Here is a 60,948-nt window from a genome sequence, read left to right as displayed (position 1 = left end):
CACACACCTCTAATCAAAATGATTATACCGGTATAAAACTGTGTGTAGACCAGGCCACAGGGTGGGTATTATGGATATATAGGCTCCTTTGTTTTCAATTTAAACTGGTTTTTACTGAAAAAATCTTGGGTTTTACAAAAAATATTATTCGTTTTTTTCCGATTTTCACCCTACTTTTGTATCATTCAAATATATAGAAAATAACTTGCTTTATTAGGAAAATACATATGTCGCATGCATTGCATCTTATTATGATACTACATTAGTCTGTGTGTATATGCAAAGCAGCCTGTGGTAGTAACGCTAGAAGATACACACAATAAACAAACAGGCACCCACGCAAGCCCTGAAGAGCCTGCGCATCTGAATGTACTGATGAATTTCACGCACACCACAGACACATTTCAAGCTATTAGCAGGGAACGGTTTAAAGATCTGACCCACTAAAATGGGAAGAAAATGAAAATTGGTATCAGAATGTGTTTCAGCACATAAGGAAAGTTTAAAAACAAAAACAGGAGGAAAGGATGAAGTGGAATGTATGCGCTACAAACGATCTGGCTCAATTCTTAAATGTCAATATTTATTGGCTAATAGTTCTGTGTTTACAACAGCAAACTGTTTATTCCAATGAAAAGTTTTATTTGGGGATTAGAGTGATATTGTTTTCTTAAACTAAGAGGAGAAATTGTGTTTTGAGTTCTGTTTTAGTTCTGCAGCAAACCACATTAAATTCCATTCATCAAAGCATTAATCTACTGCATACTTTTCCCCCCATTCTTCTGTCCACCAAAATAAACCCTGATATTTACTCAGAAAATTATTAATAGTTTTTTCCACCGATTTTCACCTCTTTTTGTTGTAGTAATAAACACCAGTAAATTCCCGGGGAAAATTAAATAAATAAAAAACAAAAATGAAGGGCCCTATTGATATAGTAGGTGTCTTTAAACTTTACTTTCTCCTGGACTGAAGAGACTTAAAATAACGTATAGCCTGAACATGATGCCGTGTGTGAGACAGAGAGACAGCGTTGTCTCCCCCGAGCTTTTTTTGAAAGAGCTCCCATCATCACCTCCAGCTAAAGAAGCACTAGGATCAATCGGCCACCACTATTTTAACCAACGTGACTGAGATTTTCAGAGCTGCATAAGGGATTTGGACACCCAGTTCTCAAGGAAATGGAGGGGAATAGGGCATCCAGATCTCCGACATGGCTTTGAAAACACCACCCCACCTTCAGTGCTACTCTTCAGGTTAGATGACATGGTGACGAATATGCTGGTGGCTGCCCCGCTTCACACAGTCCAAGTCTCTCAGCTTGGAAAGTGGCTATGTATGCATGAGGCTGACTGCATCTATGGGGCCCCTTTGTAGATTTAGTCCTAAATTCTTTTCAGTTCTTTGATTAAGAGAAGCTGTGATGAACAACACAGGTAAGGACACTCTTTGAAATATAATTTTTAATCCTTGGATTCTGTTCCTAGCTCTGCCACTGACCTGCCATGTGATTTTGGGCAAGTCACTTCCCCTCTCTCTGCCTCTGTTTCCCACCTTTTGTCTGCTTTGTCTGTTGATTTGCTGAGGGCAGGGACTTTCTCTCACTATGTGTTTGTACAGCTCCTAGCACACTGGGGCATTGAGCTCCATTGCGGCCTCAAGGTGCAATTGTAATACAAATAATAATAATAATATGAGCAGCTAGGGAGCAAAGCAGGAGATCCAGTTTGATTGACTTCTTGACTTCTCTGATGTTTCAGGCTCCCTGGAGGATGGACCCAAACTCAGTGAGGACTAAAGTCCCGGCCTTCTTATCGGACTTGGGAAAAGCTACGCTCAGGGGAATAAGGAAATGTCCCCGCTGCGGCACTTACAATGGCACCCGAGGGCTGAGCTGCAAGAACAAAACCTGCGGGACGATTTTTCGCTACGGCGCTCGGAAGCAGCCTGGAGTCGACGCCGTGAAGATCATCACGGGCTCGGATCTGCAGATCTACTCGGTACGGCAGAGAGACCGGGGGCCAGACTACCGGTGCTTTGTGGAGCTGGGAGTTTCAGAGACGACCATCCAGACAGTGGATGGAACCATCATCACGCAGCTCAGCTCCGGACGCTGCTATGTCCCGTCGTGTTTGAAGGCAGCCACTCAAGGCGTGGTGGAAAACCAGTGCCAGCACATCAAGCTGGCTGTGAACTGTCAGACCGAGGCCACCCCTTTGACCTTGAAAAGCTCCATCTTAAACTCCATGCAGGCCTCCCCCGAAACTAAGCAAACCATCTGGCAGCTGGCAACGGAGCCCACCGGCCCCCTGGTTCAAAGGATTACCAAGAATATCCTGGTAGTGAAGTGCAAGGCCAGTCAGAAGCACAGCTTGGGGTATCTCCACGCCTCCTTTGCTCAGAAGATGAGCAATAAGAATGTGCCAGAGCACAGGTTTCTCTGCTCGTGCCAGACTCTGAAACCCAGCAAGGCCAGCTCTGCCAAGGAAGAGGCTGCCCAGAGATGCATTCACTTCTTCGCCTGCATCTCTGCCTTTGCCAGCGACGAGACCCTGGCGCAGGAGTTCTCGGACTTCCTCAGTTACGATTCCAGCGGTAAGCGGGGCTAGGGCAGGGGTGGGCCTGCGGGGAGGTTTAGAATGACGAAGCGAGTGAAAGAAGATGGCGGGGCGGGTGGGGGAAATGAGAGAGCGCAGGGTTTGGTGAGCAGTATTCCAACTGATGGGGAGTGTCTGCATGGGGATGGATTGCCTGAACGCTGCTGTCCGTTCCCCCATCTGACGACTGCTAAACCATGCCGGCCGCAGAGCATTTCTATCTCCGGCTCAGAAAACAAATGTGGCCTGCAGCAGATCAGAACCACAGGGGGCTATCGCCCCCTTCCCAGGCTTGATTACCCACCTCATCCCCATGTACATAACTTACTTTAGAAGAGGAAGCAGAAACCTTACGTGGATGGTCTGGGTGGGAGTACTGAGTCAGAGGCAGTAGCACAGTGGATCATTGCTGGCTGGCTTCCTTCCTGTTGGGCTGTCTTATGTGGAAGAAAATCAAGAACCCAGGAGTGGGAGGCAGATGAGTGTTTCTTTTGGGGTAGCTAAACTGGGAGGGAGCATCTCTCCATTCAGGGGTTAGGGGTACACAAGTCTAATGGGCTTTAAAGGGGGTTTTTGGGTAGGGAGGTGTATTTGGGCCTGTAAGTGGTGTACGTTAAGAGATGATTGTCTAATCAACCTGCTTAAATACGGCACTGTGCTGTTTTGGCTTTGAAAGAATCTATTCTCACGGCCTCTGAAAGCTCCTTACTCACCTGGGTTAGAGTGGATAAGTTCTTTATTTTGCAGGGAAGGATGCCTGGTTTGGGAGAAGTTAAAAAGTTTAACTAGGATAGGAATATAGACCTCCATCGGGCCTGGATGAATGACAGTTTTAACCTGAGTTTGGATGTTAGCACGAGTGACAAGCCCAAACTATGTGGCCAGAAGAAGAGAGGATGAGAAAGAAGGATTGTTTGTGTTTAATCGGTACTGACCCTGGAAATACCAGGGTTATCTTCTTTACGGGTTGGGTTGAGGTAACACGCTTAATTGGACAGAAAACCTTGATGAGGTTCATCAGGTCTTCAGTGGAGGGGAAAGGACAAAATTCCACCCTAAGCTGCCTCTTCTGGGTTTAGCTAAGGTCCAGTAACCAGCAATAATGTCATTTATTATAGTGTATAAAAGGCAAGGTTTTAGGGGTTTCTTTGTCAGAGCTGTTCCTTCCCCTTCTGGAGTCATGCCGTGACATGAATGTATCTCCCAAGGTATACTGTTGTGAGTATTTGGCCAGTGCTTCTAACTATATTGTCACTAGGACATAGTGTAAAAGTGGGTATATGTTTGTATTTGTATTTTGGAGGTAATCTACATCAAGTGGCCTTTGGACTAATAAGAGAACACTTGTGTGGAAGCTGAGTAAACTAATTATTTCCAACATCTAGCTAATCCAAATTGGCTACGTGAACATTAAGGGCTTGATTTTGCTCGGTATTTAGGGACCTAAAGATAGATCATGGGAGTTAGGCACCGAGGTGCTCTTGAAAATTCCAGTTGGCATCTAGCATAAATACCCTTACTAAATTTAGGTTCCTAAATACCTTTCAAAATGTTGGCCCTACGGGACTAATTCTGATTTATGCCAGTGTAATTAAGATCAGGAACAAAACTACGCATTGGTGCTACACCAGTGTAAATTATTATCTGTATTGGGGAGCAGGGGAGAACCCCCGTCACGGATCAAGGTCGCATTGTGCTAGGTGGTGTGAAATTGGTGTATGATCGGAACCAGGCTCTAACTGGCCAAACTATATTAACATGCATTAACACTGCTGCTGACTTGCTGTGTGACCCTAGGTAAGTCTCTTAACCCATCAGTGCCTCACTTTCCCCATCTATAAAATAGAACTGATCATACCTAGTAACTTTGGGGGCTTAAGTGATTAGTGAAGTGCTTTGAGATCTTTGGGTGAGAAGTGCTAAAGAAGTGCAAGGTATTATGGTTATTGTTCAGCCATTACCATGTCCATTTTCACCACCATTTTGCCAACATGTACATACTGGGCCTGGTTAATCTCTCATGTAACTCTGTTTAACCTGGTGGGGCTACCCCATGAGAGGAATTGTCCTACTGAGTTCATTACCTCTTAAATTACAAAGCAATCCCGTCAGCCGTATTTTGGAAATCAGCTAAACCTGATGCAAGCAGGTACAGTTCCTATTGAAGTCAGAGTTGTATCTGTTTGCACTGGGAATGAATGAATCTTGCTTTGAATACAGTAGCTGTTGTGCTGGCCATACAGAGATGTGTTGTGGTTTGATATTAGTTAGGATCACTAATATGGAAGCAAAAGCTGCCGCACACAGAAGGAATGGAGACCCAAGCTTACACTGACATCTTACCTAGGGTTACCTAGGGAGGTGGTGGAATCTCCTTCCTTAGAGGTTTTTAAGGTCAGGCTTGACAAAGCCCTGGCTGGGATGATTTAGTTGGGGATTGGTCCTGCTTTGAGCAAGGGGTTGGACTAGGTGACCTCCTGAGGTCCCTTCCAACCCTGATATTCTATGGTTCTATGATTCTTATCCATGTCTGTATTCCTTTTGATTTGCCCCTCCACCGTCACCCACCGCCATCTCTAATATCCTAGCATTTCCTTAGTAGCAAGTGTTATTGTTAAAATGGCAAAATGCTTTTAGTTATGACTCCTTCCCCTCCATCCCTCACCCTATTTTCACTTTTAACTTGTCAAACTATTCTCTTTTGGGGATGACCAAAGTTGTTTGTTTGTTTGTTTTAATTCTAACAGTCATGTACACATGGGAAGGAAGCTCTTTTCTCACTCTAAAAGCTGCTACATATTTTTTTCACACCTGTAACTCAAGGTAGCTGGACTCTGGATATGTGGCTTATTGACAGTCCGAGATCCTTACTTGTGTGGTGAGTAAGGATTTGCAGAAACAGGCCCCTTATTAACGTGGAGAGGGAGAAATGGTTAGAAATTATCAAAGCTGTGAATGTTTGAAAATGCAGACTAAGTTTATGTAGTAAGAGGAGGCCCTGAGAGATAAACCTTGGTATCAGAGGCCTGGTATGAGGCCTAAGGCCTGAACTAAAGTAATGGTCAAGACTTTGCTAACATAAAGCAAAGTTAAGCTATGAGCCAGAGGCAGGCCCTGCTCACAGAAGCTGGCAAGGAAAGGGCTGATGCTGCAAAAAGATACATACCTAAAAGGTACTGAACACTAGATATTAGAACACTCCTATACTGGAACATTCCACAAATAACATGGAACAGGCCGACCCATCCCAATGACAGGGGCAAAAGGGTAAAATGATGGATAGATCGAACCAACATGTACAAGGTGAGAGGCGGCACCTTACTACGTAGAAGGGTTGTACCTTGCTGTGTAGAGGGGTTGCACCTCAATACGTCAGGAGTGATGTGTAACTTGTTTGTACCTGTGTATAAAAATGTATCCCTGGGGTGGTGTCTTTGTCCGGCCACGGGGGCAGTGGAAAGTCCCGCCACTGAGCCGGGTCCTTGCCAAGAGGCACTTTCTCGTAGTATGCCCTGAGTTAGGCTCAGAAACCTACAGGGAACTGCAATTGTGTCCGAGATCGCAATAAACCTAGTCGAAGGGACTTTGCACCTTACTGGACTCTGTGGTTATTGGGGGTTCTCGTCGGGTTTGCTGTGTCAGCTATCTGCACAGAGCTGGGGCAGCATACAGAGGGAATAGACGCACGCAGCCGAGTGATATCAACATAGGAGCAACCAGAGCACCACACCGGTAGCATCTGACAACACGTCGGGGTCACCAGTGTTGTCAGATGCTACCGGTGTGGTGCTCTGGTTGCTCCTATGTTGATATCACTCGGCTGCGTGCGTCTATTCCCTCTGTATGCTGCCCCAGCTCTGCGCAGATAGATGACACAGCAAACCCGACGAGAACCCCCAATAACCACAGAGTCCAGTAAGGTGCAAAGTCCCTTCGACTAGGTTTATTGCGATCTCGGACACAATTGCAGTTCCCTGTAGGTTTCTGAGCCTAACTCAGGGCATACTACGAGAAAGTGCCTCTTGGCAAGGACCCGGCTCAGTGGCGGGACTTTCCACTGCCCCCGTGGCCGGACAAAGACACCACCCCAGGGATACATTTTTATACACAGGTACAAACAAGTTACACATCACTCCTGACGTATTGAGGTGCAACCCCTCTACACAGCAAGGTACAACCCTTCTACGTAGTAAGGTGCCGCCTCTCACCTTGTACATGTTGGTTCGATCTATCCATCATTTTACCCTTTTGCCCCTGTCATTGGGATGGGTCGGCCTGTTCCATGTTATTTGTGGAATGTTCCAGTATAGGAGTGTTCTAATATCTAGTGTTCAGTACCTTTTAGGTATGTATCTTTTTGCAGCATCAGCCCTTTCCTTGCCAGCTTCTGTGAGCAGGGCCTGCCTCTGGCTCACAGCTTAACTTTGCTTTATGTTAGCAAAGTCTTGACCATTACTTTAGTTCAGGCCTTAGGCCTCATACCAGGCCTCTGATACCAAGGTTTATCTCTCAGGGCCTCCTCTTACTACATTCCCCCACTTTTTGTCTTTTTAAGGGGAGGATGTTTACCCATCGTCCCGGAAAAGCATAATGCATGGACTAAAGGTAACCCAGTGGGCTAAACACTGCTATGTGGTTATCTTATTTTACCATCCATACACCCATGCCCCATCTGTCTTTTTAGTCTGCACATTCCCGCATACGACTGATAGGCAGATTTTATTATCCAATTATTTTTAGTCCCTTATAGTGGGCCTGGGAATGTTAGGCCCGGGACCATGACTGAGGAATGTAGTATTATGATTGAGCCTTAGAGGCGCTCCCAAATAATTAATATATATGAATCATATGGATACGGCATATATATTTGTAGTGTGTATGGGCATATATGTATAGTATGTATGTGTACATATGACACCACCTTATATCCAAGCATAACCATGTTTTTCCAGTCTGGTGTTGTACTCTGGTCCTTTTACTTTGGTAACACAGATAGAAACACACTTCTATTAGGGTAATTCCAGTTATCACCTGTCTCATCATTAGTAGTAGGCTGAGTGTTTTGAAATACTGGATAGGGATTGTGATGGTGTGTCCCACAGTGCTATGTATATGAGAAGAAAAACAGACATTTGGAGTAGTGACACTACCACTGAGGCCTTTATATATAAATATATTGTAATTAGTTACTACACAGTACTGTCCATTCATGTTATAGGTTACCCTTATGGCTGGTTGTCACCCTCTGGTAAGCTTTACTGCGCAGGAAATAGAAGTGGCTAGCTTCTCTGTTCCATTGGTTACACGGCTCTGCGATACACCAGGAGTTGACATAGATCCAGTTGTTTCTTATGGATGCTGTCTTCCAGATAACCTACTGAATGGACAGTAACCAATTTATCAAATAGTGCTGTGTCAGGATGTAGTAGTATTGGTACCCAGACACTGAACAAGATTGTTTTGAATAACGTGTGCCTTAGTTAGGATGCAGTGTCACTAACCCAAATTATGACTGGTACTAACAGGCAATGTGTTTACCCAATTTGTAGTTACTATGTAACTTTTTGTTTGTTTACCACTTTTTTTCCTTGCCTTCAGGTTGTTTGCTGCCATTTGTTTGTTGATTTTTACCTGTGTACTGGTTAAACAGTTTAACAAGGTTATGCACATTGTAAATGTTGTACAACAATATTACAATACAGCAATAAGACAACAGTACAACAATAATACAGTAGTACAGCAATAATACAGTTTTTTTTTTTTTTACATAGTAACCAAGTTGAAATTAAATGATGGCTTATTCTGGTCCAGCTAGTGTTTTTTTTTTTTTTTTTTTAGCTGATTGTTAACTTAATTGTCCATATATGGTAGATAGAGGTGTATTTAACCAGTCTCTTATTTATAAAGCACTTTATTTTTCTGTTCTTGATGCTTGGGGGTTTCTTCACTGTATACTGATATCATCTGGTGTCTTCAGGGTGTGATATTTTCTGGTATCTTTGGTCTGTGGGATGCAACTTAAACAGCTAGTTAGTTAACATAATGAAGGATTTTTGTTTTTGTTTTTTGTTTTTGTTTTCAGTAACCGAAACTTAATACACAGTTTAACTTAGTTTGTTTACAATGTAATAAGAACAATGTAATAGGGACCAAGCCTTTTATAACACAAGCTATACTTTTGCAATTGTTGTATAGACATTCATTTTCATTTGAAGTGCATTACTAATATTTTTATACGAAATGTAATGCTTAACGGCTAAAATAAATGCTCACAATCTTCCATGAGAAGGTGTATTGCTTTTCCTTGCTGAACAATTTGTTTCAGCAAAGGAGTTAACAGAATTTTTACCAAGCTTTTTAGAGTTAATTTGCTTGTGATACCAATTTCACTCTTGTTAACTGTTTAGAAGCACAACTTTAACAACCACTGCTTCCCATTAACATAACATAACATAAAAGAAAAGCATAAAAAATTAAACCAACTATAAAATTAAACCAAAATAAATTTTAAATACAGGTACATGCAAATACTTTGAAGGTATTTGAGGGTATAGTTTCATGATGCTTTGTTATGTTTGGGAGCCAAAGGTGGAAACCTGTTCAAATTGTTTGGTTAGCTTTATGCATAAATTGTTGTTTTAAAACATTTTGGTTATGATATTCTTATAACTATATTTAAAAGTGCAAACAAGTTTATAAAAAGCCCAAACAAGAATTTAACATTTTGTTAATATTACTTTTACCTTAATGTTGAGGTTTCCCCTTATGTTTTTTCTTTGAATAACAAATAAAAATAAAAATAAAAATCTTAAAAAGCAAAACAGAACTGTGATTGATAAGAGAATATTTTTCTGTTTGCAATTGAATTATTTGTTGAGGCAGAAATATATGTACATATATTTGTAACTGAAACCTTTTTGAACTTTGCACAAAAAATTGGTGCTAATAATACTATGATTATACCCCAACCATGATCTTAAAATAGTGTGGTACCACATATACATAAATTTTTAAAAGGGTATAAAATTGACTTTTGTTGCAACAAAATAAAAATAATAAAAAACAGTCACGTGACCCACACAACATACAACACAAGACAACACACATGACAAACTTACAATTAAAAACAAATGGCGCCAGAATTCTATTCATAACTATACAAAATAAGGCAAACAAAAAAAAATAAAAAAAAATAAAAAGGGTTAAACATTTGAATAAACAAATTATTACCTTATTTAAAACTTATTACATAAATTGTTAAAAATATATTAATATTTGCCAAATGTATTGTATTAATTTGGTAACAAGGAATTTTGCATTACTTTATATTTAACATTATTTTAAAACTCTGCTATATGGAAATAAAAAAAGCCCATGTTTCAAATATTAGTGAGTGGTTAGGATTAGAAGCAGAGTGTACATTTCTGTTGCTTGGCAACCATATCTTCAAGAAAGTTAGGAATAATTCCAACTGTTGCATTCCTGAAGGGTTAAAATACTTAATTTACTGGATTTATTTAAAGTAAAGTTTTTACCTTGTTTTCTTTTTGTTTCTTGTTTTATTCTGTTTTCAATTGCTGTATCTTTTGGAGGTTTCTGTAAAAACTATAACTTTTAACTTTTTAAAACAAAGAGAGAGAGCAGAATTGAGGAGAGGCGGGGGAAAGAGGGGGGTGAAGAGCAACCTAGGAAGGTAGCGAGACCTGAGCCAAGAGAGATTAACTCTATCAAGATATTTGAAAGTACAGGCAGCAGCAGGAAATTTCGCAAACTAAGAAAGCATATAAAGGACAAAACTTAACCGGTATGTAAAAATATTTGAGAAAGAAGGTTCTATTTTCAGATATGAGCACGGAGTGTGGTTCCGTGGGTCAAAGCAGTTGGGAACCTGCACAGTTAGGAACCGCACCCCTAGTTTTTATCCTGGTTTTGAGAGGAGAATGGGGGTAGTTACCTGCTCTTGTAAAACCTGAATTTGTTCCCCCAATGTCTGTTGCTTTTGTGTGCATGCCAAATGGATGGCGGGAGTGCCCTTTTTTGCTGCAGTTAACTGGTTTTGGGCAACTCCATGTGTTAATGCATCAATTCTAGGTGTTAACCCACTTAATTTTGGTTTTTTACTTTGAAATTCTTTTTTATTCACTCCCCTGCGATCAAGTCGCAGCTCCTGTCTCCTAATGTGCTCTGTGAACTGTTCCATATTTTCCTTCATCTGATTTACCAATTCTGTGAAAGTATTGTTTGCTACTCTTTCCTTCTGTGCACTTACTTGTCCCGTTCTGACAGGCACCAGTCTAGGTCTCAGTTTAAGTTTAACTGGAACCTGGCTTTTATCATAAGGTGGCGGTTGCGGTTGCGGTGCGGTAGCCCCTGCCCATGGGTCATGACAGGATGTTTTAACAGAGTCATTCCACGTGTCCCCATTGCAGCATTCATCCCAACTGTCCCATGTTCCATCTCTTAACTTGGCAAGAGCCACCTGTTTCCATTTCTGTCCCCATTCCTCAGGCACTGTAAAAGCACTTGAAGAACACTGAACCCCAGGGGACAGTGCTTTTTGTTTCTGCAGGTTTTCTACAGCTGTTTCCAATTTTTTATTTTCCTGCTTCACTTGCTCGAGCAAGTGAAGCATATCATGAGTTTGGACCGCCTGTTGCCCTGCTAACAGAGCTTGGGCTTTCCAGTGCTCAACTGCCCAGGTCACCTCTTCTGCCTCTCCTGTTTTTTCTGTAACTTGTCTGGCCAGCATTCCAGCATGCTGTCTGAGCCATCTCACTGCCAGAGACATAAGTTGCAGAATTCTTGCTTTTTTACTCTTATTACTGTTTCTCAGAGCCTCGGTTTCTACCATTGCTCTACATAAGCCAGTCCATGTTTCCCCACTCTCTTTTTTTAAATGCATATGGACCCCCCTTACTGGCAATCCAGTGGGTCCAACAGTTATCAAACTCCGTGGGGATCATAAGGGAGGGGATTAGGGGGTTCCCTAGCTCGAGGTTTACTGCCATGTTAGATAGCGATTCTTACCACGGCAGTTTCGCTTACTCACCAGATCAGCGGTCGGGGTCACCAGTGTTGTCAGATGCTACCGGTGTGGTGCTCTGGTTGCTCCTATGTTGATATCACTCGGCTGCGTGCGTCTATTCCCTCTGTATGCTGCCCCAGCTCTGCGCAGATAGATGACACAGCAAACCCGACGAGAACCCCCAATAACCACAGAGTCCAGTAAGGTGCAAAGTCACTTCGACTAGGTTTATTGCGATCTCGGACACAATTGCAGTTCCCTGTAGGTTTCTGAGCCTAACTCAGGGCATACTACGAGAAAGTGCCTCTTGGCAAGGACCCGGCTCAGTGGCGGGACTTTCCACTGCCCCCGTGGCCGGACAAAGACACCACCCCAGGAATACATTTTTATACACAGGTACAAACAAGTTACACATCACTCCTGACGTATTGAGGTGCAACCCCTCTACACAGCAAGGTACAACCCTTCTACGTAGTAAGGTGCCGCCTCTCACCTTGTACATGTTGGTTCGATTTATCCATCATTTTACCCTTTTGCCCCTGTCATTGGGATGGGTCGGCCTGTTCCATGTTATTTGTGGAATGTTCCAGTATAGGAGTGTTCTAATATCTAGTGTTCAGTACCTTTTAGGTATGTATCTTTTTGCAGCATCAGCCCTTTCCTTGCCAGCTTCTGTGAGCAGGGCCTGCCTCTGGCTCACAGCTTAACTTTGCTTTATGTTAGCAAAGTCTTGACCATTACTTTAGTTCAGGCCTTAGGCCTCATACCAGGCCTCTGATACCAAGGTTTATCTCTCAGGGCCTCCTCTTACTACAGTTTAGATCTTGCACTTTCAGATAAGGAACCTCACACGTGGGTAGCCCCACTGAGTTTAGTTGGATTGCACATCTGTCAATTTAAGCATGCACATACATGTTTGCAGGATGGGGGCCGGGATGTTGCATTAACCTAGCGCTTAATTATAATCGATTAGTTATAAAGACTCAAGGGTTGTTTTTTCCAGGTCTCAAAGGGATCAGAGTGCCCCAGTTAGTTTGCCATCCTGAATCCACCGTGCAGGCTGGCGAGCCCACTGCTTCCAAGCCAAAAAAGAGGAAAAAAGATGAAGCATCTGGTAAGGGACCATTTCAGTTCTTTAATAGGGGTTTCAGTGGATGTCTGTAGATTGGACCAGGTCATTGCTGATTTGGAGGAACATTTGAATCTTCTAACCGGCCTGTGATTTTTTAATGGGATTCAATGAAACTAGATGTTTCCTCTATCTTGTCTCTGAGTGCACTTGGAGTGCTGGTTGTTAGAGGTGGAAAGCACCTTGTCGATTCCATCCCTGTGCAAGGATGGACCCCTGGGGATCTCAGTTGTTAAACTTGACGATCAGAAGCTACTATTCTAGCTCTGCACGCTACAAAGAGTGTGTCGCTAAAGCTTGGAAGCTAAAGCTTTTTTAAATTGAACCTAAGGTACACAAGGAAATAGTCCACTCCTGGCTCAAGATCCAGCCAACTGCAATCTGAAGAAAAGTGGACTGAAAAAGCCGGCTGTTGCGTCTTCACTAAAAAGGCAAGGTAAGTTTCATTTCTGCGGTCTCTTTTGCTCAGCCATAAGAGCAGCAGAAATACAAAAATACCTAGTGAGTGGGGAAAAAAATGCTGCAAACCACGGGCCAGATCCTTAACTGTGGTGAATTAGCATAGCTCTATAGAAGTCAATGGAGCCGTGCATATTTACACCAGCTGGTGATTTGGCTCAAAGTTGTTATAACCCATGTGAAAGAAACATTATGGGCCCGATTCTCCTCTCGCCTACGCTGGTGTAACTCCATTGGAATAACTCCAGCTTTGCAATGGAGTGTGAGATGAAAATCAGACCCTATATTCCTAAGCTCTCTTATTGCAACTGATGGTTCCGTGCTGCTCTTCTGTAATTCCTCCTGCATATTGGCAAAACTATACACCTGAATAACAGTGTCTGTCTGAAAGATGGTGCTGACTCTCTCTTGTGTAGCTGCTTGGGTTTGTGCCTTCTCATACCGAGTTTTAAAAAAAAACGTGTCTGTAGCAGGGATAGTGTTGTGTTTATATAAAATAAAAAATTGTTGAAGATGAAACTGAACAGTTTGGCCAAATGGGAATAGAAAACTGACTGGAGTTTTTATTTTGGCCTTTGTCACTGTCTGTGTCGTCTCCCAGCTGCATGTCTGTGTGAGATGATTCTTTGCCAGAATCAGTGAACAGATGCATTTTACAACCACGTGGTGGCAAATATTTGTGCAAAAAGACAAACCAGGTTCTGTCTCCTGATCTTCTAAAGTCTGGGGGCCTGATTCTCCTCTCTTTTACTCTTGAGTTACTGCATCAAAGCCAGAAGAGTTACACCAGTGTATTCTATGTAAGGGCGAGCCAACACTATCGTTCTGGCTGGGGACACACCAAGCGCAAACGGCACTAACTCAAATAACTCCTGGCTTTCTTTTGGCTATTTATACATGTATATTTTAGAACTGTTTATTTACCTCTCATTTTAGGATCGCTTATTTCTCTCTATATTTAGGATTATTTCTGTTTACTATGATAGATACTTAGGGACTTAAGGCTCAATCCAATTCCCATGGAAACCTGTGAGACCCTTTCCATTGACATTAATGGTGTTTGGATCAGGGTCTTATAAAATAAACATTTTCTTTTCCTATTTATTCATTTTCCTTATTCACCTGAAATTCATGATTGCCAGTGGTTTGTTAGATTTTTCTTAGCACTCTAGCTCTTTCCTAGAAAAAGTAATGAGAGAAAAGACCAAACAAATCAGTTTTCCCTTTCTCTGCTTAAAACCAGTTACTGCAATCTCTGACTCCCTCTTGTATCTCATCAACTCTCAGCTGAAAATATCTTTGTTCCTTGTTTGTGCATCTTACTTTTTCTTATTTGGCTGTACATGCCAACTGTCGGGCCCCAATGACTTGTAATAGTAGAGCTGAGTGAATAATGGCTTTTTAGGTTGGGGGCTGCCCCAAAAAATCTGAAAAAGAAATCTGGTTCGATTGGAGCCAAAGTGAATTTTTTCATCAAATTGACCCAAAATGTCTTGAGTTCTTTGTTTCATTTTGGGCATTTTCCACCTTTTTTTTAAAGTTTGTTTGTTTTTTAAAGCCGACAACATTTTGATTTTAAATTCGGTCTTGAAATGACCCTGTTGAAACAGAATGTTTCCGAATTTTCTTCCCCAGCCGAAGCTATTCATCATATTCAACCCAAATTCAGAAATAGTTTTGGATCCTCCAAAAAAATAATTTCAGCAGAAAAACAATTAGTCAAAAAACATTCACTCAACTGTAATTATAACCCCCTGAAAATGGGATGCATACTGGATACAATGTCTTCTTCATCATAGCAGAAATGTTGCTGTTCATTGCTCTCACATACTCTGCACCCTATATTTCTGCTTTGCATTTAGTGAAGGGCATCAAGTTCTGGAAACTGTCTGATAAATGTAATGCTGAATATACTTTGGTATATATGTATGCACACAGAAAGCTTCTGGTGTGAATCCAGCATGTATGTGGCCTTTCATTGCTTATTGTTTCCTTTGGGAACCGCATTGGGGAAGTGAAGAATGCTCATCCTCTCTGTTTAAAGAGAGCAATTGTATTTAATGAAGGGTTTCCTTTTCTTTTAGCCTGTAATCAGCTGCTGGATGAGTCACAGGTGACCTTGTCCTTCCAAGAATGGCTGGCCAGTGTCACCGAACGCATCCATCAAACCATGCATTACCAATTTGATGGTAAGTGTTGTCTGGGAGCCACCTCGTGAGAGCCTAGAACCTTGTCTTCTTGCTGCTTCATTCTTAAAGCAGCAACAATAGTTAAGCAGCGTAAGTTGTGATCAGCTTTAAATATCTGCTGGGTCAAAGGGAGAAAAGCATGTGGCTGGGGTGGGGCAAGCATTTCATTGATGTGGGTGTTTTCTTCAGTCTTGATTTTCTCTGTAGTGGTTCTCAAACTTTCCAGACAACTGTACCCCTTTCGGGAGTCTGATTTGTTTTGCGTACCACAAGTTCCACCTCACTTTAAAACGACTTGCCTACAAAATCAGACGCAAAAATACAAAAGTGTCACCGCCACACTAGTACTGAAACATTGCTGACTTTCTCCTTTTTCCCATATAACTACAAATCAGCTGGAGTATAAATATTGTACTTACATGTCAGTGTGATACTTGAGCCTGTGTTTCACTTGGGAGCCTTGTCTGAAGCCGGAGCCTTGTGTGGCAGGGCTGAAGCCCGAGCCCCCCCCCCCGCTGCCCGGGGCTGAAGCATGTAATGTAGCTTCACAGGGGTCCCTGTGGCACGAGGCCCTGAGCAATTGCCCTGCTTGCCACCCCCTAACACTGGCCCTGCACTTGCGATTCCCCTAAACCCATCCTGTGACACCCCCACTCCTGGGAGTCACAATCCCCCACTGATCTAGATGAGTTGAGTACCCCCTAGAAAACCTCTGTATACCCCTAGTTGAGAACCACTGCTGTAAACATCAAACATGGTCTGAATTGTTGCATGAGGCTTTGTTAGGGTGACCAGATGTCCTGATTTTATAGGGAGAGTCCTGATTTTTGGGTCTTTTTCTTATATAGGCTCCTATTACCCCCACCCCCGTCCTGATTTTTCACACTTGCTGTCTGGTCACCCTAGGCTTTGTGCTGGCCTTCTGCACTGGGATGAGTTTTGTCCTTAAGGCTAGATTGTGTCTTTAGGCGAAGGGGTGGTGCATTAGCTGCAGGATGCATTGTGCCGTGGAGACATCTCAGATACACAGCTCCTCCCCTGTTCTCCTCTTGTTCGGGGAGGTGTGTCTGGAATAAAGAACGCTGCTGCAGTCCTTACAAGGGTGCATTTAGCTGTTCCTCTGACACCTGGCGGCGCGATTGGGGCGGGTGAAGCTGGGCCGAAGCTCCATCCAATCCTAGCTCTTCTCTGTCCTCTCCCCACCCGTGGGCTCACAGGGATATGCTCTGCACCTAACTTGGACCCAAAATCTGGGCAGGCCTTATTGGCTGTGCAGGGCAGCAGGGTGCTCCGCTGAGGAAGCACTAGGGACAATCTAACCATTCATGATTTGGGATCTTAAACATTATGATCTTTGGCAACCAAAGATTTTCCAGTACTGAGGAAATTCAAGTGTGGGGAACGCCAACCTTATCGCTGATTTTCTTCCTGAAAAGCCTGGGTGGGGTTGGGTGAAAGATATGCCTCGGCACAGTTTTTATGAGCCAGTCCAGTGGCTGAATAACTTCTTCCGGCCAGCAGGAGTTCTAGGTTTTTAAAAACAAAAATCCTTTACTGGCACATCATTTGTAGTCTGTACATCTCCATTGTTGCCAATGCACCCTGGGTAGTCAGGGTCTGCTGCAGCAAATGTTAATGAGAACTAGATCACTTCAGTATAGTACATGTCATTCGGATAGGCCTCAAAGTCCTTTACAAACCTTTGCTTGTTCACACTTGGTACATGGGTTCATAAATGGTGTTAGAAGCATGCTACAGATATGGGAGGAAGGTGCTATGGACGGATATAAAAGCCCGTCGGTAGAAGGTTATTGTAGTTGGTTATAAGCAACTTTTTGGACTCTACGGCTATTGATTAACTGTTTATTACACCTGTTAATCATTTATGAACTCTTTGTAAAGGGAATCTTATTGTAAAGTGGGACCCATTTACTGATCCTCGGTGTAGACTGAAATCAGTGGATTTATACTAGCTGAAGATCTGCCCTCGCAACCATGAATCATTTCACCTTCTACTGAAAGTGGACGTGGCAGCTTAGTTAACAGCACACAGCAATGCTACACTGCCATTTAGGGCAAGAAGCAAAAAGCTCCGTAGCCCATTGAAATTGCAGGAGCAATTTAGTTAGGCAAAATGTAATTGTCCAAGTAGGAATTTGGCCAGTGCCCCCTAATTCCATGCTGGGACACTGGTTTGATACTGACGCAGAGGGTATGTTCCTTCCTGCAGCACCCAGTGTTAGCTGGGGAGGTCTGCCTTCCAGTTACTGACCGGGCCCTGACCCTGCTTAGCTTGTGAGATCTGACAAGACCTTAAAGGGAAAACAAAACTGATTATCTCTTGTGCTAGTGAAACCAAATCCCTGTAGAAGCACTTAAGAATATTTATTCATATCATGTCCCATACCACCTGTTTCCAGTCAAACTGCTCCTTTTTTTTTTTTCTCCTCTTGGTTTAATGTGCAGGCAAACCAGAGCCACTGGTGTTCCATATACCACAGTCTTTCTTCGATGCCCTGCAGCAGAGGATTTCCATAGGAAGCACAAAGAAACGGCTGCCTAATTCCACTACAGGTACAAGATCTTATGATCTCATAAGCGCAAAGCTTTGGAAATCTAAACACTGGGAAATCTCTGGTGGTTTCCATGCAGAAATCTGTCTAGTTTAGTATTTTTAGGCCCTGTATTGGGAGTGTGAGTATAAAAGCTATGGGTGATGTTGGGGGTACACTGTTGGCCGGGCTGCAATGCACGGTGCTTCCTTCAGGTTACAAAGAAAATGAAAGAGCCAGTGGCTATCTCTGGGGATTGGTGGTGGGATATGGAGCCATCGGATATAGAAAAGCGACGGCCCTACATCTGTAATATGGTCTTCCTGTTTACAGCTTTTGTCCGGAAAGATGCCCTTCCCTTGGGTACCTTCTCCAAATACACCTGGCACATTACCAACATCCTGCAGGTCAAGCAAATATTTGACACTCCTGAGGTAAGGCCTGTTTGTTCTCCTGGTTCCTCACTAAAGACCAAGCAGGGAGCCCAGCTGGTTAGGTCAGCAGGCTGGAGAGGAGACAGGGCAAAGCTGGACACTGCTCCCGCAAACACACGCATTGAGTTCAACGGGGCTACTCACCTGGGTAAAGTCAGATCTATGCAACCAAGTTTTATCAGCATAGCTTTGTCATGTAGCAGCCTGAAACCCCCCTATGTAGACTCAGCTTATACCAGCAAGTGTCTTGTCTCAGGGAGGGAGGTGGCTTAAGTATACCTGGAAAAGAACTGCATCTCCACTAGGGGGCGCTGCTGGTTTAGTTATATTGGCAAAGCCTTTATAGTGCAGACAAGCCCATAGAGTTTGCAGAATTGGGGCCCTCGATTGCTTCACAACAGAGTGATTCTGAGCTGGAAAGTCTGCAATCAGCGGAAAGCATTATTTGGCAGAATTCCTTCGGTGGGAACGTTTGAGCAGGGATCAGGCGAGCATAGTCCAGTCTCAGCTAGAGGGACTAACTGATCACCACAGCTGGGGTCAGGCAGGAATACCTCCTACAGCTTAGAAGCAAGGGCTTTGGTGATGGATTGGGGGGGGGGGGGGTTCTCTCTTCTTTCTTCTGGAGCTCTGGGCAGGGACTGTAAGCTCAGATGGGCTTACCCCCCACTGTCCGCTTTCTGGGTCTGTAGAGGTGGTGGGCAAGCGCGTGTGAAGCTGAGGTTGTACGCCCCCGCTCTGCCTTGTTCCTGAGAGTCTGCAGGCTAAGGCACAGTTCCAAATACAGCTTGGTGGTGGTTGACGGCCACTAAAGCTCTATGCTGATCATCTGTGCCTGGTTTCTGTTGCAAGATGCCCTTGGAAATCACACGCAGCTTCATCCAGAACCGGGATGGGACCTATGAACTGTTTAAGTGCCCGAAGGTTGAAGTGGAGAGCATCGCGGAGACGTACGGGCGCCTGGAGAAGCAGCCGATTCTCCGGCCCTTGGAACTCAAAACCTTCCTCAAAGTTGGTAAGCTTATAACAGAGGGAAGAAGAGTGAAATCAACCCAAGCAGCTCTTACCTCCTGACCGGATCCTACCACTCTTGTTTGAGAAAAGTGAGAATTGTCATCCAGTGGTCTGAGTATAGGGGGGTGAGGGGGAAACAGACGGGACACCTGAGTTCATTTGTGTGTGAGGAGTCCTTAGTTCTGGTCATACTGAGTCAGACCAGTTGTCCATCTAGCCCAGTGGCCGGTGTCAGATGCTTCAGAGGGAGTGAACAGAACGGGGCAATTTCCCAGCTCTACTACTGACTCTGTGGGTGAAATTCACATCCTTGCAGAGGGTCAGAACAAGATCTATGCGCCACTTATTTCAACTAGTGTCCAGGCCTCGTGCTGATAAACTTCACCCTGCCTCAATCTGAGCGAGTGGCCTCACCTCTCTCTGTCCCCAGCGCTAGATGGGGCTAGTGATGCTTTGTCCTCCTTTGTAAATGTGTTGGATGAAATCAAGTGCCAAGTACTGTCAGCTCCACCACGCGTGTCATCTTCTTGTTAAAGACTTCTGAGAAAACCCTTTCGTTGCAAAATGGGGATGGTTTTACATCATGGTAGTACCTAGAGGCCCCACTGTGTTTGGTGCTGTATAATCATGTCCTGAGATAGGCCCCATCCAAAAATCTTACAGACAAGACAACAACTGGAAGCAAGCAAGTGTTATTCTAATGAAGGGGCGGGGCATTGAGTCTCAGGTGACATGATTTAATTCTGTGGCAGAAGTGGCCAGGAATTCTGGTTTGAGCCCGTGTTTCTGGGGTTCATTTTTTAAGCAATCTTCATTACTATGGCACAATTAATGCCACTTGGGCAGCCTGGGTGTGCCCACAGATTGGGTACTGGGACATCTAAAATGACTGGCTATGCCTACAGATACTCAGCCTTAATTTTCAGCGTAACTTTAACCAGCCCTGTCTGTGAGGTCATTTTATTACCTCCGGCTAATACACTGTTAGCGTGATACGGCTGAAATGCTACCTCCTCTTGCTTCTTTTCCCCCAGGCAACACATCACCTGATCAAAAGGAACCGACCCCTTTCACTATTGAGTGGATCCCGGATATTTTACCCCAGTCCAAGATTGGTGAGCTGAGGATTAAGTTTGAATATGGCCATCACAGGAATGGACATACCACTGAATACCAGGAGCAACGCCCTTCACTAGAACAGACCCTGGAGCTGACGCCTCTAACCACCATCACTTTTCCTTGACCTAACACCCAGCCCCTCTCCCCGCTAAGTTTGCACTGCCCTGCTCCGTGGTCTCTCTGCCCGGGGCAGTATTAGCATTGAGCTTGTATGGGGTTCCGTAGTGAACTGCTCTGTAAAGCTGATGTTTTCTGATTTCTAGATAGCCACCGGACCTACACTAGAGGAAAGACACCTCACCTGCTCTATAAATAGCATACTTTGATGCTGCTTCACATGTAGTCTTCACTCAAACTGTCCTGTATTCAGAACACACCTCTGCATTCCCAGTCACCAGGACGCATTCAAACCTTTGGGTTGTAGTTCCTTTCTGTCGCTTCCCCCTGGAAAACAGACTTATCTACAGCTCACAGCTGGGAGAAGACAATATATTACGAAGGGAGCTAGATCCTTGTATTACTACATGAACCATCATGGCATAGTCTGATTTTATGCCATATGTTAAAATATTTTTTTTAAATAAAGCACACTGGAAAACGGTGCTGCTTTTTTATTTCAACCTCTTTTGGCGGGAGGAAGGCAGTTTTAAAAGGAGATAAATCCCCGTAATAGGGTCCCTTTGTCTGTTCTGTCTCTGGACTTACAAAAATGCTGTTAGCCAGTCGGGTGAACTTGGCTACAGACGGGTGAACTTGGCTACAGAAGGGTTCGTAAGACTTGCTTCAGAGAGCAGCAGCCGCACCAAGCAATGCATTGCACGGCCGCTGCTTTTTCTTCTCCTGCCAATTTTAGGCCCTAATCCCAAGGCTGTTGATGGCTGAGTCTTTCCACAGCCTTCAGTGGGCTTTGGATCAGGCCCTTCCTCCAAGCCCTGGTCACGTGTTTCCTGTTCAACAACAGCTCGGATGTGTGCAAAAACACTCAAGCCTGCCGACCAAGAGTGGCAGGATCAAAATCAAACAGGAAGTACTCAATGGCTGTAGGAGGTTTAGGTTCACTTCCCCCTTCTGCTTGATTTGAAACCTCATCTCTTCCCACTCAAATGAATAGCCTCAGTGCTGGGCTAGGAGGCAATCTGATGGGAGAACTGCCTTAATCCTTTCTGTTGAATCTGTTCCACTTTCACTACATATTAACTGGGTCAACATACCCTACTGAAGCCCCCTATGGTGTGGGGATTAGGGTGCTAGCTAGCATATGGGAGACCCTTGTTCAAATCCCCACTGTGCCTGCTCAGAAGGTCTCTAGCTAATGAAGTAAAGCCCTTGTCCCTGGACAAGGGCCATTTTACAGGGCCTTTTGTTCCTTTTAATTAAAGATTAATTGCAGCTGGCTGCAAAACCCCCCACTCGCTCTTTGTCCACCATGATGAGGATACACACCCAGGCTATGGCAGACCCCAGAGCACTCCCCTGCTCTTTTGAGGGGTGTGAACTGGGGGCTCCCACCTCCTGGGGAGAGTCACAGGGGTGTGATCCCTGTCCAAATCCCCTCCCCTATCCCAAGAAGACAATGGCCTCCTGAGAAAGAGAGGGGGGTTTAGACAAGGATGGCCCATCTCAAAGGACAGTCACCAAGGAGGCAGGAAATCCCTATGCAAACCCCTGCTGAACAGGCAGCTGGGGGATTTGAACCAGGATCTCCTACAACCCAGGTGAGTATCCTAACCACTGCACTAGAGAGTGGGGTTTGTGTTGGCCCAAATCATATTTAATTAATGTGAAACAGCTTCCACAGGCAAGAGGGAGGTCACCTACACCCCCCCCCCCCAAATCAGTCTAACAAAAAGATGAGGGGTTCAAATATGCCCTGGTGTTTGTATACCACCTCTCCCACACCCTAGCCACTGGACTGCAGGGAAAGCTGCAGGTAGTTGCTGGCCCAACTAACATTTAATTAAAGTGGAACAGCTTCCACAGGCAAGAGGACACGAGCCGAAAGTTCAAGGCACACCCACCACAGCTGCATTCAACACCTACCCTGCTTAACAGGGGGGGGGGGGGGGGGGGGGGGGGGGGGGAGAGAGAGAGAGAGAAGTTGAATCTGCAGCTTCTAGAACTGAAGCACCTATTGGTTTTGCTGCCACTCAAACAATAGTTAATTAATGTGGAACAGTTTCCACAGGCAAAAGCAAGGGAGCTCCCCATCCCTATACACCAGACACCTGGGCGGCTGGAGCCCCTGTTCACAGTCCTCCATGAGAAGTAGAGGGCAGATTTGAACCCATCGGGGCTGCTACCTAGGTGAGCAGCCTATCTCCTGCATTATACAGGGAGAGACAGGTTTTTGTCAGCCCAATAAGATTGAATTAGTATAACAGCTTCAGCAGGGTGGGAACCCCAGACCGGTACTGTAAGGTAAGTGTCCATGAGCTGGTGGAGTGATCGGGCTTGGTTCATAAAGCCTGCCAGAGCATTCTGTGCTTCCACTCGGTTTTCCATCCTGTGCTTTCTCCACATCTTCAAATGCTTCCGTGCATGTTTGCGCTGTCTCCAAAATGTCTCTTTTCATCTTCTGGGACAACATCATTGTCCATGGAATCACTAAGTGCCATCCATTTCAACCGATTTATCGACACATTTATACGTTTGTGGACTTTAATGCCATGGTTAGATGGCTCCCTCTTAGAGCATGGCTGATGACTGGAGCACTACAGAGGCTACCTTCCACAAGGATGTCTTCAAACCCACTGTCTTGCATCACATTGCCTCTATCACACATGAAATTCACTGCACAATGCTTGCCTTCCGTCTCGAGGTGGTCATTGTCCAATTCATTTTGATTCCTCCATTTCATCAACAGTGCTTTGCAGGAGATTGCTTCATCATAGATGACAGGTTCAGTCTTGGCCCAGAGACTGGACCATAGCCTGAAAATATTTCATCATGATGTACGCTGTATTAACATGAGTTGCTGGTGCAGGAATCGTTGAGCAGTAGCCAATGTTTATAAAATAGCAGACAGCCGACGTCTCAAATCATAATGACAAATAATGGCCAATATGTTGATGTAATACGTGGTACAAAGAGGCTCCTACTGTCATGTGACTACAGACTTTTGTTTAACTGAAGGCAAAAAAGTACAGGGAAATGCATAAAATCTGTGACTTGGGGCTAAACAGGTCCCAAACACTACTATTTTAGGTACATAGTTGCATTATCAATTATATTTAGAAGCTTTCTGCCAATTTTGGTCAAAATTAGCCAATGTTGCTTCCAGTTATGGCCCTTTTTGTGATTTTATGATTTTTCCAGGTTGGATGCCGGATAACCTTTAAACATTATGTGATGGGGAAAACTGCACCACTTCCAGCATCTCCATCCACCCTAGTGATGACCACCAGCTCTGTGCCTAATGTGTGACCGCAATGACATTTTTCTAGCTGATGGGTTACCCTAACTCATTAATAAGACTCCTTTTTAAATCTGGCTGTAGGCTAAAAGGTAAATGCTGGGTGCTTGAGAAGGGGGAGTTGCCTTTTTGTATTTGCCCAAACTCTGTCCTCCTTGTCATGTAAACAAGGCCAATTCCTGCATTTGTCACAAATCAGACCCCTTCAAAGCAACTCCTCAAGCTCTAAGCCTTGTTCTGGACCCAGTTAAGTCCAACAAAGCTGTTCTTGGCTTCTAAAGAAGCCGGCTCTGTGTGATCTACGCAAGGAAGAAGGGAAGCAGCTTCAGTTGCGTACTTAGCCCTGGTTGGAGCTAGGCTTCCCACAGGACATTTTGCATTAGGGCACCGTGGGAAAGGCTGGGCTCCTGGCCTCTGACTTAAGAGGTGGAGGAAAACTAGCCTTCAGGATCAAGTAAGTAGGACCCTGTAGTGGGGCCGCTGCCCCACTCCCTGAGAATTTAGGCTGCAGCAGGCCAGGGCACCTGTGCAGATGGGCAGCCAATCAGAGAAGGACTTAGTGGGAGCCAATCAGGGCCCAGATTGGAGACAGCCAATCAGGGCCAGGCTCAGCCCTATATAAAGGCTGCCCGGGAAGGGAGTAGTCAGTCTGTCCCAGACCTTCATGGGGGAAGGTCTGTCTCCAGAGGTGGGGAGACCAGCACTGTGCTGTCCCAGGTGCTAGGCAGGCCTGGGGGAGCAGAAGGGAACTTTATCCCGGTGTCTGCCAGATTGCAGGCCCTGAGGGGAAGGGCCTAGCCGGTGCGAGGGGCCGAAGGGGAAGCGGCCCAGGGACGTAGACAGACAGAGGGAGGGCAGGATGGCTACCACTAGAGGGTCCCTGGGTTGGGACCCAGAGTAGTGGGCGGGCCTGGGTCCCTCCCCTTGCCTTATACCGGGCTGACGGGAGTGGCCACCTTGGGCTGCACCAACCCCCTGCCAAGAGGGCTGTGACTTTGGGGGTGCAGTTGCCCACATTGGCTGGGGCGCAGAGAGACAGCTGATTGACCCTCCCCCACCCCCCGGAAGGGAGCGAGGATGGACTAAGGGGCACTGCCGGAGGGCAGTGGCTCGAAGAGGATGCCGCAAGTTGAGAGCGACGCAGGCTCAGACGCCAACCAAGGGCGAGACAACGGCCGGGACACCACCAGGACAGAGCTCAGTCCAGTAGAGCGCCAATTCCTGGAGTCACCAGCGGGAGGCGCTGTGGTTAGTCCCAACACCGTTATAGACCCCCATCTTGCAAAGGGTGTCCTTGAGGAGCAGGGTTGGGGTAACTTTTCAGCTTTAGACCAGACAGGGAGTGAATTACCTTTACCCCACAAGAGGGCACTAACAGACAGGGCTGAAGGGCAACTTAGAGATGTTTTTGCACATCTGTTATAATTAAGGAACAAATAACTTCAATTTAAAACAAACTGCCTGGTGAGAACAATGTGCAGTAACAAACTGAAGATGCTGGAGAGGAAGTTTAAATGTGAGATTTCAGCTAAAGACATCGCATCTTCAAAGCCCTGTACAAAGTATTAAATATTGCTAAGTATTAGCTATCTAAATGAATCCTTCCCTTTCCAATTCAATGTGAAACAGCTGTGATAACTAATTATATGCAAGTTATTTCAACCAGGTCCATAGGAAAGTTTCATCTGACATCTTTCTGTTTTGTTTTCATTCTAACCACATACACAGAGCTTTACACTCCTAGAACATACGTCCAAATTTACACTACATCCGTTCAACATACATAATGGTCATCATCTGGCAAACAAACTGAATGGACAACACTAAGCAGGGGCTAGTGTATCATAACACCTGAGGTATGTGAATTTGTGTATCTTAATAACACAAATCATAGAATCATAGACTTTAAGGTCAGAAGGGACCATTATGATCATCTAGTCTCACCTCCTGCACAACGCAGGAGGTCACCCACCCACTCCTTTATCAAACCCCTAACCTATGTCTGAGCTATTGAAGTCCTCAAATCGTGGTTTAAAGACTTCAAGGTGCAGAGAATCCTCCAGCAAGTGACCTGTGCCCAGTGGTGAGCTGGAGCCGGTTCCCACCGGTTCGCAGGAACCAGTTGTTAAATTTAGAAGCCCTTTTAGAACCGGTTGTCCCGGTTCTAAAAGGGCTTTTAAATTTAAAAAAAAAAAAATCTCTGGCAGCTCCCTGCCCTGCCCCCGGCCCCAGCTCACCTAGCTCCGCTTCCTCCCCTGACGCTCCCCCCGGCTTCTCCTCCCCTGCTTCCCGCAAATCAGCCAATTTGCAGGAAGCAGGGCTTCCTGCACGTGAGCGGGGACGGGGCGCGAGGAAGTCTCCAGGCACCGCGCGGCCCGGCTCAGCCCCGGCCATGCAGCGCTGCCTGGCTCTGGCCTGGCTCCGGCCCAGCCCTGGCCCCAACTCCAGCCGCGCAGCACTGCCTGACCCTGGGCCCCGGCCGTGGCTCCGGGCTGGGCCCTGGTCCCGACTTGGGCCCGGTCCCTGTGCGGGTAAGAGGCCGGGGGGGTTGGATAAGGCAAGGACAGGGAGCGGGGGGTGGGGGTGGGGGGTTGGATGGGGCAGAGGTTCTTGGGGGGTGGTCAGGGGATGGGGAAGGGAGGGTTGGGTAGGCGCCATGTGGGAGTTCCGGGGGTCTGTCGGGGTGGTGGTGGATGGGGTCAGGGCAGTCAGGGGACAGGGAGCGGGCTGAGTTGGGCAGGGGGTGGGGTCCTGGGAAGGAGTGATCAGGGGACAAGGAGCGGGGGGCGTTATGGGTTGCGGTTTCTGAGGGGGGCAGGACATGGGTGGGGGGTGTACTCACCGGGTGGTTCCCTACCGGGTCTTCGGTGGCGAGTCCTTCAGCTGCCAGAGCTGTGCTGCCGAAGACCCGGTAGGGAACTGGTTCCTAAGATTTTGGCAGCTCATCACTGCCCATGCCCTGCGCTGCAGAGGAAGGCGAAAAACCCAAATACACATAAATCTAATGTACATTAAAGGGTTTAAGTCTCTCCAAGTTAATACTGGGCCTGACCATACATTCACTGAAGTCCACTGCAAGACTGTTGCAAAACCAGTGATCTGTCAAGGTCAGCTTGCTGTACTGAGCAGTCCATCAGGACAGGCTGACTTTTATGCACATGCATACAGTGAACTAGCCTGTTTACTGAGCACTTGAAGGGAAAGGGTGCTCCCCAAAAAGGTAAGCAACATGCAGTGAAAACTGTGACTCTTGTCTCCAAGAGACATTCACCTATGCATCCAGGGCTATACCTCACTTAAATCCCATTTAATCAGGAGTAAGGGTCCAGAACAGGCACAACCTAAGTGGGACTGAAGTGATCGGGTTGGTCTTCAGTACAGGAGTGAATTCTGCCCACAGTAAAAAAAGTCTGTGACTCCAATAGATAGGAATATTCCGGTTGGTATGACTCTTCCCCCCACAGTAAACTAACTGATTTGTAACACAGTGGTGCAGAATATAGCTGAAGCATTTACATTGCTGAAGGTTTTGAACAGGAGACTGCAAATCCCATGTTGCATCAAGTTAAAGGCGCGTTGGTACAGTCTGCTGTTTAACAAAACCTCAGTATGTTCAGTGCATGGTGAAAGGCCCCTGAAAAATCAACACATGAACCCAGGAATGCTAAATGCTGTCATTGGGCAGCTGGTTTTTATTGTGTTACTGAAAGAAAATCAGGGGAACCTTACAGAAGGGTCTAATCCTTTACCCCCACATCTAGAAACGGTCTCCAGAGAACAAATAGCTTATCAAGATTCCCCCCCTTACCCTTTGCTGAGCAAATATTTAAAATCACCCTTGTAAAATTCTTCTCCTCCATTCTCAAGTCATTTAAAATGGGCAAATAAAACGTAATTAGTTTTAGCCCCAATGTACAGGTAGGCAAGTAGATTTTAGTTTACCTTGCCTAGGACATTTTCAGAAGGATTTTGAGAGGCTCATATGGATCATTTCAAAAGCTTGCCAATACATGCAGTTGATTTACTGGGAACCGGATCTTCCAGGACTGACTTGCCATTTCTTTAGGCCGCGATAGTTACTTGTCACTGAATGGGAAGTGTTTGTGTGTCTCCATCCTGGAATAAAAGACAAATACATCCTAAGTAAATAATTATCACAACCATTCAGAATCTTCCATGTAAAAGCTTTTTCAAGAAGCAAACAGTGCAGGTAGCCAGCCACCTCTTCTATATATATATATATATATATATATATATATATATGATCGGAATAGCCAAAGTAGGGAACTTTACTGGAATTCAAACCTTTAATTTAAAATGCATTAACCCATGAGTTTAATTAAAAGAACCACAAATAAACTAAGGCCATCCCTCTCTGGATTTGCCGGTGCATTCTGTTCCGTCAGGCGCCCATCCTGCAACTGGATCTGCTGGTGATACCTTGCACCAGCAGAGGTGTTTAAACCCAGAATCTCTCCAACTAAAAGGATGAGCCAATCCTGCTTTTTAGCCCCTGTTGCATTCAAAGACTTAAGGGCCTTGATCCTGCTCCCAATTAAGTCAATAGAAAAACTCCCATTAACTTCCCCAGTGCAATATCAACCTCTGACGACGAAAAGGGGCTCAACTTCATGGGCCGCCAACAGAGTTTGGTTGTGAAATCCCTGCCCTTCCTGCAGCATGGCCGAGCGGACTGGGACACGGGAGATGTGGGTTTTGTTTGGATGACTCTGAAGCAAGTCACTTTGGACTAGATTCACAAAGCTGGGCTGAGAATTCCACTTGTTGGCAGGGCCCCAGGGGAGGTGGGGGGTGGTTTAAGACGTTGGGACGCCTAAGCACCTTCATGAATCTGGACCTCTCAGATCTACTGCTGAAAAGTGTTATATAAGGAGCTAGATTTGATTAGATGGTAGAGGGGACCCAGTAGGGGAAGGTTGAGAACCCACACCTTAGCTGGTCAGCATTTTTCACCAAAAATGCTGCCTCCCCAATTAAAAAATGGCTTTTTGATCAAAATGAAAATGTAATTTGATTGAAAATTTTCAGCTGTTGAAAACCAGAAGTTTTCTTTTTGGGGTCCATTCCCTCTTTTCAGTGGAAACAGGGAAGGGGAAATGTTTCCAATGTTCCTATAGTCAAAAGACAGACGTTCTGTAGCAAGGTTTTCAGGGTGGGGGTCATTTTGTTCATATTTTCAGAAAGAAAGACACAGCTTTATATTTTAACCAGCTCTATAGCGGCTTGAAACATCTCGGTGTACCAGCCACTAGAGAGCATCAAATCCACGTTCTCCTAGCTTGGGTTATGCATCTAGTGACCCCTGCCCTCCACCCAGATGAAATCTCTTCGGGTCCCACGCTGGCCTCTCAGATTTCAGGATCGGGGCCTTATTTGCGAGCCCTGCCACGAGGGAAGATTTGATTGTGTGTATTGCACAGGGGCCAAGCCTACGGTCAGTGCTTAAATAAACAATAGCAATACTCCGCACGTATTACACTGGAGCTTCAATGTGCTGCTCAAACCTTTGTGATGTATCCCTTGCCTCTGAATGGGTTCGCACCCGAGAGGAAACAGCTCCCTTTATAATAGGGGAGACCCACGCTGGCTTGGGAACAACCCCACCTGAAGCTAACGGGGACAATCCCTGCTGGGTTTGGTCCCTTACCTACTTCACTATGGGTTAATTAACGTTGGGAAGGTGCTTTGAGATCCTTAAAGAGTAGATGCTACTGAATATCTACCGCCTATCTACCTTGAGCCCTGTGGAGGAAAAGCAAAGGATCATTATCCCTATTTTGCATTTAGGGAAACTGAGGCAAAGGATGGGAAGTGACTGGCCCCAGGTCACTCAGCAGGCCAGAGGAAAAGCTAGAAATAGAACCCAGGTCTCCTGCATCCCCATCCAGTGCCACATGACTGAAAGCACCCACTGCTTCCTAGCCTGCAAGCTTCCCTGTGTAATATTGTTAGCTGGGCTCTGAAGGCTTCAGCACAGTTGCACGGGGCTAAGTTTTTTTAGTTAGACGAGCCTGTTTCAATCACTCACCCCAGCAGGTTCCATTTAATAAATCGCGTGTTGCAGTCTAGTCCTTCCAGTGTCTGGATTTCGGTGTGTGTCAGGTGAAAGTCATATACCTACGCAGAAGAAACAGCTTTTGACTCCAAGCCCAGGCTCCCAAGTCTGCCGGGAGACGCAAGTCCACAGCAAAGCATGGAAGACGCGGGCGGATATTCTGTAAGGCTGGGAAATGCAGACCCTTGGAGTCTGAGTGGGACCAGGAGGCTGGATACGGGGAATGGCAGGGTGTGGGACTTCCCCAGCACGCACATGGGAGGTTACTGCGTCTCAAGCTGCTGTGCTGAAATTCACCCCCAGCCTTTGCGTCTCTCTCTCTCTCTCTGAGGCTAAGGGCAGATCTTCTGTTGGGTGCCCGGCCCTGAGCATTTGTTCAGCACAGCTCTACCAGATGGGCATGGCCACCCACTCAACTCCTCAGTGAAAGGACAAAAATCCCACCCCCAGATTTCTGGGCCACAAGCTATTCTCACAGCCAACGCAGGCTGTTTAACAGCCAGACCTTGCTCTGTGTTGTGTGTTCTACGAGGAGCAAACCCACTTAGGTCTCCAAGCAGAGGGCCTACAAGCGTATCCCCGAACAGAGGGGCTAACCCTCAGGCTAGCAATACTTAAGGGTCCCTTGAACTAGCCGTTCAAATCCTGCTGGGTACAGCTCGGCTTTGGTACAAGTCCCCAGCCGTCGCTTGTGTGAAGTGTCTCACCCTGCTCTGGTGACAGTAACCCCTCAGCCATTTGCCAGGAGCGGAAGAGGGCTCCCGACTCGCTAGCCATCCCCGTTACCTCTGTGTTCTCCACGATGCGGGCCGGGGTGATGCTTTTCGGGATGGTGGCGATGCCCCTCTGAATGTGGAAGCGGATGAGAACCTGCGGAGAGGGCAGGAGCTGGTGAGCCAGGATACGTGGCTGGTGCGATGGCCAGGAGGAGCACAGTCAGCATGAAGAGACAGAGAGACCCGTTTTTCCACACTGCACCCACAACCCCCCCGTGTAGCTTAGATAGGATGTTGCACATCTATATAGAGAACCACCACTAGGGCCAGTGCTGTCCCCCCCCCCCCTCACCTGAGCGCTGGTTTTTCCATGCTTCTGAGCGATTTCCTTCACCGTGGGATTCTCCAGGAGGGGCACAGGGCTGTTCTCCCCCGAAGGGCTAAGGGAAGAGGATATGGAGAGTCCTGAACAAGGGCTGCTGCTCTCGGAGAACAGGCAGCACTTTGCAAACAGAAGGTTGGTGGGGAGTCGCCTTCACAGCACCACTGGGAGGCAGCAAAGCCTCCTGCTGCTGGCTGGAGAAACAGGGAAGGGAAGGCACTGAGGGATTCTGTCACTCCTCCTGAGCCAGCGACAGGGTCAGGGTCGACAAACGCCCCTTGGTGCTGCTGTGCAAACAACAGCTGCTAACAACAGCCAGGACCCCTCCCTGGCCCAGCTCACTCAGCCTCTCCCCTGCTTTGTCACAATGCGGCAGGGCTGTTCCCCAGAACTCATCACGCAGTGGGACCCCTGTTACGTTGGCCAGTCTCTTGATAAAGATAAAAGAATCCAGTAAATGCTCTTGGGCCAAGCAACTCCACCCAAGTCAGTGAAATCAAACTGGAGTGAGAGCAGAATCCGGCCCAGTTAGCCTAGCGAAGATCTCAGACAGACCTTGGCTGGGTGGGCCAGGGTGACCAGCCACGAAGGAAGAGGACCCAGCTTGTATCTCAGAGCCAGCCCAGGCTACAGAAACACCTCTCAGGCCTCCAGCTCACACTCACTCCATTTGCCAGACAGTCAACACAAAGCCCTGCGATGCCAGTTCAGGGCAGAACTGCCCCTTTGTGCTACAGCTGTGTGCTGTGGACATCTACTGTCCCCAGAAGGTGTTTTCTGAGTCATGGAATCATAGAATATCAGGGTTGGAAGGGACCTCAGGAGGTCATCTAGTCCAACCCCCTGCTCAAAGCAGGACCAATCCCCCAACTAAATCATCCCAGCCAGGGCTTTGTCAAGCCTGACCTTAAAAACCTCTAAGGATGGAGATTTCACCACCTCCCTAGGGAACCCATTCCAGTGCTTCACCACCCTCCTAGTGAAATAGTGTTTCCTAATATCCAACCTAGACTTCCCCCACTGCAATTTGAGACCATTGCTCCTTGTTCTGTCATCTGCCACCACTGAGAACAGCCGAGCTCCATCCTCTTTGGAACCCCCTTCAGGTAGTTGAAAGCAGCTTTAACCTCCCCCCCCCCCCATTTTCCTCTTCTGCACACTAAACAATCCTAGTCCCCTCAGACGCTCCTTGTACGTCGTGCTCCAGCCCCCTAATCATTTTTGTTGCCCTCTGCTGGATTCTTTCCAATTTTTCCACATCCTTCTTGTAGTGTGGGGCCCAAAACTGGACACAGTACCCCAGATGAGGCTTCACCAATGACGAATAGAGGGGAATGATCATGTCCCTCGATCTGCTGGCAATGCCCCTACTTATACAGCCCAAAATGCCGATAGCCTTCTTGGCAACAAGGGCACACTGCTGACTCATATCCAGCTTCTCATCCACTGTAACCCCTAGGTCCTTTTCTGCAGAACTGCTGCTTAGCCAGTCACCAGCATGGCCTGTGGAGCAGCAAGACCCCCACCCCTTCTACCTCCTCCTCTTCTCGGATTAGCTCACTGGACATTCTCTCTTTACAGGTCACTTTTGGAGCACGGTTCCGCTCTGAGAAACCAACATCATTGGAGTCCGTGACTCCCGATCACACGTGCTCCGTGTTCCTCTAACCGCCGTGCAAATCTCACCACGGGATCCCAGAGCCACCCTGGCTTCCTTCCAGTGCCCACGCTCACAAGGCAGTTGCTCCTGCTGGAATGCAGGCGGTGGTTCCCCCAGGGATACCTGAGCCAGACTGGAATTCGGCTCCCTAGCGGGGGGAAACGCTGGTCTCTGAACGTTAACAAGCAGACAGGACTGACTACACACAGGACCCAGGCGGTGCTGTTTTCACCTGTAGAGGTCTGGACTCACCCCTGCGGCGCCCCCTACTGGTTGCTTCGGGAAATCAGCTCTTCCAGCATCCTGGAGCGCCCCCTGCAGGCCAGTGATCCACCTGTCCTCTGGCCCCCGTGTCCCTCCCGGACCCCGGTGCCCTTGTATCTGGGGCGCTGCCCCCTGGCAGTACACCCCTCAATACTAGGGTCTCCCCTCCCTGGGGAACCCCCACCCACTATCCCTACCTCGCCTCAGAATAAGGCCACTGCCAGTCATCAACTAGCCCCCGCTCCCTGGGGCAGACTGCAGTATAGGCCACCCATCACTGGCAAGGGGGGTTTGGACCTGCTGCCTTGGACTAGCCCTGGGCTGCCCTCTGCAACCCCTAGTACCCCTTGGGGTAATACTAGGCCACAGCCTGGGGCTTTCCAGGCTGGAGCTCCTCAGCCTTTCCCCAGCCCTGCTCCACTACAGGTACCCTGTGTCTAGCTCCCTGCAGTCAGGCCCTTCTCTCCCTGAACGCAGAGAGAGACTCTTGGGCTCCTGGCTCCCAGCCTCTTTATAGGGCCTGCTGAGGCTGTTTGGGGCGTGGCCCCAGCTGCAGCCACTTCCCCTAATCAGCTCAGCCTTCATGCTGCCTGCTCCCTAGGCTCTCTCAGGCCCTTCCAGGCAGGAGCAGGTGTCCACCCTGCTACATCACCCTCCAGCATAGCCCACTGCTTTAGATCTACCCTCCAAAGACGCACGTTAGGGATGACTTACCAGGGCAGGGCAGGGCAGCCGAAGGGACTGTATGCGATGAGGACAATCCCCTTAGACTTGCAGTACTCCACCAGCTCGGGCTGGGTCAGGTAGGGGTGCAGCTCCACCTGGTGGAGAAACAGTTATTGTATCTCATGCCCACGTCCCATTGCCTCAAGGTGCTCATGAGTGGGTTCTGAAGTGCCGGGAAGTCCTTCCCTAGGAGGGATGGGTGCAGCTTTCATCAGAAAGCCCAAAGCTGGGGCCTGGTTTGCTGAATATTAGGAGCCCCCATAGCCCCAGGGTCAGATGAGCCTCCCTCCTGCCCTGGGCAAGTCTTCTCTTCTCTGCCCAATCCCACATGCCTCTCCCAGCATGCTGGACCGAACATCAGATGTGGCTTCCTTCCTCCACACCCTGGCCTAAGAGAGGGGAAGCAAGGCTCAGGCTACAGCTTTCTGCCAGATCATAGAAGATTAGGGTTGGAAGGGACCTTAGGAGGCATCTAGTCCAACCCCCTGCTCAAAGCAGGACCAATCCCCAACTAAATCATCCCAGCCAGGGCTTTGTCAAGCCAGGCCTTAAAAACCTCTAAGGAAGGAGATTCCACCACCTCCCTAGGGAACCTATTCCAGTGCTTCACCACCCTCCTAGTGGACCAGGACCTAGTGGATCAGGACCGATCAATCCCCCTTCACAGCATTCCCCAGGGCCTCCTTCTGCAGCGTTAACTATTGGCAGTGACAGCGACCGGCCACAGGAAGGCAGAACCCAATTGATTAGGCCGGTGGTTCTCAGCCTTCTCCACACCACGCCACGCCCCCCACGTTAAGAGGCAGCTTGGCCTAGTTAGGGGCGATTCGGAGCCATGAGATTTGGGCTTTAACTTCCCCCTCTCCGTGATTGTTTCCCCTTCGCCCGTCTGGTCTATTTGGACCGCTGGCTTTTCAGTGCAGGGACTGTCTCGCACTGAGCACAGTGGGGTCCCAAGCTTGGCTGGGCTCTGTGCTTCTGGGATACAAAGAAGCCCTTTTGGGGCCAAGCCCTCAAAGAGTGAGCACAACCTCTCTGGCTCTGCCCAAGCTGCGAACCCAGGCATTCGCATGCTGCATTAAGCACCCAAAGTCTGCTTAGCACAGTACAGAGGACGCCACAGCGGCAGCTTCCCAATTACTATTTGCAACTATAAGCAGCCCGATGCAAAGCTAGCATAAGCACTCCCCGGAGCGGAGACACATTGCTACAGGCAGAGCAGGTAAGAGAGACAAGCTTTCGAGCCGCACAGAGCTGAAGGAGACTCACCCGCCTTCTCTCTCTCATATCCAGGGACCAACCTAGACCACCACGGCAAACGACACCGTTACAGGTGTAACTCAGACGCTGCCCAATCACAAGCCTTTACCTGGTTGGCGGCAGGTTTGATCCTGCACACAGACAGCAGCTTCTCCAGCTGGGAGACGTTGAAGTTGGAAACGCCCATCGATTTCACCAGGCCTTCGTCCACCAGCTTCTCCATCGCCTGCCAAGAAAACAAAGAGGGGCTGGATGTTTTAGTTGGGGTTGGCCCTGCTTTGAGCAGGGGATTGGACTAGATGACCTCCTGAGGTCCCTTCCAACCCTGATCTTCTATGATTCTATGCAACAGGTCATGGGCTGGGCCCGCACAGCTGGGGAAACCCAGAGGGCTGCTGGAATAACGGGCGAGTGACAATGCACTGGCTGGCTTTGCCGGGGTGCAGGAACACTTGCAGCTGCCACCAGCTCCACCCGGAGCTGTGGGTGCTCAGCACCTGTGTCAAAGCCCACCACCTCCTTAGGAACGTCGGCCTGTATACCTTTGAGGAGGTGGGCCCATGTGCATGGACCAGGCCCAGCGATTGGGGCTCTCATGTGCCACAGAAGTTCCTACCCTTGTGCTTACGTTGGCAGAAGAGGGTCCCGATCGTCCTTACCACCATTCTGTCCAAGGTCGGCTCTAACTTTTTTGCCGCCCCAAGCAAAAACAAACAAACAAACAAAAAAAACGCCCTGCCGTTACAACCCCCCCCCCGAGCACCGCCCCGCTGAACCAAAAACAACAACCCCCCCCCCCGAGCACCGCCCCGCTGAACCAAAAACAACCCCCCCCCCGCCCCAAGCGCCGCCCCGCTGAACCAAAAACAATAAAAAATCCCCGAGCGCCGCCCCGCCACCGCAAGATTGGCTGCCCCTTACAAGGTGTCGCCCCAAGCACATGCTTGGTCGGCTGGTGCCTGGAGCCGGCCCTGATTCTGTCCTCCATGCCCACCCAGGGCAGGCATGAAGCTCCTGGGACGACTGATCAATCGGATTCAAGTGACTGATCTCCATCTCTCCACATACTTAGGCTGGGCCTTTAGGCAGTGCCAAGAACGGAGCGCTTTAAAACGCAGCCTCCGCCTCGGGCACCACACAGGACAGCTTTGCCACTGAAGCTGCAGTGATGTGCCCGAATTCAGCCTTCTGCACACGCCCCGAACGACAGAGGTGAAAGGGAGCTGCCTGGAATCTTAGCTCTAGTTCCCCTTCAGAATGGGTTTAAAAATATTTCTGTCGGCATGCGAGCGCCGCCTGTCTCCTCCCGTGACGAATTAGCTCCTTCTCGGAGCCTTTGTATGTTTTAAATGAGGCCATTCCATTATCTCCAGCCAGACGAAAACCCTGCCCAGGCTCATGGCTCTTAACCTCGCTGGTAATTACCAATTGCTACGGCGGCGGGCGCGTTCAGCCTGTCTCTCTGTCTCTCGCAGCCAGACAGCAGAGGTTGCTGATGGGAAATATATGCGAGGAACGCGAGCCAGCCATGGAGATCGTTACGACTGGAGGGAGATGGGCAGCCTACGCTGCTCTTTCCTCGCCGCTCACTGTGCGTTATGGGAGAGCCTGTCGAAGCCAATGAGAGTCTTTCCACTGGCTGCAAAGGGCTTTGAATCAGGTCCTGTGTGCTTATGGTATCCATCTATGGTGCACATCACCGAGGCATGCAGGAAGTGGGAATCAGGGCTTCCCCTGGTAAGGGACCCCTTCAAGGAACCCTAGAGAGACCCCCTCCATCCTAAATACCTCCATGTAGCTCAGGTGCCATATCCCATTGCTACTGCGCCTTTAGCTCACGCAGTAGCAGCTTGGGCTGAGGTGCAGAAGGTCCCAGGTTCTGTTCCTGCTCGTGACCCCCAATGAACATCATTGCACTTGGCCTGATGTGCTGCCTCTTACCCTCCAGGTGTCCACGTAGTCCACATCCGACTGCAGAAGCAAGCCGTCCTTCTGAGGCATGAGCTCCCCGTTGATATTCTGCAGGGGAACAGACCAAGAGCCACTTTCTAGGGGGAAGCATCCCATGTGCATCTCTAGAACTGCTGAGAGTCCTGACCTGAATGAGTGGCAAGGCATCAGACACCCCAGCTGGCCCATCCATCCCTGGGGAACGCCCACCACCTCTGTCAGAGTTACTGCAATAGGAGGAAGTGCTAAAGAAAGGCAGGGGTGCTGGATGATGCAGCGTCAGCGAGGTCTGCATGGGGCTTTTCTAGAGAGTGAATATCCCGGCCTGTTTGCTTGACCCCGCTCCCGCTATTCCAGTCACGGCGAGGCAGTCCAGGCTCCTGAGCTCAAAGGAGAACGAGGCTGGGTCACGACTTGGATAGGAGACTCCCCTGCTCTGGTGTTGCTGAGTCAGTGCAGATCCAATTCAGCAGTAAGCGTAATTACCCCAATGGAGTTTAACGCTGGTGTTCTCACAAGTCCCCCTCCTCTTACCAAAATCGCCAAGAGATCCTCATTGATCATGCCTGGTCAGGATGACTCTTCCATGTCCCATCCAGAAGACCCACCTACACCCTGCCCAACACCTGATTACCCTCGATTTCCCCTAAGTTCAACTGGATCCTCTCATTTTCTTCATTTCCCAGCCTAGATTATTTTGCTGTTAAATAGTTGCTGTGTGCCACCCCAGAGGTGGCAGCATTCCAGCTGCCAGGGAAGCTATCCCTTAACTGTCTCCCATGGGCACCTTGGGCCTACATGAGCCAAGTTCTCTGTTGGCTTATGCCATCCATCCATGGAAGTCAGACAATGAGGCTGTAATCAGGCGTGGACTCACCCCTGCGGCGCCTCCTGCTGGTTGTCTCAGGAATTAGCTCACCCAGCATCCGGAGCACCCTCTGCAGGCCGGTGATCCACCTGTCGTTGGCCCCAGTGTCCCTCCCAGACCCCGGTGCCCTTGGCTTGGGTGCTGCCCCCCTGGCAGTACCCCATTCTCTTTCTGGGTCTCCCCACCCCCTATCCCAATGTCACCTCAGTCGTGGCTACTGCCAGTCACCATCTAGCCCCCACGCCCTGGGGCAGACTGCAGTCTATCAGCCAATCATCACAGGCAACAAGGGGTTTGGACTGGCTGCCTTTACCCACCCTCAGGTTGCTCCTCTGCAACCCCAATACCTATATGGGCCTAGGACCAGGCCCTGCAGCCTGGGGAGTTCCTGGCCTAGGGCTTCCCAGCCCCCAAGGCCTTTCCCCAGCCCTGCCTCACTCTAGGTCCCCGGTGAGTTCCCTGCAGCCAGGCCTGTCTCTCTCTCCTGTCAGAGGGAGACTCCTCAGCTCTGGCTATCCTGGCCTTCTTATAAGGCTGAGTGGCTCAGTTTGGGGCATGGCCCCAGCTGCAGCCACTTCCCCAATCAGCCGGGGTTTTGCTCCTTTACAGCCCCAGCCCTCTGCAGGGCTTTTCCAACCCCTTCAGGGCTGGAGCAGGTGTTCACCCCGCTACAGGGGCCCAGTTATTCCATGTTTCTAAAGCCCTTGTAGCTACTTGGATGGAAGGTGCAACAGAACCTTTATCTTATCACCATAATGTCTGAGCACCTCACGCCCCTGTGAGGCAGGACAGTAATGTTAGTTCCATGTGACACAGAGAGAACTGAGGCCCAGGGTCTATCAAGTGACTTGCCCAAGGTCGTGTTGTAAGTCTGTGGTTAAACTGGGAGTTGAACCTAGTAATCCTGAGTCCCAGCTTCGCGTTTTAGCCACTCGAGCATGCTTCCTAGAAACGCAAAAGGAAACCAGACAACACACTCAGGGGCTGTCAACCTGCCACGGAGGGACAACCCAGCCTTCCTTGTTTTGCCCCTTGACAATTACAAACGGAAATCCAGTTCTGTCCTGCACTGACTCGTCGCCATATAAACTGCTGTGTGGCTAGGGGGAAGAAAGGGAAATAAAGGCTATCAGCTCAGAGAGAATCCACCTTACCGGAAAGCCCATTGGAGAGTGCATGAGATAGAGATCCAGGTAATCCAGCTTCAGCATCGTCAGGCTTTTCAGGAAAGCTGGCTTCACATCCTGTGGGGCGTGGAAGCTGTTCCACAGCTGCCCAGAGAAGATAGTTGCATTATTAGTTGTATTCCAGGAGCACCTAATCAAAATGAGGGCCCCTTATGCTGGGCGCTATACGCACATGTAGAGAGAGGCAGTCCCTGCTCTGCAGAGCTCAGGCTAAATAGAAGAGACAGACCCAGGGTGGGAGGAGAAACGTGGAGGGGACGTGAATTACTCCAGGTCACACAGCGGGTCATTGGCAAAGCTAGGGATAGAGCCCAGGTTTCTAGACTCCCAATCCACCATCTGTTCTACGGGACCAGGCTGCCTCTGTGATATGGGAGCATGGTCAGACAAAGAGTAGGAGAACGGGAGTATAATGAGCTGTATCGATGGGGAACCGAGGCACAGAGAGAGGGAGGGTGTGACAGAGCCAGGAACCGAAGCCAGATCTCCTGAATCCCAGTTCAGTGGCTTCACCCCAGCACAATCCTTCCTCTCCAAGAGCAAAACCGACATCCCTTTCCCCAGCATTTTACTCTATACAAATTATGTGTTCCCACCGGGCCTTAGAGCAACAAGTCAAATGTTGCTCTTCATTCCATGTCCCTGCTCCTATTGGTCTGCTCTTCTCAGCAAGAAACCAGGAGGAGGAGCCAGCATCATGTGACCAATCAGCTCTCAGGTACACCCAGTTTGGGAATCTCTTCTATTTAGCATTCCATTGCTGCTTATTGTTGTAGGAACCTACCATGGGCCTTTGTTACTTGCATCATAAACAGAGTCTGAGATAATATCATAACTATAGCTTAGTCTTGAGAAAAGACGACTGAGGGGGGACCTGATACCAGTCTTGAAATATGTGAAGGACGGTTATAAAAAATGTGATCAATTGTTCTCCATGTTCATTGGAGGTAGGACAAAAAGTAATGGGTTAAACCATCAGCAAAGGTGATTTAGGTTAGATATTAGGAAAACCTTTCTAACTCTAAGGGTAGTTAAGCCCTGGAACAGGTTTCCAAGGGAAGTTGTGGAATCCCCTTGCTGGAGGTTTTTAAGACCAGGTTGGACAAAACCTGTCAGGGATAGTCAAGGTTTACCTGGTCCTGCTTCAGTGCAAGGGACTGGACTTGATGACTTCTTAGGGTCCCTTCCAGCCTGACATTTCTGTGATTCTATAGTAGCTATGGGTGTGCTCCACAAAAGTGAGATGTTTGTATATATGTAGATAGCACTAATTCTATTAACTATCGAATGGCATATAAGAACACGGAACACTACTGGGCAAAAAACGGAATTTGAATCCTGTGGAAAATTCCAACAAATTGAAATTTCTAGTAGGGTGAAAATTCTGAAAAGTTTCTATTTGGAAACATTGAAACTTTTCATTTTGCTAAGGTCAACATAATACAGTCTGGAACAACACAAAAATATGCAAGTGGAAGTTAAATGAAATGAGACAGTCGAAACAATGTGTTTTGACATTTTTCCATCGCAATTTCACCAAAATTGAGATGTTTCTGCAAAATGGTTTAGATTTCGACAAAATTGCATTTTCCAATGGAAACCGGTCCCATTGTCCATTTTTGATCATCTCTAGTAAGTTAGAAAGTTTAATAAAGTTGTTGTTCTGCACTGGGAGTGGCAGCTCTTTGACAATTGTGTTTCAATCCACAAGGCATACAGTACAGCCAACATCAAGCCTTCATGAGTCAGGTCCCCCAGAATCCATGAGATTGGCTTAAAAAACCATAGGGTCTTATTTGCCTTCTGGCCTTTCGAGGGTCTCATTTTGCAGCTTCTGTGAATAACCGACAGGGTTAGGAAATCATTTTTTATTTAGCGGAGGCTGAAATTTTCACCGTATCATGAGTCCAGGCGCAGAGGCCATGAGAAAAAAACAACAACACCCAGCATCCCAAGTCTTGGGGTAACTTAGAAAGAATTGGCAATCCTGGGCTTCTGTTTGGAAGGAAAATGGGGCTCACCTTGCTCACCACATAAAGCTCGTCTCTCTTCAGCCTCCCTTCCCCCAGCTTCTTCTGAAGGGCTGCTCCGATCTCGGCCTCGTTCTGGTAAAAATAAGCACAGTCGACGTGCCGATATCCAGCATCTAAAGCTACCTCCACGGCTTCCTGAACGGCCCCCGGGGGAGACTGCAAAGAAAGCAATAGATGCATCACCGCTTGCTATCTAATCTTCCCCAGAGCCACACTCCTGGGGCTAACGAGCTACACTGATTTACACCAGCTCAATAGCTTGGGATCTGTCAAGCCAAACCCAGGGCCAGGCCTTGTCCACACTTGGGTAGGAGGTACCCCCAGGGAACGGCTAGGTGCTGCAAATTCCACATGTGGTGCTCGTCCTTCCAAGTCAGTGTTCAACCAAGGCCCCAGCATGGCACTAGGGGGCGCTGTGGTGCCCACGATGCCACCTTTCAGCTACGGTGCATAGTGGCACTCCTGCCCACATTCGGTTGTTAAAAGGGTCCCACGGCACCCCGGGCAAGAGAGCTTCAGCTGCAACTTTGCAGAGCCAAGCCTCATGGAATATTTTGTTGCCTTGGAGACTAAAAGGGCTTTGCATAGATGGGGATAACAAGGTCGTCCTTTGCTTCACTGGTCCCTGGGGGCTCATACGCCAAACTACCAACATCCATAGGCTCATAGGCACTTCAAACATTAGTTTCGATGTGCTCTTGCCCTTCATGGGTTTGCAATAAGCATTCACGCACATCTAATAGGCTAAGAGTCTTTGCCTCTCTCTTTGCTACCAGCCCCAGCAAAGTCTTCGGGAATTACCATGTTCTCTCTCGAACAAAAAGTCTGATCCTACGTCTGTTGAATTCAATGGGTCTCTTTCCACTAACTTCCCGGGCTGTTTACAAGGTTGAGTTAATGCTCAGGCAGATTCATCTGCTCTGACACCCAGCCGCACCCTGGCTGGGTGGGGAACAGAGCTGCTGAGAGCCCTCTCTGTACCAAGCCTGCTTTAATTAAAGCGTTTACCCAAGAGTGGAGGCCGGCATGGCCCTGCCTGCAAAGAACATAGAGACAAAGAGCAAACGCAGCGTCCGACCCAACCCGATTAACCGGCACTTATGCACGGTTGTTCCTGCCTTGGAACAAAGGGAAAGCAGGTGGGGAGAAGTGTAGACCCAGCAGGAGTTATGTCAAGAGGCAGGATCCCTGGGATGGATTGAACACAGCTGCACCACCCCTTGTAGCGCCAGGGCTCTCTTGTTCTTGAAAGTGATCAGTGTTTAATCTGTTCTCGCTATCGGATGATCAGTACTTGAGAGAGCCCGTAGTTGGATGGGCTCCCTGCCTCCCTCTCCCATCTAGCCAAAACATTGCTAAAGTCCTCAGTCAAGCCACCCCTCCTCTCCCAGCTCCCACCCGCTCGCCAGCGTCCTGCTTTGCGTCTCTACTTCCAGATCTTCTTGCTTTCAAGACTTTGCATGCACCTCTGTTCTCCCAATGTCCTGCTCTTCTCTCTAGCTGTCCTCTCCCGTCTTCCACACTCTCATGTGTCAACACTGAGCTTTAGATCTCAGGCCCTGGTTGGAAATTCGCCCCCCTCTCATCCCAAAATACCGATTCAACAAGATCAGGGCTTGCGCCATGGGTGGCATGGTGCGTTGGCGCAGATGACGCCCGCCCTGTATCTCTCCCATGGGGCTGACAGAGAACATCCCATCTCCAAGGCTGCCAACCCAGCAGTCTTTCATCAGAATTCAATTCCCATCAAAGGCCTCTTTGAAAGGAGATTAAGGTAGACAATTACCTCTCCCAGCTCTTTCTCAGGTCTCCTGAGTGCAGCTGGCAGCACTGAGAGAGCCCCAAGGAACCCCATCAGCGTTCTGTGTCCCAGGGAAGTTTATTAAAGGATTAAACCGACAATGATTATTTAATTGCACAACAAAGCAAACGGATCCCGATCGGCCTCAATGGGACACCGCTTTCCTCCACCACAAACGGAGCTCTGCCCTGGCACGGAGACATGAAAACCACCTCGGGGACCCAGGATCCTTTGTGAAAATAAGGACCAGAGCTGGGGAGCAGCTACATCTATCCTGTGGCCCCAGTAGGCCAGCGGGCTACCAAAAGGAATGGTTTTGCTGGCCGCTTTCTACACTTCAGTAGCCAACATAGTTTCATGGATTGATCCTAATGGAACAACTCCCATTGACGTCAGTGGACTTTGGGTCAGCTGTCTGAAGTTTGTTGTGTTTTGTTTTAAATGCCTTTGGGATGAAATGGAGATGTTTGCAAGAAAAAAAACCCCACGGTTGTCAAATTTGTTGAGCAACAAAAACAGTGGGATTAAAAAAAAAAAATCAAAATCCCAAAAACGTCAGTGAAAAACATTTGGTCGATTGGTTGGTTGGCTGACTTTAGCTTTTTCATAGACCATAACATCCAAGTATTTGCCAACAGGTCTACTCTGGCGAAAAAGTTTCAGAACAAAAGCAGTAGGGCCCTGTGGAATTGGTTCCCCCCCCCCGCCCCACAGTCCCTTCTCTCTTAATTTCTCCCTCGCATCCAACCCCCCACCCCATTTTTCCTGGCTCCTCTTTTTGGTACAGGCTAACACTATCACTGCAGAAGGGCCTTCCATTAAGACCTTATCAAACACTTGAAAGTGAGACCAGTCAAACTATTTTGCTTGGTACAATTTTGTTCCAAAATAGTCATTCCGGACAAAGATGTGGCTTTGCCTTTTACCTTAGTGTGGTTAAAACCACACAGAAAAGGAATAAGCTGCCCTGATCTTTATATGGGAATTGTATTACTTCAAAATTGTACCAGGATAGTTCAGGTTGGCACAATTTTGTAGTATCGGCAAGTCCTGTACGTGATTAGCCTGTAGGACTCACTGCTGAAGGATCTCATCAAACACTTGACACAATTCAGGGAAGAATTAGACACAAAGAGCATCTGCACTTGGACCAGTCAGGATTCAAGTTAAGAGACTTATTCAGCCTCATGCTTCAGGGAAGAGCAGAAGATCCACCAGCTCGCGGAAAGAAATACTGATGTTCAACGTCAAAAATGCTCAAGTGCTCTGAAAAGTGACCGAAATGGCACCAGGAGCTGCCAGGTTTATTGTCTTGCAGTGATTCTAGCTCATATCTGTTCACAGTTTGCAAGTAAGGTCTGACCAGGGCCGGGGGTGTCATTAACAATAAGGGAGGAGGAAGGCAGGCACAGATGCAAAACACAAGACTTTAATCAAATATGCCTAAGAGGCCAGTGTTACATGCCGAAGCTCCGGTGTTTGTGCCCCAGCAGCCTGGCCCCAGCATGCATTGCTAAGCCCCTGGTGCCTCCCTGAACCAGATCCCTCCGGAAACCTGACCCTCTTTCTCAAGTTCCACTCATCACACGACAGATTTAGTGCTTCCCTTATACTCAGGCTTCTTTGCCCCCTGTGCAGGTTACAGTTGCACTGAGGATTGGTCCTGCTTTGAGCAGGGGGTTGGACTAGATACCTCCTGAGGTCCCTTCCAACCCTGATATTCTATGATTCTATGCACCCTGCCCGCCCACACCCCATATGAGCCACTTTGGCTGTCAGGATTGCCAGAGTTGTAGGAACACCTTGGCTATCTCCCCCTTGTACTTAGCTGTTAAAAAAAAAAATCAGCATTTACTGCATTGATTGAACCCAATGAGAACAAACAGAGGACAGCGCTTCTCAGCACTGGCAAGCCAGCACTTTACATAGGTGTTATGCATTTATTCTGCAACTCCCATTCTCTTTCTTAGGACCACTGAAGTCAATGGGAGTTTAAACATTAGACTTCAGTGGGTCTAGAATGTGGTCCTCGAATGAGTATCTGCCTCCTGTAAATCGACTGCCAGAGAACTCAAAATACTGGTATGTGGAGGATGTTAATGATCTTTGATCTACATACAATCACAGCCCTGTGATTAAAGCTAAAGCATGTGCAAAGCACCTTTCTTCCAGGCTCAATAGAAGGAGCAATTAAGCCCCTTTCTGTCATGAGATACATGGCAACAGTAGAAGTCACCACCCAAGTCAATGGCAAGATCAGAAGCTGAGCCATGTGGGCTTCCCTGATTGCAAACACAGAGGCTAGGCCCAAGTATGTGTGCGTGTGTGTGTGTGTCTGTCAGCGAGAGAAACAGTTGTGTGGGGGAGCAGAGAGAGAGCTCCTTGTGGCCTGGAACTGCTGGAGAGGTAGGCTTGGAAACTGAAAGCCAGGAAACTGCTTGCTGTTTGTTTCTATTGTGTTCAGGGAAACAAGCAAACTGTGTCCGTGCCTTCTTTGTAAACAAAACAGGATCCAACCAAACAAATACCTATTGTCAGTTTATTTTCCTAACTGAAAGAGAATTGCCGGACCCTGAAAATTGCCTCACGGCTGGGACCAAGGGGGCAATGGTACTTAACATGTTTGTAAAGGCTAGTATGGACACTCCCCACACATCTAATCAAGGCCCTGCATGTTTGTGGCTTACTTGGCGCTATGTCTTCACTGCAAGAAGAGGTGCATTTACGCAGAGATCACTACTTTGATGTAAATTCCAAGTAGAGAGACAAGGCACAGGGCTTTATTTTTTTACCCCAATGTACCCCTTAAAGTAAACTCCTGATGGATGAAGGGTGCGGAAGAGAGTTGACTTCAACTAGCTACATGGAGATAAAAGCTACCACTGCCTTGTCTCCAGTAGGATTTTGCTTCAAGAGAGCTCTCTCGAGGGATCAACTGATGGTAAACTACAACCACGTGCCACCCAGATCAAGTGTGAGGGGAACATCCTGACTAGTATTTACAAATGTGTTCCGTACCTCGAGCGAGTCAGTGACCCTGAGAGCTGAAAAAGTCTAGCAAAGACGTGACTGAGAATGGGAGTGTCCGTAGCCCAAGGAATTAGTAACGGGTTATAAATAAATAAGATTGCATTGCCCAGATTCTGAACCACCCCTTGAAAAAGGCCAAGAAATACCCAACTGCAGCCCAGAACGCTGCTGCCTTCCCTGCCTGGTAATACAACGGCGGTTGCCTCATCAAACTTCTAGCATATCTGCAGGGACGGGACAGCTCTAGCCGCTGGGCTGCATGAGAGCCTGTGTTGTCAGAGAGGACATGAGTCTGCTGTCTGAAAAGATGCCATGCAGGATTTAAACTCTATTTGAACTCCAGCAATAGCACTGAAATTCAGCTAGTGCCAGTCTCTAACGCCCCTTGGTCATTAGGCCCTTGGGCTTCTGGGTTTGTGTTCTCTCTTGTTTTTGCAGCTTTGATTTTAAACATGAAAGGGAGAGGACAGGAGGAAACGGGCTACGATTACATTGAACCAAAGGCTGATGGGTTCATGTCGGCTCGGAGTTCCAGGAGCCCAGTGGGGCATGGTCTGGATCAGTGGTTCTGCTTTCGACCTGTCTCTGTGCTAAGCTTCAGCTCTGTTCAAACTAGAGCCTCCTGCCTGACAAATCAGTTGCTTTTGATTCAAGCCACCTTGGTTTAGATTTGGTCTACGTGGCATGCAGAAGAAGGGGCAGAGAGCCGTCCACGAGAGAGCGCGTGGGCTGGGATTAGAAGTCAAAGAAGCAGGCCACGTATCCCACGTGGCAGCTGGTATCCAGGCCTGCAGGGTCTTGTTCTGATTTGCCCAGCACCCAGCCTGGCGCCCAATAAAGGGACAGAACGGTGATACACACGCTTAGCAGGGTTTGAGAGCCATTGGAAATCTTTTATTGAATCTTTGCTTTGATGAAAAATTGGGGTTTGGACAAAGTGAGAAATTTCATGAAAAGTGTCTAGAAAATAGATTTGAAAAAAATATTTTGAACTTTTTTGTTGGAAAACCAATCGTTTTGGCAGAAAACCAAATGGTTTTGCTAACAGTGTTTAGCTGAAAAAGTCCCACAAATCACCCTCCCCAAAAAAGAGAACATTGGAGAAAAATTGTCAGAAAACTTTTAGGTTTTGGTAGAAAAACTTCAGTTTTGGGGGCTGTTTGATTTTTCTGAGTTAAAAATCCAAACGTTCACTGGGGATGGGACCCACTTCCCAAATAGCTCTAGTTAATAGAGCAGAATCTCTGGTCCTAGAGGCAATTTGGGATACGTGGGAAGATCCATTCTGTATTGGACCATTGTTCTATCTTGTCTCAAACTTTGCATTTTCCCACTAGCTATTGGCTCACACTAAAATCCCAAATCCATCATCCACGAGTTTTGGAGACAGATCCAAACTGTGTGGCTTGGGGTCTTTTCTTGGCACCGCTTAGATATGTGGCTCTTAATACACTTAGCTGGAAATCTGATTCACTATAATGAGGAAGAGGAGGGGCAGTGGTTAGCATGGGTTGTGGCAGACCTAGGTCAAATTCCTGCTCTGCTGCAAACATCCTGTCAGAACCTGGGCAAGTTGGTTTAGCCTCTCTGCTTCAGTTTCCCCCATCTGTACAGTGGGAGTAATAGCACTGCCCTGCCTCACAGGGGGGTTGTGAGGCTAAAAATATTCAAGGTTGGGAGGTGCCCACACCCTACAGTGTTGGGGACCAGATAAGTACCTCACCATGGAAGTCACACAGGGTCAAAATCAAATTCCAAGCATGAAACGATTAATTTAGATGCTGAGGTCGTAGAGCACAGAGGTGTGACAAGATTCAGGTCCCCTCTGCAAACATGTAGATGCCACATTCTTGTTTTAAGAGAACCATCCTGTAGCTGACTATGCCCAGGAGTTACATGCCATGCAATAGGCTTTAAATTTGCATCCAATGGATGCTCTGCACACCCAAGTGCACAGAAATTCAGGAAGGCTAGGGTGACCAGATGTCCTGATTTTTATAGGGACAGTCCCGATTTTTTAGGGCTTTGTCTTATATAGGTGCCTATTACCCCCCACCCCCATCTCGATTTTTCACACTTGCTGTCTGGTCAGGCTAAGAGCAAAATGGGCTCTGTCCTACGGTGATTTGTTTCTGTTAGATTATGGGAACGTGCAGAAAGACATACAGAGATGGGGAAAGACACACGTATAGGGATGACACTGGTTTGTTACACTGGAGCATTGCCAGACGTTAGCGTTCCCTGGTTAGCTCTCCAGCACATCAGCGCTATTGGCGGGGGAGGGAATCAGAGGCCCCCCTGCGTCAGAATCCCAGCACTTAACACCTTGAGTTTTGCAGCGTTTGGATCCCAGAATTGGATCCAGCAGTACAGACCCATCTCCAATACGAACCATTCTGAAACAGGGCCAGTGGGAGCTGTGGTCACTCAGCCCTTATGAAAATCAAACAGTTTAAAGTGGCATTGAAATATCATAAGCGCTGTGCCATAATATTTGTCGTCTCCATCCACATGCCCACAAACCCGGCATTTTTACCATATAATTATACAATAAATCAATTGGAATATAAATATTGTACTTACATTTCAGCTTATAGCATATAGAGCCAGGGGCGGCTCTACATATTTTGCCGCCCCAAGCACGGCAGTCAGGCAGCCTTCGGCGGGAAGTCCGCTGGTAACGTGGATTCGGCGGCATGCCTGCGGTCCCGTGCCTTCGGCATACCCGCCGCCAAATTGCCGCCAAAACCGCGGGACCGGCGGACCTCCCGCAGGCATGCCGCCGAAGGCTGCCTGACTGCCGCCCTCATGGTGATTGGCAGGCTGTCCCCCCGCGTCTTGCCGCCCCAGGCACGCGCTTGGTGCGCTGGTGCCTGGAGCCGCCCCTGTATAGAGCAGTATAAACAAGTCGTTGTCTGTATGACATTTTAGTTTGTACTGACTTCACTAGGGCTTTTTATGTAGCTTGTTGTAAAACGAGGCAGATATCTAGATATCAAAGCCCTGGCTGGGATGATTTAGTTGGGGATTGGTCCTGCTTTGAGCAGTGGGTTGGACTAGATGACCTCCTGAGATCCCTTCCAACCCTGATATTCTACGATTCTATGAGTTGATCTACCCTCGGAAGACCTCTGCGTACCCCCAGGAGTATGCGTACCACCCCTGGTTGAGAACCACTGCAAAACAAGCAGACTCTTCCACTGCCCTCCAGTCAAAATTTAACCTCCAAGAGAATCTGCTTTGAAAACACAATTGCCAAAACAAACGGATACCAAAATAAAATGTCCAGTTTCCAGGAAGCTCTCCACTCCAGTAATGCTTTTGTCACCTTTCAAAAAAAATTTAATTACAAGCATGGCAAATGCATTCCTAACCACATTGTTCATTTGCCAGGTCGCTGTAGTAAAAATGAAATACTTGGAGTACAATCAAAGGCTAAATCTTTAAAAACCAAAGTAAAATGTGCTAAGGAGTATTTTATACAATTGCTTGAATGAGGTCATTTCATAAACTAGTCACATTTATAACTCCTGAAGAAACAAATTTTAGAAAAATTAAAACTCATCCCTACCACCCTCACCCTCCCAAAAAAGAAAGACACCTTGCCTAGTGGTTAAAGCAATGAACTGTTATTTGTGAGTTCTATCCCCGGCCGTGCAATCTTGAGCAAGTCATTCTGGTCAGCTCCTACTCTGCAAATGGAGAAAATGCTTCCTTTGCCTGTCTTATCTAGTTACGCCCTGGTCCTGCAAACGGTGGGCTGCTGTGCCCAATACAGACCCCCAAGGAAGCCACTAGCGCTCTGTCCATGCATAGTCGGTTGCAAGATTGGGACCTTAGATTGTAAAATCTTTGGAACAAGAAGTGTTTAATACAGCCCCAAGCTCGGACAAAGCCTCTACATGCTACCATAATCCAAATAAATTATTATAATCCTTTAGATAGCTAACAATCCATCAGCAACAAAGTTCTAAATCTTACTCACCTTTTTGATAAGTCATCTGCTCCCTTGGAATTAAGAGAGATGTGGCAAACACTTCTATGGGGTTATTATAGTGCATATATTTCGGTGTATAAAGTGAATTCTAGGGGTAGTGGAAGGTGTTGTATTTCAGGGCCTCATCTTGCAACCACAGGATTGGGCCCAAAATAGTATATCAGCGAAAAATAAAGAAAGGGAGGAGATAACATGGCTCATTTGACACTGGGGACATCTGCCTTTCCACGGTAGATGAGACTCTCCTTTTGAGAAAACGACAAAGCAAAATTCCGTATACTGGGCATCTTGCTGAATTCCCGGCCATCGACTGACATGGCGACATGTATTTTGACAGACTCCCTGCTTTTGCCGAACGTCATCTGGCTCCCACATTTAGCAGTGGAAGGCAGGAGGGAGGTTGATGCGATACTGACCAGCACACTGCGCCAGTAGTTAGTTAGCCAGCCCCATAGCTTTTTGCGGACTGTAAGCTTTTATATTTAAAACATTCTAACCTCTTATAGTTGAAGAAATTTTCCCCAACCTGATCCTCCGCAGTGCTGACTTCCTGAGTCTTCAGGTAGCAATATTTCTAAAGCAGTAGTTTCAAGAGGTGTGGATGCCCCATTCAGCTCAATTGTGGGTTAACTCTGAAGCCTACCGACCAACTAAAATGCCAATTTGCTCCTTATTTCAGCGCTGTCCATTTCAGCAGAAGCCTCCAGCTATTTTGGGAGAAGGGGTGTTGTTTCAGCAGCACCATTTTCTCCTTCCCCTTCTGACTACTGATAACAGGTGTAGCGAGGCAGTGGGATACCCCACGGCCCCGCTGAGGGACGAGCCTCCCCTAGCACCAACGTGGGCAGAGCCAGTGGATCCTGCGCCCGCCCCCCAGAGGTCACGGTGCAGGACAGGAAATAGAAAAGCCCAACTGCAGAGCTCACTTGAAAGCCAGCCGCCGGAGAGGCCAGATGCCTGTGGCCTAGCTCCGGGTTGGGAAACGCCGGCAGGTTGCGGCCGAACCGAGGACTGGCTGGGCCAGCCAAGCCTACCCCTGGCCAGCTACCCAGAGGAGCAGCCAAGCCTACCCCTTGCCGGCTACCCTGAGGATCAGCCGAGCCTACCCCTCACCAGTTACCCGGAAAAACCGATGGTGCTGGAAACCTCCGAGGACACTGCCCTAAGCCAGGTACCTTACGAAGGGGAGTCCGGAAGTAGCCCGGGGGCAGCTGACCCTGGTCTGGCTACAGCTCTGCCAGAACCAATGTCAGTGTGTTGTGGTCAGGATCCCCACTGACACAGCAGCGAGTCTTCTGCCGCTGTTAGGGCCGAGGCTGGGACGCAGTGGAGTGGGTGGGCCTGCGTCCCCCCGCCACCCCACTCATGGGTGGCAGTCTCCCACTCGCCCCAGACGCTCAGAACCCTGAGCTCCTGACTGTTTGTTTGCTGCCCTGCCCTGACCCAGGGCCTTGGCTCATATTAAACTATTGGCTCAGCCCCTGCCTAAGCAGGGCCGGCTTTAGGAAGTGCGGGGCCCAATTCTAACAGTTTCGGCGGGGCCCCGGCAGGGATGACTTTAAAAAAAAAAAAAACCTTTCATTTCTTCCATGTATTATTTACTTTCCATGACTATATAAATAATAACAAAATTATATATTACATACATTGCATCATATATTATAAATATCAAGTTCATTAAGAGGAACTGTATTGTACACCTCACCTATATGTTTTTAAAACTTTATCTTCCTTGCTTTTTGTTTGACAAAATCTTTCAGTATATTGCCTAACTCTAAGCTCTTCATTACTTCGCATTCAATTGACATGATTGCCAAATTGTTTAATCGGTCTTCCTGCATTGTAGCTTCTCAAAGTTAAAATTGATAAAAACATATCTGCGTTCAACAATGGTGCAAGAGACTTGTTGGACTTGTCACCATGTCAATAGAGCATGAAATAGCTGGAAAACTGGATCTAAAAGAACTAGTGACTGAATTTTCAAAACTTAAAGCAAGAAAAGGTATGTTTTAAGAGCACAGAGTGTTTTTTTATTTGGAGTGTTTTGTAAATGCAGGTTAACTCTCCTGCCAGAAACCCCCATGCCCGCCCCTAGAACCTCTGCTGGCTCACTGCTCGCCTCTTTGCCCACCCGCCGCTTGCCCACCCGCTCGCCCCCCCCCCCCAAGTATAAAGCCTCATTCAAAGACCCAGGGGTCACTATATTACTGCACACAGCAGTCAGTCAATGCAGTTGTAGATAAATCTCTGCATTATGCAATTTTGTATAACTTTTATATGACTTTGTATTGAACCTTGGTAATATGTTATAGCGGGCCCCTAAGGTAGTATAATTAAGGTAAAAGAAAAATGTCTTTTTGCTAGAAGTAGAATAAGATCTTCCCCCCACTTTGTAATCAATTGCCCTGTTGAATGAATGAGGTGTGAATGAGGAAGGTGTGGAAGGCAGGCACTTCCAGACAGCTGCAACCCTTGGGGAGGGGCTGGGAGCCAGACCAAGGAGAGCTTTGCCCAGGGCTAAGTGGGATGGAGTTTGGGTGCTGGGTGCAGGCTCTGGGCTGGGGCACGGGGTGGGGTGCAGGACGGGTGGAGGGGTGCAGGCTCTGGGAGGGAGTGCGGAGGGGTGGGTGCAGGCTCTGGGAGGGAGTGCGGAGGGGTGGGTGCAGGCTCTGGGACAGAGTTTGGGGGCCGGAGAGAGGTGGTGGGTGCTGGGGGGGGAGGGGACTGCCATCACATGTGGCTTCCTTCCTCCCCTGCTGCCCCTCACCATTGCCTCGGTGGGGGATGGGGTTGCCCCTTGCCCAGTGTTTGCAGGAGTGGTGGCTGGGGGGAAACCCAGTCAAACTCTGGTTTTACTCTTTCGTCGATGGGTCACTTTAACCCCTTACAAACCCCTTCCCGCCTCTCTCACCCCCCTTTTCTACTGGGCTTGTTTGATCTTTTTGGTGGAGCCAGATGAAAACCACAAACCCCAGCGAGAGCAACAGGCTGGAAGACTAGACTGAACCCACCAGCCAGCCTAGTCCATCCCAGAGCCCAGGACTGAGGGCAAATGTCCCTCCACCCCTGGGCCACCTGCTTCCACTCCTGGCCTCTCCCAGCGCAGCCAGAGATTCTGTGTGGCTGCATCGGGCGGGATTTCAACTGGACCCCCACCCCCCGCTAAATTCACCCCTGTTTTGCGACCACTCTGCACCAAGAGCACCTTCCTTCCCTGCCCTAGAGCTGCTGGATGGTTAGAAAGCTGAGCGGGTGTTTGATCGATCCGGAATATTATCGTGCCCCCGCCCCCCAAAAAACCTTAATGTCCACACAGCTTTGTGTGTGTGGGGGGGCTATTCCTCCCCCCAAAGCTGGTCTATTTTATTGTTGCAGGGCAAACGAAGGAGCCAGAGTTTAATGGAAATATTCAGCCCCTACAGTGGTCTTGCAGCAGGGGAAGCAGAGTTGATGGGAAGGGAACTGGTTTGGATAGGAGCCCCCGTCCCCCTCCTTTGCAAAATAATTTGGGGAGGGGAATCAGATCACTCCGTGCCTCAGTTTCCCCTCTCTCGGCGGGGGGGGGGGGGGAGGGGGGGATAAAAGTCTCAGCCTGCCCTGTTGCAGACCTTTTGCATTCTCCCCTCTTGATGTATTTGATTTCCTCGTCCAACCCCACCCCTCTCTCTCACCTGGAATTCACAGCACTACGTACCGGCTCGGGGCTTTCTTCCTAGGTTTATTGGGTTACATGATCCCGAGTTTAGTTTTGAAACGGACACAGGCAGGTACAAACTCACCCTCAAACAGCAACACCACTGAAAACCACAAAACCAACCCAATATTACAAACCTATGGGGAATCACGGGGTCAAACACTCACCGACCGAAGCCCCAGCAGCTGCTCAGGTGAGTGAGGTCCACACTGCAGAGATTCCTGTCTCCCACCGGACCGGAAGACCCCTCGGTGTCTCCTCCAGGTGAGTGCCGGGGGGAGGGGAGGGAAAGGCTGCAAAGCACATGTGCCTTCTCCCCCCCATCCCGTCCCGACCTGCAACAGCCGCTGCCTCTGCCTCTGCCTCAGCCCTCTGCCGGCCAGTGTCTCTGGTTGCCTAGCAGCAACAGCTGCTACTTCTGGGAGAGCGGCACAGCTCTGCGCGGGGCCCTCTTAGGCGCGGGGCCCAATTCGGGGAAATCGGCGAAATCGGCCTAAAGCCGGCCCTGCGCCTAAGGGCCTGAGCTCCTGACTGTTTGTTTACTGGCCCGCCCTGACCCAGGGCCTGGGCCCATAGCGAACTATTGCGAGGCGGTGGGAAACCCCACACCCCCGCGGAGGAACGAGCCTCGGCCGAGCCCCTCTACAACAGGGTTCTTTCGGTAGGTGCTACACAAGAGATTTCAATGAGAAGTCCATATAGCTCATTGGAAGACTATTGTGTCTTAGAGCAATGCTGGATTTGCGGTGCGAGCTCTCACGGGCACCGGGGTAGGGAAATTTAAATGGATTGAGCTACAGGAGACCATGTGAACTTGAATTATTTTCATGTAATTAACTTTTTTTTTAAAAAAAATCCAATGCACCCTGAAAATCTCCAGTTAAGCAGACTGTCTTATCTTGCCTGTCTGACAAAGAGACGGTCACACACCACCCACTGCTTGCTACCCAACGTGGTGCCAGACAAGCCAGGCACCAACTGAACACCCAGTGTTCTAACACGAACAGCAGGGGAAAGAGGACTCTGGGTTCCCTTGTTAGGTATAATATTTTGTACCGTAAGAACCCTGTTTGGCCAGAGATCTCCAGCAGCTTTACAGCCATTTGATATACAGCTGTTTGCTGTTATTTAATAGCTAGTAGGCAAGTATAATGATTCGTATTGCGGCAGCACTTCGAGTCCCTAACCAAGATCAGCGCCCCACTGTGCTAGGCACTGTACGAACATCATAAAAATGCGTTCCCCACCCCAAACAGGAAGGAGAAAGTTTAAGTGATTTGCCCAAGATCTGGTCTGCACGAGGGTTATTTTCCAAGAGTGCTGGGTGTGCAACAGCTGCTGATTTGGCCAATGTACTGGGAATGGAGTGAGCTGAAAAGCATCAACTGCTACAGCCAGAGCTGAAGAGCCAGATTCGCTAGCTGCAGGTGTAACCGCTTTCTATGCTGTGTAGACTGAGCAGAAAGATGGACTCACCTGGCATACGTTCACCAGCTGGCTCCAGTGAGAGCCCAGGGTCTGACTTTAAGGCGAGCTCAGCAAACAGCAGCTCCTGTTTCCTCTCTCCATCTACGCGCTTAAAGGAGAACGGGGCTCTTAGGAAAATCGGGCCCCCTACTAGAGCGGATCCACCAGCCTTTTAAGCACCACGTCAATTAGACCTCCTCTGAGCAGAGCTAGATGGCCGTAATTGCCTCTTAAAGGCACAAACCTGTTTTAACGGGAACGGTTCCCAGACTCTCCCCGGCCCCCACAACAAACTCTCCCTGCAATATTGACTTGCCAGATCCAGAGCTGCAGACTTTGGCAGCACAACCATTAACATGGAGGAGAATTACCCAAGTAAAGATGGCCAGCTCAGGCCGTTCCCTCCCTGACTGTACATACATGCCGTGTAGGCGGATTAACCTGGGAATGAGAACTGTCAACTGTTTTCCTTCACTTTTGTCTGTCTGATTCTGACCTACACGGAGGCCATTTTGCATCACGCTGGCAGGGTAAGGCGGCCTGGCAGTGGCAATGAATATTAACACTCAATTCCCAGCCCCTTGGCATGGCCAGAGTTACGCAAAGTGGCCTGTAAGACACTGCCTTCCTCACCAAGCTTGGGAATCGCCAGCCCCACCCAGAGTCTCTTGCCAGACAAAGTGTTGTTCTCCGCACCTAAGCCAAACACACACAAACAGTTCCTCAGCGCACCCTGGGCTACAGCTCCCAGGAGAATTCTCCCATTGACTCTCTCAGTCTCAGCGTCAGGGCCTATTGCTGGATACTTCCTTGCCCTTTTCATTGAGCAACACCTCCCAAGGCTTTGTCCCTGAAGGACCTTTCTGCCCCATAGTTCCCTCTCCCCCTTCCTTAGGGACAAGTCTGGCTCTTTTATGTAGTCCCAGCTGCTGCCCCACCCTCTTAATTGGGAGCCCTTGTTCTAACACAGGTGTGCTGGTCCTGCCTCATTTAAAGGGGCCGGTCACCCTGTGACATAGCTTTAGTGTAAATAGGAACCGGCCTTTAGGGGTTTCGATTTTTAAGCTTCCCGTTGCTTTCATACAGATTTCCACCCTCGCTCTATGCGCACTCAAGTGATCAGCCTCAGGAATTAAAAGAACAATTAGAAGAGCATAAATGGAGGATTTAAAAAAACAAACAAATCCAACAATCACCCTGTCTAATCCAGCCACCTGTGGGGCCCGGGCTGTTCAGAAAGCTTGCCAAGGATGTATTTCCATAGCGCTTTTCTCCCTTTGGCTTTCAGCTGCTCACCACAGCGTCAGATACATCTCATCAGAAACTTCACTCTGCCCCAAGTGCGGAACGGTCCGATGAGATTAACTTTGGGTGGGCACCTCGTTCCCTGTTCTCTTAGTCTGGAAAGAAAATGAGACCAGAGAATTGCTGCTATGGAGCTTACCTGCCAGGTCCCTAGGCCAAGTAAAGGCATGCTTCCCCCAGAGGGCAGCGTTACCGCCTTCGAACTCATCACGACGCTTTCAATATTTCAATCTCAGTGCTCCAGTCTCACACACGGAGGCACCGTTTCAGGCACTGGAGTTTTTATGCATCGGCTAACGCAGCCTAGACATGCCCACAGGTCAGGGGATAAAATGACGACACCCTTCATAGTCATTGGCTATCTTAGCAGCCAATGGGAAAGCTTAAGGATATTTTGCGGCCTTGAGAGTCCTGGAATGAAAGTCTTTATAGGAGCAGCTAAGTAAACAAAATTCTGTCCTGCAAAAAAAATAAACCTCCTCCAGAAGCATCCGACCAGGGAGGTGTTTAAATGTAAACAGATGCTTAAGTACTGTCCTGAATAGGGATCTATTCCTGAATCCATACTACTACCTTTCTGAGGCTCACCCTTCACTGACTCAAGAGGTTTTCCGTTACCTATTATTATTTTAGGGTTATACCTCTCAACCTTCCAAGGCCCAAAGGTGCGGGGGGACAAAGACCCAAAATGTGGGATGCCAATAATTATTCATTTACTTAGGCCTGGTCTACACTAGGAGTTTATATCGAATTTAGCGCCGTTACATCGAATTAACCCCGCACCCGTCCACACCACGAAGCTATTTAGTTCGACATAGAGCTCTCTTAAATTCGACTTCTGTACTCCTCGAAAACGAGAGGAGTAGCGCTAAATTTGAAATGGCAATATCGAATTAGGCTAGGTGTGGATGGAAATCGACGGTAATAGCTCCGGGAGCTATCCCACAGTGCACCACTCTGTTGACGCTCTGGACAGCACTTCGAGCTCGGATGCTCTGACCAGCCACACAGGAAAAGCCCCGGGAAAATTTGAATTCCTTTTCCTGTCTGGCCAGTTTGAATCTCATTTTCTGTTTGGACAGCGTGGAGAGCTCAGCAGCACTGGCAACGATGCAGAGCTCTCCAGCAGAGATGGCCGTGCAATCTAATAGAAAGAGGGCCCCAGCATGGACTGATCGGGAAGTCTTGGATCTCATCGCTGTGTGGGGCGATGAGTCCGTGCTTTCACAGCTGCGCTCCAAAAGAAGGAATGCAAAGATCTACGAGAAGATCTCTAAAGCCATGGCAGAGAGAGGATACAGCCGGGATGCAACGCAGTGCCGTGTGAAAATCAAGGAGCTGAGACAAGGCTACCAAAAAACCAAAGAGGCAAACCGACGCTCCGGATCCCAGCCCCACACATCACGTTTCTACGAGGCACTGCATTCCATCCTCGGTGCGGCCGCCACCACTACCCCACCACTGACCGTGGACTCCGAGGATGGGATATTGTCCACGGCCGGTTCCTCGTCGGAAATGTTAGGTGACGGGGAAGATGAGGAAGGAGATGAGGAGGACGAGGCAGTCGACAGCGCTTGCACCGCTGATTTCCCCGACAGCCAGGAGCTCTTCATCACCCTTACCGAGATCCCCTACCAACCGTCCCCATCCGTTACCCCGGACACCGAATCAGGGGAAGGATCAAGCAGTGAGTGCTTTAAACATCTCAACATTTCATTTAAACATAACTGGAATATTTATATTGTTAAGAATGGGCTTTTCAGTCACTCATTTAAACATAGAAACTTTTATTTATAACAAAACAGGAATATTAACTATATTAGTAATTTGTTGTTCATGATTTAGTTGGCTTAGTCAACTATTTAGTCCTAACTATGTATAGAAAATCAAATAATGTCCGGATATTCATGATTAGGCCACCACAGGACGCTCCACTCTGTAGTCCCTTATGCTGCACTTAAATGAAAAGACGGTCAATGTGCCCGGGAATGGACAGAGAGTCCTCCTGGGATAGCTCGGCATAGCTCTCCTGGAGGTACCGCTCAAGCATGCGCATGAGGTTCCGCGGCAGGGCGATCTTGTTCGGTCCCCCGTGGTAACACACGTTCCCACGCCATGAGTCCATCAGGTAGTCCGGGATCAGTGCACGGCACAGCATGGCGGCATACGGCCCTGGCCTCTGCATGGTCTCACGAAGCATCCTTCCCCTCTCGGTCTCTGAGATCCTCATCAGTGTAATATCACACATGACGCCCTGCTTTAAATTAGGGAGGGGAATGTTAGTATTGGGACTGCTTTACAGCCACGCGGTGGAGGCGGCAGAGGGGCAGCATACAGGGAGCTTTCCCGGGGACAGCCGCGAGGTGGTGGGACAGGGGCAGAGCTCATGCTTCCCTGATTGCTGCCAGCAGAGAGTGGCCTTGCATTCAGTGCGAAAGGAGCCCAGTGCTACTATTACATTTTTAAGCTGCAACAAGTCTACGGCTTACCATGTTTTCCTGCAACAGAAGTAGAGGTGTCCTGCAACGCTTCTCTGATCGCAACTGCAGGACCCCAGGCAGTCAAGGCGAGGGCCGAAAATTCGACCTTGTCCTGAGTGCGCATGTGAAAGGTCCAGTGCATGGTGTTGTTCACAGAGAAAGACTATGTTCTTTGTTAGCAACTTCATTTATCTGTCTCAGGAATTTACTCCCTTTTTCCCATTCCCACAGACACATCTGCGACTGTCTCCCAACCCAGCCTGGCATCACACTCCCAGAGGCTAGCGCAGATTAGGAGAAGGAAGAGAAAGACGCGTGAAGACATGTTTTATGAACTTATGGAGTGCTCACGAGAGCAGGCAGCCCAGACGACACAGTGGAGGGAGAACTTGTCACAAATGCACAGAGCAGTCATGGAACGGGAGGAGAGGTGGCGCCAGGAGGACCAGCAGGCTACTCAAACCCTGCTTGGACTAATGAGGGAGCAAACGGAGACGCTCCGGCGCCTAGTGGATGTTCTGCAAGACCGGAGGCAGGAGGACAGAGCCCTGCTGCTGTCTATCTCTAACCGCCCTCCCCCGCCACCAAGTCCCACACCCCCCTCACCAAAAGTCCAAAGAAGGAGGGGCGGCAAGGGCCGTTAAAACTTTCAGTCGGCCACTGCACACTGCTGCATCAATGGAAGGCTCTCATTCCAAAGTTTGAAAAGTCCTTTCCTACCCATCTCACAATAGCCCACGTCCAAGTTTCTTCCCCCCCCTTTTCATGTGCGGTTCATAATAAAACATCTGTTTCTGTTAAGTACTGTTTCCGAGAGTGTCTTTTAGAGGGGATTCTGTCTGAAGGGGGGGAAGGGGTTTGTTACTTGGACAGGACAGTCACCTGTAGCAGGCTACAGAGGCGGGGGCAGGTCCAGCATCAGGACACATACACAGTACAGTCACCAGTTACCCTGGTCAGTCTGGGAGGCGGTTTTCATGTTCTGGGGTGCGAGGGGGTTGATCTGTGACTTTGTGGCGGGGGAGGGCAGTTAGAGATCTTATGCCGCGGTCCTTATCCTGGATCACAGAGCCACGCAGCAGGGGATCTGTTACCCTCCGCCCCCTGCCAGAAAGTCACTTGGCCGACACATACATGCAGTCCCGCCCAGGACTGCTGGCAGGCTGCGTTGAAACAACCAATCCAGCACTGCGGAGCCTGTCATTCCCGGAGTTTAGAAGCATCATTTGCATCAAAACACTAAACACGCCCCCCGCCACAGTATGCGTCCCCGGTTTAAAACATTCCCGCGAAAACAGTAAGAAAGAGAACCTTGTTCATTAACAAAACGGAACAGATTTTATTTGTTGGGAAGGTGGGGAAGGGGGTATGTAACTTGGAAGGATAGTCAACAGTAACTGGGTAAAGAAACGGGGGCAGGTTCAGCATCTGTGTCCACAAAGTAAACAGTCACTGGAGACCCTGCTCAGTCAGGAACCTGGCTTTCAAAGCCTCCCTGATGCACAGCGCGTCCCGCTGGGATCTTCTAATCGCCCGGCTGTCTGGCTGGACGTAATCAGAAGCCAGGCTATCTGCCTCAAGCTCCCACCCCGCCATAAAGGTCTCCCCCTTGCTCTCACACAAATTGTGGAGCACACAGCAAGCAGCTATCACAATGGGGATATTGGTCTCGCTGAGATCACAGCGAGTGAGTAGGCTTCTCCATCTCCCCTTGAGACGGCCAAAAGCACACTCCACCACCATTCTGCACTTGCTGAGCCGGTAGTTGAATAGTTCTTTCCCTGAGTCCAGTGCGCCAGTGTAGGGCTTCATGAGCCAGGGCATTAGCGGGTATGCAGGGTCCCAGAGGATGACTGTAGGCATCTCCACATCCCCAACAGTTACTTTGTGGTCCGGGAAGTAAAGACCTTCCTGCAGCCGTCTACACAGACCAGAGTTCCTGAACACCCTAGCGTCATGAACCTTGCCAGGCCATCCAACGTAGATATTGGTAAAACGTCCCCGATGGTCCACCAGTGCTTGCAGCACCATGGAAAAGTAGCCCTTTCGGTTGATGTACTGGCTGGCCTGGTGGTCCGGTGCCAGGATAGGGATGTGAGTCCCATCTATAGCCCCACCGCAG

At 48.3% G+C, this 60,948-nt stretch overlaps 2 protein-coding genes across 2 annotated transcripts; one reads left to right on the top strand and one right to left on the bottom strand.

Annotated features, from left to right (window-relative positions):
* The first annotated feature begins 1,760 nt into the window (after positions 1–1,760).
* Positions 1,761–20,704, top strand: C2H2orf42 (chromosome 2 C2orf42 homolog). Its single transcript, XM_065399824.1, has 8 exons — positions 1,761–2,595; positions 12,626–12,736; positions 13,083–13,187; positions 15,295–15,399; positions 17,866–17,973; positions 18,285–18,385; positions 19,238–19,400; positions 20,434–20,704. Exons 1-8 carry the CDS (start codon positions 1,773–1,775, stop codon positions 20,640–20,642), a joined length of 1,725 nt encoding a protein of 574 aa, XP_065255896.1. The 5' UTR covers positions 1,761–1,772; the 3' UTR covers positions 20,643–20,704.
* A 7,302-nt stretch (positions 20,705–28,006) lies between these two features.
* On the bottom strand, positions 28,007–41,232 carry LOC135873717 (aldo-keto reductase family 1 member B1-like). The gene is made up of 9 exons (XM_065398354.1): positions 41,041–41,232; positions 38,987–39,103; positions 36,956–37,033; positions 35,124–35,240; positions 33,743–33,849; positions 31,075–31,162; positions 30,793–30,876; positions 29,980–30,068; positions 28,007–28,046 (listed from the first exon to the last, which is right to left on the bottom strand). Exons 1-9 carry the CDS (start codon positions 41,230–41,232, stop codon positions 28,007–28,009), a joined length of 912 nt encoding a protein of 303 aa, XP_065254426.1.
* Between the last annotated feature and the right edge of the window lie 19,716 nt (positions 41,233–60,948).

Source organism: Emys orbicularis, chromosome 2 (assembly GCF_028017835.1).
Source record: "Emys orbicularis isolate rEmyOrb1 chromosome 2, rEmyOrb1.hap1, whole genome shotgun sequence".
NCBI lineage: Eukaryota > Metazoa > Chordata > Testudines > Emydidae > Emys > Emys orbicularis.
The sequence above is the reverse complement of the archived record's forward strand: the minus strand, read 5'-3'. Positions and strand labels throughout refer to the sequence as shown.

Bases quoted from the DNA above. Each gene is read 5' to 3' on its own strand.
- C2H2orf42 (XM_065399824.1), top strand. From the start codon at position 1,773: ATGGACCCAAACTCAGTGAGGACTAAAGTCCCGGCCTTCTTATCGGAC. The intron at 2,596-12,625 runs GTAAGCGGGGCT...TGTTTTTTCCAG, and splicing joins CCTCAGTTACGATTCCAGCG to GTCTCAAAGGGATCAGAGTG. The intron at 18,386-19,237 runs GTAAGGCCTGTT...TTCTGTTGCAAG, and splicing joins AAATATTTGACACTCCTGAG to ATGCCCTTGGAAATCACACG.
- LOC135873717 (XM_065398354.1), bottom strand. From the start codon at position 41,232: ATGCATCTATTGCTTTCTTTGCAGTCTCCCCCGGGGGCCGTTCAGGAA. The intron at 37,034-38,986 runs GTAAGGTGGATT...GTTCCCCTGCAG, and splicing joins ACTCTCCAATGGGCTTTCCG to AATATCAACGGGGAGCTCAT. The intron at 30,069-30,792 runs GTAACGGGGATG...TCTTCTGCGTAG, and splicing joins GCATCGTGGAGAACACAGAG to GTATATGACTTTCACCTGAC.